We start from the raw sequence: 71,062 nt of genomic DNA, 5'->3' as shown, positions 1-71,062 counted from the left end.
GAATTAAACAATAATAAACATGCAATCTACATTGTTAAATAAATAGGGAGTAAGCTAATCTACTTACTTTGAAGCCTCGTACCTCTTTCTAATAACAAAATACACAAGTTAGTAAACTTCAATGAAAATAATAAACAATAATTAAATAATCAAATTAAACAAAGTTTAGACTAGTTTTGGACCAAACCCTCAGAAATTATCAAACCTTGCACGTCTAGGGCGAAGGCAACTTCGAACTTGGCTAAGTAATTCTAAGTCTTGTGAATGCGGAATATTGTTTAAAAAGCTAGTTTAGAAAGAGAGAGAGAAAGAAAGCAAATATTGCTCAAGAGAGAAAAGAGAGAATTAAGGAAGAGTTAATGAGAATTGATGATTCTGAAAACAAGGATTCGGACCCTATTTATAATGAAAATAGTCCGGAAAAACATAGAATTTGATAAGGAATAAAACTACACGCTGTCGCCAGGAATCAACTCTGTCGCGACGCGACAATGTCTGTCGCGCGGCGACAGGGTCTGTCGCGCGGCGCGGCGACAGGGTCTGTCGCGCGGCGACAGACTTGTCGTTTGGCGACAACCTGTATTAGCGCGTTTTCTTCACGCGGAATCCGATCTTTAATCAACTTGATCTAAGGAATCCGTACAGAAGATAAAATATATTTTTAAGATAATAAAACGATATTTTACTCCAAATAAAAGTCTATTTTAAAATAATTAATTATTAAATTTAATAGTATTAGAATCAAAAAGAACCTTCCAGAAACTTCTAGAAAATTATAATTAATCCTAATAATTTTAGGAATAATAATTAACATTGGGCCCTCCTCTAGATCATTGGGCCGTATTTAAATAATTAACCGGGCCCAGTTTAGTATATTGGCCATAACTTCCTCAATATTCATCGGAATTGGGCTTATAATATATCGTTGGAAAGGTCTTTTCGAACCCCATCCAACTACACTATTATTGGACCTTAATTATGGACCAAACTAAACTGGTTTGGCTATTTTCAAATAAATAAAGTTATTTTCAAAAACAGAGAGAGAAGAATTTTAATTAAAACTAAACCGCAACACTTAACTTTCAACCACTTTCACCTAATTCGATAATGGTTCAACGTGAAAGGCATTCATCACTGGGTTTGGTTTTGGGGAGACACAAATGGGTGTCTACACAAGGTCACATGCTCAGTCGCTTACACCGAATCGCAACCACTTGCCCAAGATCATTTCATAGTCATGGCTCTGATACCACTTGGGCCACACACACACCCCATAACTCCATATCAATACAAAATTATTTGTTTTAGGCCTAACCTGCACGGATATATCTTTAGTTTTTCCCCAAAATACCTCATACTAATAGAGTATGCTTCCACAATAGGAAAATTCGTTCTTCCTTATTTTTTCCATGTAGGATTTAAGATGAACAACCCTAACAATTAAAAGTTACATCAAGGGTCTGTTCACATTTACAGAATTGAGCTGAACTGAATTGGACTGAGCTAAAATGAATATTTTATGAGAAAAGAAAATTGGGAGCTAAATTGAATTGAAACTGAACTAAACTGATTGGAGCTGAAGTGAACTGAACTGATTAGAGCTGAACTGAAATTAAGCTGAACTGAACGGGCCCCAAGACCTTTTAATGATACAAATATTAGTATCTGTAAGACTGTAACAAGACACGAGTACTCTAATGATATTATATAGTTTCATAATATTACACAAATATACCATTATACTTAGGGCATGTTCTCATTGACTAAACTCAGCTGAACTGAACTGAATTGAAATGAATATTTTATAAGAGAAGGAAATTAGGAGCAGAACTGAACTGAACTGAACTGAGCTAAACTGAACTGAACTGAATTTCAACGTAAGAGAACAGGCCCTTAGTACCTCTAAAAACACCACTCCAACATATTTTCACATATCAAGTATGTATCCAGAATGCATCACGATTTGACATCCCTCACAGTAATGAACGTGCCAAAACTCAAAATAAAAAATTAAGTAAAATGTAAAATTGGTTGATAAAGTACAAAAATCTCAACATCCATGGAAAACCGTTGAAAGGCTAAAGATCAAAGGAAATCACTTTTTTCAAAAAAAAAAAAAAAAAAAAAAAGGAAATCACTATCATATGAATCGTGGATTGAAATCGCATTTTTGCCTCCCATCATGTGAACTGCCCATGATCTTAGTGTCCCCCCTCACTTTCTTATTTACATCAACCTTCACTTTTTTTCTTCTTTATTTATTGGCTTTTTTATCCTTAGTGCAAATTGTACGATAATAAATACAACTACAACGAAATCTAACGTCTAATTATTTTACTATTCCAATTTCCATATTGTTTGTTTCAATTGCGTGATAAAGAGGTATCAAGCGCGTTTTATGATTAATCAATTATTGTTGCAAACACAAGGCTATGTTTAATAACATGTTTTAAGCGCATTAGGGCTTAAATGATGGAAGTGGTGAAAATTTAAAGTAATTAGAGTTGTATGGGAAGTGATAATTTGAATGATTTAAAATGTTGAAATGACTTGAATGGATATTTTACTTTGAAACAAAACTGTACAATTTGAGTAAATCAATTCTCAATTTCCCTTCCATTAAACTCGATCTTTTTATTGATTGCTTAAATAGCTACACGTAATTTACTGAAGATAAAACATACATATGGCTATAGAGCGAGGGTAGCATTTTTTTTTACTTGTCTAGGAGGCATTATCTACGGATAGGCCAGGCAGCACATAAGGATAAACCAAGGAGAAGCAAGGCAAGACAATGCATATGGCAAAGTTTTATGTCAAGTAGATTAGGTGGTTATGCTCACCATCTAATTTGCTGGGATCACCTAATGCCTACAATGAATGCAAAGGTTGTTTGTCGAGGTAATTAAAGTAGGATTGGAACCATAAGAAACTTATTCAAAAGAAATCCGTTATTGTATATTTGTATAGTATAATCCAAGTGGTAGAATTAGTTGCACTTATTATTGTTAATTGATTTAAGTTGTATAGTGAACTAATTCACTGGTAAACGGAAGAGAGGAAAGGCGATGAATCCCGCACCTAAGCAACGCAAACAACATGTATGCATTACATCAACAAGTACGTATAGTACTTCACTACTTCCGTTTTCCCAACAAAAGCAAATTCTAAAGTGGCAAACAAATTCAAGGCACAAACAATTCCAAAGCAAATTCTAAAGTGGCAAATTGAAGGTACAAACAATTCCAAAGCAAATCAAGGTACAAACAATTCTAAAGTAGATAAGATCATTATCATAGAAGCATGTGTTCGATCACGGCATATATAGAAAGTGGCAAGCAACAAACAGGCTTTGGTTTAACACTTTACATACTTTTGAGCTTCAAATAATAGGTATGACATACATAGATCCTCTAAAAAGTTGAGTTGGTTCCTTCACAATATTGATATTGTATGCACTAGTAATAAGGATTAGTAGGAAGTGTTGTATATGTAGCAAGTAACCAACACAAGGTAATAAGAGATGAATTCAAATGTAGGGTCAAGAGAAATTATATTACTATCTTCTAATTACTCCGATAATGTTTAAAAAATGTGGCCAATCTAACTAACTGGTTATGTTAAAAAATAATAATAATAATAATAATAATAATAATAATAATAATAATAATAATAAAATTCACGATACCAATAATTGTTTGTATATAAAGCTCTACACAGCACCCTTAATTAGATAGATGATACGTGGGATTATTTAGAATATTTCATATTCTCTTGATGAGTTTTCTAAATAAGATTAGCTCAGCTCAACCCATTAACGTCTCAAATCGAGCTTGAGCTTGAGTCAAACCTGCTTGAATCAAGTATTGATTGAGTATTGTCTCATTACATAAGCATTCCGGCCATATTGTACTATTGATCAATTACTAGCCACTCATATTAACCAACATAAGGGGGTACCCAAATCATTACTCAAAATATAATGATGCGTTGAAAAGAAAAGGTAATCCCACTTCTTATCACAAATCATCATGTAAAGGATAAAATGTTTGTAGTTAACACACAAAATCAAGAACAAAGCTATTAATACCGTTCACATACATATCATGTTTGGAAGTTGGAACTCTCAAACTTATTTATCATATGCTCCAAATAAACAAATGTTGCTTCCAATTAATTTCTTACATCTTTTCTACCTTTACTACCTACCTTTTTATCATATGCATATGCATGAACCAATATGGCCAAATGACATAAAGATTATTGAAACTAACTCATTACACGTGTTTGGCTTTGAGTTATTTAGAAGAATATCATAACTTGTGACATAGAACATTTTCAGTAGACGAAATATAGGAAATTATTAATCTATCTAATGTACTTACTAATTGTTAATGATGATGTATCTAGCTAGTAACCACACTTAGTTGTATATGTATGTACACTTACACAATTTTGTTGTATGTTTGTTTAGATAGTTTGATGGCTATTGTATAACTATTTACCAATTGCCTAGGGGAGATGGAGCGTAAGGCCATGAGATGTATGTCATGTTTTAATTTTTGGGCTGACAAATAAAATGAACGTTGATTATTTCTCCTAAAATTCTCTACTTTACCTTCATAGTATTCAATAGTTTTTGCAAATTATGGCGTGATCTTTAGTATAAGATCCTACAAACAATCCTTGGAACATATTAATCAATTGGTACATTCTAACTTAAGGAGAGTATAGTCTAAGAACTCATTAGGAATTAAATATATGAGCATCTAGAAGTTAAAGTTATACAATGAGTACAGTATTTATATAGATGTGCATTAATCAAGTTTACTTAAGAGTTTCGACAATACATAGTAGTTTGCAACCACATCAATGGTTTACATCTACCGCGCAATGAATCACTTACATTTTAGTGGTGTTAATTTGGTTTCATTTACAATTATTTCGACATGTGCTTAATTGGAAAGAGAAAGGGATGCAAAGGAGAAAAGTTGGAATACATCAAGATTGGAGGAAAAACAGCTAATTGTGAGTAATTCTCAGTCTCAAAGTTAATGAGACATTATTGACTCTAATAATACTCCATGTTATTAATTTGTACCCAGACATATATCGGTCAATAAAACTTAAATTCTATTTTTGCATTTAATAATAACCGTAAGGAAGTATTTTGGTGTCAAGTTGATACCTAGTAAGCAAAATTTAATAACAACAAACATTATTAGAGCCATTAAAGACTCAAGCTATTAGGTAGAGGCAAAGAATTTATCGTTTCATTTGTTGCTCCAAACTTCCAAACCCTAGGTTTTATTTTTTTTTTTTTTTTTTTTTTTGACACAAAATTCTAGCTAATTTATGGATTATATCCTAAGCAAATATGGTAATTTAAGATCCCCCCCAAAAAAAAAAAAAAATAAATAAAAAAAAAAAAATTTGTCAAGAATGGGATTCGAACCCATGCCCTTTCGGACCAGTACCTGAAACTGGCGCCTTAGACCAACTCGGCCATCTTGACTTTGTTGTTCAGTTTCTTCATAAATAAACTGACATTCTTACTTTCGGTCCAATTAGCTTCTACAATCAGGTCAATCACCATCACACCATGTGCAAGTGCAAGCATGTCATTCAATGGGCTGTTTTTGTTGGGTTAATTTGTCAATTGTTATACAAAGTGGACTAAACTTTTCATCATAAACTTATTACAAACATTACCCATAAATAGGCCCAATGGCCATAATCAAATGGTCATAAAACAAAAAAGCCTTTCATCATATATTCTTTGCTTGGTCACTAATTTTAATCCTATAGGCCTAACCGCCTATTGACCATAATCAAATTCCTAGTAATGATAGATTCTAATGAAGCCTTCACAGAAAATAGAGCTATCAAATCAGGTTTGCAATCAATACTCAATAGTGGGCTTAGGTCTAACTAGCTCATGTCATAATAGACAATGGTTTGTGTACATCATTGTATTAATACAATCAAATGTGTTAACAATGTAGCAATTTACTTCGATTTTTGTCACATTCCGGTCAAATTGAGTCATTTTTTAACAGCTCTAGTAGCATATGGCTAATAGAATCAAAGATGTCCACTAATCTTTCAAAGCTTTGATTAATTGTACGATTTGACAATATATTCATCAAGTTAATTGGAATATTGACAAGATAATATGCATAACACTTCTTAGGTTTGAAATCGTTCAATAAGTATTGTAACTCATATATTACCATATTTTATGCATAAGAATTGAACTTGTTTTTTAAAGAAAGAAAGATACAATGATACAAATAGGTTTGTCTTATCCCAAGACTAAAATCTAATCCATCAAAGTTAAGAAAATAGAAAAACTTACCGTCTAAAAAGGGTTTATTTGTTGATGCTTATGTCTTGTGACCAAGAGAAGTTTTATAATCTGTAACTCTATTATTATCTCTATACATATGTCTGAAACTTTTGAGACTAGATCTTGACTACGTCTATTAAAACTTTAGAAACTGAATTTTTTAAGAACATTCCGCGTAACCTTAAAATATCTATAATAGTAAAACTATCGGTCTTGATAAAAAAAAATATGGTCTGTGTTTAGACTTTAGATATTTGGCAAGGAGTATACATTGAACTTGTTTTAGTGTTTGTTAGCCATTACTCGTATAGTCGTATCACATGCTTTCTAGTTTCTACTTTCTACTTTCTACGATGTGAATAGCCAAATAGGTGGATTATAATAAAGAAAATGACAACCTTGTCCATAATTTTCACTAGATTAGTCTAAAGCTATTTGTTTTACATGAGGCTGATAAATAATGGGCTACTTTAAAATCAAAAATTAAACCCAGCCCAAAAAAAATTATCTCCCTTTTTTTCAAACTTCAAAACCACCTATTTTCTCCATCAACCTCTTTCTTGTAAAAAAATAAAATAAAATATTTAGGGCTATTCATCATCTTCTTCAACCTTCATCATCATATTCCAAGTTTTAATCTTTCTGGTTCTTTATCTTAATTTAATTTCTCCGAATTTCATATGTTTTTTTTTTTTTTTTAAATTTTCAATTTGAAAAAGGGGTTTTGAATTGAATTGTTTTTAAATTGAGCAGTTATTAAAATGGGAAGATTGTTTATAGAATCAGTTCCAGGTCCAAGGATATTCAAATGCAGCTGCTGTAAAGTTGACTCTGCATCTCCAGACGACATCGTTTCGAAGGACTTTCAGGGGCGTTTTGGTAAAGCTTATCTCTTCAGAAGTGTGTATGTATGCTTCTCTCTCTTTCTCTTCATTTTCCTTTATTTTTTTAGTATTTGTTCTGCTTCCGATTTTCTTGGAACTTTTATGTATTGCTTTTACGGCCCATTTAATACAGTAGGTGGTAATATATAGCGATAATGATAATGAATTTGTATTTATAAATTTATGGAATTGAATTAATTAGAATTGTAATGTTGATGATCATCCTATTCCCCAAAATGATTAAAAAATAAATTAATTAATGATGTTCTTGCATACCCTATGAAATGTTATGTTGTTGAATGGAAGTGTGTTAGTGTTGTAATTAGCTTGTTTGGAGAAGCTTTATTGAAGATTAAGTGAAGGTGAACCTGAATTTGATGAATGTTATGGTACTTGGATTCAAATTGTTAATAATATGATACTTGAATACATCAATAAAAATCTCCTGCTATTTTGTTAAGTCTGCATACTTTACTCATTCGGAGTGGATGTTAACTACCTTAGTTGGTCTAAGTTTTGAAAGGTGGGATGGAACCCCGTCTTCATAACTACCCTTTGTGGTTTCTTATACACCAATACATTCAATATACAAGCTGGGATAAGACATGCAAAGTAGGTTGCAAGTTGGAAATGGAAACTCGTGGCGTTAACAAGTTTGAGATATCCTTTCACTTCCGTTTAGTGAGATGGTTATCAAGATGAATTAGCATATACTGACTAGGTGGAATTATATAGAAAGATTATATGTAAGGACGATTATTAGGTGTGCTTTGTGCTTATCACTTTATCATGTTTTCATTTTACCTCAAGTACTTGTGTTAAGTCTTGTCAAATATGAGTGTGGACTCTTAATATTTTAATTTGGACCCAAAAAATGAAACTCTTCAGTCTTCACCATATAGTTGAATTTGACATTGGAACACTTCTACCTTAGTACGAAAAATTTAGGGCATATATATATGGATGCTTATGCTCTCACCACTGGTTGAAAAAATTTAAGAGTGGGTTAAAGAGACACCCTTGCAAGTTGCAACCCTCCTTGAAATGTTGTCATGTCATCTTATCAATGTAGATGCTTTATAGTCTTGATAAGCTTTACAAACTCAAATTGTGGTGACTTGTGCATCAGAACCAACACAAGGAAGCTCTGACAAAATTAGTCTGTATCAGATTTCATTGTCGTGTGTCCTAGTAAAATTGACTGATGTCCAACTGAAGTGTTTGCATCATTAAAGGTCATCCAATAAGAAGGGTCAGAAGACTAGATTTCCATTATGCTTATGCTCAGAGTTGCAAATTGGGTTCTCACCTTCTATAGGCAATACTATCTAATTCAGTTAACGCTGTTTTGTGTCAAACTTATTGAACTTATTTACTGAAACATTTCAGAGTTAATATCTGTCTTGGGCCTACTGAGGAACGACATCTTACAAGTGGATTGCACGCTGTCAGCGACATATATTGTAGCTCTTGCTTGCAAATACTCGGTTGGAAATATGTAAGTATCAGAGTGATCAATTTCTGCTCTTTCATGCACTAGCTATACAAGCAAACATTTTTTAATGTTTTGGCCAGTCCACTGCATGTGTTGTGCTCATATTTGCAGTAGCTTTAACTTGTATCTGTAGCTGTATACTACCATAAATTTGATAGCCTACTTAAACTTTATCTTTTTTACTTCATAGCATATCATACATTATATATCATACATTACATTATACATACATTTTATATATATATATATATATATGAAAGATCACAGCAGTTTGATGGATTAAATTGTTACTTTGTCCATTTTACTTTCTGTTTGATCCAATGTAGATGGTAAATAGCTTGAGATTTGCAACTCCTATGTTGTTTTAAAATTGAATTTTTTGATAAATAGATTGAGAATCTTTTGCTAGCAAACCATGATGTCATATATTCATGAGAGGTCTTGCTCCCACTTTCCATTCTATTTGTCAATACCAACTTCATGTGTTGATGCATTTGCTAAACATCACGCTCCTACAAACTGGTTTAATAAATATCCTTGAGATGACGATAAGATTGATTTTGCTGTGGTATCAGGGTTTTTACACTTCTTGTTCTAATTGTGCATATGCAAGCTAGAATGGCAGGTTTTGTCCTGACTAACTGATTAGATTTGATCGTCTTGGAGACAGACTTTTCTGTAGTTACTAACATTGACTAAGCTGTCCACCAAGTTCTAAACAATTGTATTATGAACTAAACATCAAGGAATTATTTATTTTCGGCCTTTCTATTCAATACATTTCGGAGATACAACTTTTACCGGCTCTGCTATGAGGTCATCAGTTGTTATATTACTGAGTTAGTTTATCAGGTGTATATTAATGTATCATTGATGTGAATGCAGGAGAAGGCATATGAAGAGAGCCAAAAGTATAAGGAAGGGATGTACATTCTAGAGAAATATAGAATGCTGAAGGTTGGCTGGTAATGCTTTCAAGCACTTTCATGCAGTGCTGTAGTATAGATTAGTCTTGTGATTCTTCACACTTTAGAACATCAAGCTTGATTTATGATGCATCATTTTAGATACTGCGTTATACAAAGTATTTTAGCTTGGTTGTGAGCCAAATTATTAGGAGCTTGAAAATTTATAATGTTTTGTTTTCGTCACCAAATAGCAGGATGTACAGTTTGAAAAAGATTTGATAGTTGTCAAAAGTCTCGTATTTGTCTTTACTCTTTCAATTATACTCCCCATTTCCCCAAAGTGTTAGTATTATTCGTTCACATGCAAAGGAATTGGGGACATTGCCTATCCTTTTCGATTATGCTTGAATTTAATCCAAGAATATATTACGGAGGATACAATAGTTTGATACTACTTCCTATATAAGATTGAAGGCTAGAGCAGTTAGCTAGCTCTTTGACTTATAAACCGGAGATCTTGGGTCCATTTGAATGTCAATTATGTCCCTATTAAAAAAAAATTGTGGAAAAGTTTGTGTTAATGTATAAAACTTACTCCGTACATTGTATACTTTGCTCAAATACTAAATTTGTCTTAGTAAACTTATCATACTTGTATAACTAGTTTAAATCACAGTATCAATAAGGCGAATAGCTGAAGAATCTTGGTGGTGATGTTACTCCATCCTGACCACTTTACGTGCCCTATTTGGCTATTTGACCCTTACATTTTCTTATCAAATGGGATGAGGTGCTGATATTTACAAATTACAAGAGTATGCAATATGCATCATCTAAAAGTTTGTGCCTTTAATAAGTGATGTGGACCAGTAATTTTTTTCTATAAATTTTTATTGTTTCATGTTGAATGAATATGGACAAATACCAACAGAGCAAATGTCAAACAAACAAGTAGACATATTGCAAAAATTACAGTGATATGTGGGCCAGGTGGTCCAGCACTAAAGAGATTTGTGGGCCCACAGTCCACAGACATGAGGGTAAAATGGGCCTTGTCACAGTCCACCTCAAAGTAGTAAGCCTACTATGTGTCTTGTGTTATGTGGGGCCCCGGGTAAATTGACCCGGAATTGCATGATAATGATATGTGGAAAAAGGATCGTGTTTTTTTTGTAGCCATGAAACTAAGATAATGTATGCCCCAAATTTAAATATAACGGCTTCTTATTCACACAACTCTTCCCCTCCTTTTTTTGATTTTTAATAATTTTTTATATTTTTATTTAATAATAATCTTATTGTATTGTATTGCTCATTTTATGTGAAACGTCTCTTTGTCCCACTCCCACACTTCCTTCAATGTTCTTTCTATTCTTGTTATTGACCTTATTGTACTTGAGAGTTGAGATCCATCTAAGAATGTTACCCATATTCTTCAAAAAAAAAAAAAAAGAAGAATGTTACCCATGAAAATGCAAGTTAGGTCCTTTAGCTATAGTTATTGTACTCAAATCTCGAAAAGTAAAAATCATAATGAGATTGCACATTATGTAACTCACAAAATATGGTTAAAGGAGGGGATGCAAATAGTGTAAAAATCAAGGTAGGTTAAGTAAAAAAGAAAGGAGAATGTACGTAAAATAAATCATTTGAATTATGAGCTAGCAATTACCTTTATTGGTAAAATCTTAACAAGTTTGTTACTAAGGTTAGGGTTTGACATCCATTACTAATAGTTAGTGGTTTAGCCTCTACCATGCATGAAAAGCAATTCGCTTGTGATCATGTGGATAGCTTAGGCTAAAGATATCTATACCCCAATTTAGGTAACTGCACTTATCACTATTTTTTATTAGTAAAAATTTACTTTTAGTAAGGATTCTAAGGAATGCATGTGTTAAGTGCTTAAGGGTCTGTTCACATTTACTGAAGTGAGCTGATTTGAGCTGAACTGAACTTAACTTATTAGAGCTAAACTGAACTGAGTTGAAATGAATATTTTATGAGAGAAGGAAATTAGGAGCTGAGCTGAATTGAACTGAACTGAGTTGAAATGAATATTTTATGAGAGAAGGAAATTAGGAGCTGAGCTGAATTGAACTGAACTGAGTTGAAATGAATATTTTATGAGAGAAGGAAATTAGGAGCTGAGCTGAATTGAACTGAACTGATTGGAATTGAAGTGAATTGAACTGAAATTAAGCTGAAGTGAACAAACCCTAAATCTATTTATATTTGCTATACCTTGGGGACTATTTTGTTAGGTATGACATGAAAGAAATGATTAAAACATTTGTTTGGCAAAATACTTTTTTTTTACTAAAATGAGAAGTTTGTTTACTATACCGTACAGTTTGGCCAAATAACCTCTCAAATTAAGCTAACTTTACTAACAAATTTGGTTATATTCTTATCCCCACCAATATAATGGCCACCATATTTATTAAATCATGTGCAATCTGTTTATGTAAAGATGTCACGTTACATCATTTTGCACATACCAATATTTTTCATATACGAATTTAAGAAAATATGTTTACAAATATTATTAAACATTTAACTAACATATTAGGTTCATCATTTAGTTTTTAATCTAATCTTCAACTAATTTTATCAAAGAATTGAAATTTTCACAAAAAAATAATAGGTAAAATTCATTTAACTATATTCCTTGCTTGAAATTATTTTTAAAACCACATACTGAAAAAAAAAAAAAGTGTTAATAGTATGAACAGAATAATTCCCAAAAATAATGCAAGGAACTTAGAATCTTGTGTTGATGAAAAGGGTATAATTAGTTGGCATTTGATCCAAAAACGTAAGCATGTTAGTGACTAATTCATTGCTTATCTCCATGTGAATGAGTAAGGGCATGTGTTTATGTCCCAAGATATGTGTGAAGGGACAACAATAATTCAGTCTTCTTTCCCCAAGAGATAGAAAGTGAGAAGAGAAATTGTAACAATTCCCATATAAATATGATGAATTGATGATAATATAAATCATGTTGGTTATAGAAAAACTAATATTTCTTCCGTTCAAAATTAATATAATAGTCTAACATAAATTTATATTGTTTATACTTTTAATGTTGAAGAAGAAATTTGTAAACATTTCTCATTACAATACTAATGTCTTTTGATTAGATATTTATGAGTATTTATCAATATTTATACGCTGATCTATATACATACTCCCTCCGTCCCCTTTTGATAGTCCCTTTTGAACAAATTTTAGTCCCAAAATGTTCAACCCATTTGCTTTTTCCAACAACCATAAATATTAAATTTTTACCAAACTTCCCTCCAATTTGCAACAATACTTGTGCAAATTTATATTTCCCATGTAAATTTTGTTTTCCCATGTACTTTTATTACTTTCTCTCTCTACTTTTTTGCATACCCAATGTCAATTTACTTTTTCAATGTACTTTAACTATTCTTATTTGTGTTTATTAATTCCCGTGAAAAAATGTCCATAAGGGACTATCAAAAGGGGACGGAGGTAGTATTACTAAAGTAATAAATAATAGACACTTGGCAAAATTATGCTATATATTTGGCACATGGAGAAACGAAAAATATATTCTTGTAACTTGAAATCTTTGAAATTCTTGTAAGTTTTTTTTAGATACTCAAATTAGTGATGAAGACTATGAAAAAATGAAAAATTATCCAAAGAAAATAAATTTATATAAAAAAAAACAAGTGCAATGAATAATATTTCAACTTGGGGAAGTTAAATACATGTTACAGTTATAACCGTCCATATAAGACACTTGACATGAAGCATGATCCTACGAACTTTTTCACCGCAAATCTTTAAAAAATCTTCCAAGACTTGTTCTTTGCAATAAGCTCGCTTAAGATATGAGATAGTCATGAATATTTGAAATTTAAGAACAAAGTTTTAACAAACATAAGATCAAATTCATTTGTAAACAAATATGGGGCTTGGCTATAGTCAAAAACTAGTTTTTCAAATACGTCACCACTTGAATAAACTGATAGCCGGAGAAGATATTGAGAATATACGTTGTAATTTTGTATATGACAACTACGGAAATATTATAAAAAGACCTTTTAATTTTTTTATTTTGGAAAAACAATAAAAGATGATTAAATCGACGGAATTTATGACATGAACCATAAAACATTCAGCTTAATCCAACACAGACCCATCTAATAGCACAGCATAACAAAAGTATTAGACTATCTAAATGAAGTCACAAAAATTCTTTTGAACGGTATAAGCAGCTCACAAGCATTCTGAAGAGTTTAAACATTACAAACTCAACTAGACATTCACTACAGCAATTGAATACCTCATAAGAATATAAACAACTTGGCTGGAAAAACTATATGAGAGGAGAAGATCAGAAACACCCACTTCTTAGTTCTTTATGTACCCGCCGCATGTTGCAAGTGATGGATGTGATACTATGTGTACCCCGCGATTCAAATTTACAAATTCCAATGAACGAAGACAAAAAAAAAACAGGAAAAAAAAACCTAGATAAAATGACCAAGTAGTGTGTGCCGATCTTTGTTACTAATGTATTGTAAATCCAAGCAGCAACTCTGATCAATGCTACGACCCCCAAATTTCTACTTACTGAATTACAGAAAACGGTTCTTGCAGATTTTTGTTCACCTACAGAAACTTCGACATCCAATTGAATAATTTTCTCCTAGGCAGCAATCCCTGAAACTACACAACAAAAAACATAAGTTAGTACAAAGAGAATTGGCGTGAAATTTAAGCACAACAGCTCAGTTTATATATTTTAGGATATTAGATACAATTCAGCTAATCCTATCTTCTGTCTTCCCAAAAAACAAAAAGCTAATCCTATCTTCTTTCTGTCATTAGTAAAAGGATCAACAAGACTCACACACTTTACGTCTCTAATGAGACTCCAATAGATCAGTGATATTTAAGTGTAGTGCCATACAACGGTGGCATTTTGTGTAAATTTCTTAGCGATGTGTGTGGAAAAGGGGATGGGATTTAGGATGAACTAACCATTCAAACCGAGGAAATCCAATAAGTTCCTTTGGTACTTTAGATTATGTTAATGAAGAAGATTCCTTTGCGAGTGTACCAGTGACAAAATCTAAGGCATGTCAGCATTTGGCATCATGTCAATTACCCATATAAGTAAACTACAGATGATTCAATCAATCAATCAATCAATCAATCAAAGCCTTAATCCCAAAAGTGGGGTCGGCTAACATGAACCAAATTTGATTATTCCGTGTAGTCATCAACATAAATCTTTCTCCTCCATCCCTTACGATCCAAAACTTCATCCTCACGTAAATCCATGCACTTCATATCCTTCCTCACTCCTTCCAACCAAGTCATCTTTGGTCTCCCTCTTCCTCGTTTAATCCCTCCATGGTCCCACTCTTCCACTCTTCGCACCGGTGCACCCTCGGGTCTCCGTCTTACATGTCCAAACCAACGCAGACGATTTTCCCTTAATTTATCTACAGATGATTATAGAGTAGAAACAAAAGGGATTCTTGAACGATGGATTGAATGAAACATTAAAGCAACAAGTTCAGCACATTCAGCTAACTTTGTTTATAAGTTTTCTTAGTCTACAAGATTGTACCAGACAACTTAGTTCAAAATACATCTGACAATTAGGCCTTTGTGTCCACTCATTAACCAAAAACAGCAGGTAGTTAAGGCAAGGGTAGCCTATGGCACTGATATTGACAGATGACCACCAGCATTAAACTCTTCAAAGATAAGCAACCAAACATTCAGATCAACAGATACCAATAACCAAACTAGGCATCAAAAAAAACAAATGAATATCATATCTTAAATTTTGAAGATTTACGTTTTAGACCAACATCCACTTCAACAAACCAGGAACTCTGCTTAGTTAAGTCTTGAATCTTGATAATAGTCTACCATACCTCCTCACATAGCATCAAACCCAAGACAAGCCCCTGAGTCCTGACTAAAATCGAAGCCCCTAAATTGTGCATCTAAGAAGAGTAAGTTGTTGAAATTAATTGTATTTTCTTCACTTAGTAAATTTCATTAAAAGAGTGTTTCAGGTTATTTAGATAGAGAATAGCTTTTTCAGATAAAATTATCAATAGTAATGACATCTTTTAAAATAAATGAACTAATACAGCAAGGAGCCAAGGACTACACACATAGCTTATTATTTAACCACATATTGTACACTTGCCACTAGTGACTAAGCTAATTGGTTTTTAATGATTGCACTCCCTTTCTTTTTGCAATGATTCACAAATTATTGCTGAATCGGTGAATATTTGGAGCTCAAAATAAATAAATAAATAAATTGAAGGAAAAGTATGTTAATACCAAATTGAGAAGCAAAATCAATAAAAGAAGGGGAAAGACATGTCCAAATGGTTAAATTGTGTGTGTTAAGATGTCATAAAGAGAATAAGCTCTTACCTCTATGTTGCTATTGACAAATGCTATAACTACCAGCACAAACCAGCAGGATTATTGAGTGGAACATCTGAAACTGAATTTCCAAGTCCAAATTCAAATGAACCAGATCCCTTTAGTCCCAAAGATGGTAAAAGCAAGGATTGCTCATTCCCACCACCAAGGAAATCATCAAACTTAGCATCAAATCCACCATCTAATGAAGGAAAAGATGATACAGGTTGTGTCCTAGTTCTGATGTCTCTACCATACAATCCCATTGCTGATCCAAGATTGTTATCTTCCCGACCATAGCTAAGGCTAAGACCATTTGAGACAGAAGCACGCCCTCCACCTTGAACAGGAATGGCAGAAGTATTCCAAATGAAGTCACTATTCTTAAGAGCATCTGCCTCAATATCCCTAAAGTTCATAGAAGCATTGTTTCCCGTGATAGGAGTGTCAATGATGCTCCCATTTCCATTTCCCCACAAGCTCCAGGAAGATGAGCCAATGGTGGAAGCACTACCCCTGTTCACCCCATCAAACTCGGCAAAGCTGTCGTGTCTATTGATGTTGCCATTATGCAGTGCACTTAGACCTTGCTCGAAGTTCAACTTTGGAAAGAGATTTGCAGTTTCCCCAAAGCCTGGACTCATTCTTGGCTCATAATTCAATGCACTACCGTAACTAGAAGGGCTAAATGAAGGGAATCCACCTCGAGCAAAAGGCATGGGACTTTGGCGTTCATCAATTTTCACTCCATGTCCTCCAATCGGGCTTGGATTGTAGCCCTGTGTAAAGCCATTGAGGAAGCTATTAACTCTAGTAAGCCCACCACTACCAGCACCTAAAGGACTCCTAGTTGGCCCTGGCGATAGCTCTTTGGGAACAGCTCGTTTGACCTCAACCATTTTACCATTGAGTTCATGAAAGGTTTTCATCAGTGCTCTCTCAACTGCATCTTCTGAGTCAAAGGTTATGAATCCAAAGCCTCTTGGCCTTTGGGTGTTGTGATCATACATTACCACAACATCAGTGATGATCCCAAACTGATCAAAGTACCTTTTGAAGTCCCCTTCGGTCACAGTAGATGGTAAGCCCCCCACAAATATCTTCTTTGTGCGAGTAGGCACTGGCGATGCAGTAGGGCTGTTGTGGTTTCTGGTCAGAACATGCTGATCATCTCTAGGAACAGCCTTCTTTGCCTCAACCTGATCACATACAATATAAGGAACTGTTAAGTTAACATCCAAACTTCTCAATGTGTTTACACCTTAAATGTGTAATTCTGTTCACAAACTGATTGGCATGTTACAAGGAAGATGCTGACAAGTAAAGTATTGAAAAACAATGTGAAGTTATTAATCAGAAGCATCAAGCATAGATTACTTTGGCCACATTAAACATCATAAGGAGTCACAATCATGTTAAAACACTTCATACATGTATATTACAAAAGATATATCATCATCATTTGCCATTCTCCCTTAGTTTTATAGATTTCTTTCATTTTTAGCTTTATCGTCGATACAAAGATCAAAGATAACAAAAATGGCTATAATGAACTTACAAGTCTAGCTAAAAGTCATTCAATTGAGCAGCTATTAACTATGTGTGTGCCATTTAGATACAAACAATCAAATTATACCTCCACCATATATGCAAACAATCACAATTAGCACTTCCTATAACAAAAAGGCAACAATTATTAATATGAAGAGCATAAACCAAAAAAATAAAAGGAAGTACAATATGAGATGAGCAAACATCTTACAGTTCTACCATCTATCATATGCTTCTGCCTCACAACTCGCTCAGCAACAGCCGGGTCAGCATAGATAACAAAGCCGAACCCACGAGCACGGCCCGTTGCTCGATCCTTCATGATCACAGCCTCAACCACCTCACCAAATGTTTGAAAATACTCCCTCAGACGATCTTCATTAGTATCCCAAGAAATCCCACCAATGAAAAGCTTCCCTGGCTCCATCTTCCAATCTATCAATAATGTTCAACATCCAAAACAAAATCAAATATCCATACACTTAAAATTTCATAAAGCTTCTACATAATTCCACACAAATACATGTCCCAACCATATAATAAAACTATAATATAATCACCACAGGGTAAATAGCATATAAAACAACGGATCCAACACAACAAAAACAGCAACAATACGCTAAATCCATATCAATATATTATATCAAACAATCATATTATTATTAAAAAGTTCAGAATTATGGTTAAAATCAAATGGGTATTGCTTAAATCAATATAAAATCAACAGATCCTTCATGGGTAAGTGTTAGATCAATGATCAATCAAATCCATAATCTGGGATTTCAATAAAAACCCAGAAAAATTCAATCAAAACCCACGTAATCAAAGTTAAAAACTTTAAATTAGAAATGAAAATTTTGCAGAAATCAGTACCAGATTGTTAAATTTGTACGGGGTAAAACCCAATAAATATAAATTAATGGATCTAAGAGGAGGTTTAAAACAAGAACAAGAGAGAGATTAGGTCCTCCCCCCTTCTTCTTCTTCTTCTCTCCTCAACCCCCTCTTTTTTTTTTTTTTTTTTTTTTCCTTTGGTTTGAATTTATCGGTGTTCTTACAAATTCTGAAAGAGGAGAAAAAAATCTAATGGAAGAAAAAACAGAGGATTGAGAAAGAGAAGAAAGAGAGTATTATATGTAAAGAGAGCTTAAAAAAAAAAGGAGATAAAAATAATAAATGGGCAGAAATGGGGAGGAGAGAGAGAGAGAGGGGTAAGCTTTGGCTATCCTCTCGTGGAGAAGAGGAGACGAAGAAAGATGGTGACTTGCCAGTTTTTAAGTTGGATTTCAAAAGTTGAGTGTATGCCTCTTGCCCTCTTCTTTACCTTCTTTTTTTATTTTATCTATTTTTTTTTTTTTCAAAATTTTAAAATTTTGTTTGTAAATACAATATTAAAATATAGGAAAATTTGATTCTAATAATCCAACCTTTGCGTAGTCTAGTTTTATTAATCCCACCTTTTGATTATTCCACAATAATCCAAGCTTTGGGGGGTGTTTTAGATTATCAGGCCAAAGTGACTTGCTACCTGTTTCTCAGGTCATTTTTTTTTTTCATTTTATATTTTTTTGACAAAAAAAAATAATTAAAAAAAAAATTAAAACCCAGCCACCTACCTTCCCCGACCACCCTCTGCTGCCCCTCCCACTCTCTATTCCAATTTCCGACCACCCTACTCCCTCGCCGACCCTCCCCCTCCCCTCACCCCAAGCGCAGCTGCTGCCCCTCCTTCTCCCTTGTCCAATTTCCGACTACCTTCGAAGTTCACCCAATTCCCTAAAACACCGAAAACCTAGAAATCGAAAAAGGGCATCTTTTATTTGAGGGGGGGCGAGTTGATATTGCGGTGTCGAGAGTGGGTACATAGGCGACAGCCGGGAATTGGGAATGAAGAGAGAAATTGAGGACGATAAACGGAGGTTGGCGGTGTGTGGTCAGTCGTGGGTGGCTGGGTCGAGGGGATCGAAATTAATGGAGAGTGAAAGGAAAGAGAAAGGAAGGAAAGAGAAAGGAAGTAAGAAGGAAGGATAGGCTGCCGGAAATTATGGAGGAGGAAGGAAGTGGGGTGCTCGGCAATTGGAAGGACCGACTGTCGGTGGTCGGATTTTGCAGGGGACGGGTGGTGTCGTTCGTAGTGGTGGTCGGATTTTGCAGGGGAAGGAGTGGTGGTGACTGGTGTTCGGATTATGGAGGGGAGGGAGTGGTGGTGGTTGATTTTTGGAGGGGAAGCGGTGGTGGTAGTGCTGTCATGGTGGTTTGAAGGGAAGAAGGAGGTGGAAAAGGGGGAATTTTTCTTTTTTAAAAGTTTATTTTTTTAAAAAAAAAATAGTTATTGGACAAATGACAATCTGACACGTGGAAAGTGACCTGCGTCTTTAGGTTAAGTGACCTGCTTGGCCTAATAATCTAAGACACCCCCCAAAGCTTGGATTATTGTGGAATAATCAAAAGGTGGGATTAATAAAATAAGAATATGCAAAGGTTGGATTATTAAAATCAAATTTTCCTAAAATATAAAACAAATATAAATACCAAAAAAAAAAAAAAAAAAAAAACTCTCACCTTACCTTGAGTCCTTGACAATCAAGGTTATCAATAATGAGTGAAGTCCTGAAGTGTGGAGGTAAAATAGTGATATGACCTAAACTTTGAAATACGGAGAATGTAATTTAATTTTCTTATAATACGATATTTTATTATATAGTGAATAAGCCTCTCTTATTAACATAATTTTATGAGATTTTATGATTTGTGATTGTCAAAAATCCCCCCTCTCCCACCTAAATAAAATCAAACTCTGCATAAATGATTTGATAGATGTGGAGGTTCAAATATATACAATCTTGATTATTCGTAACAACTCCAAATATAGTATATAATATTTTCAAAGGATTCATTTCGTAAAAAAATATTTTATGAGATAAACGAGATTTATTTAATTGACACGACTAACAATTGTCATCATACACATGTTAAGAAACAAGTTGCTTGCTAACTAATGAGAAAAAACCTAGTAAAATAGGATATACATTAAAAGATAAAAGATGGGCCTTATAGGGTTCATATTAGCCCTAATTGTATGCATAAATGATAAGGAAGGAATCTTTTCATAATTCATGAGCAAATAAAAAGAAATTTCATTATATAAACTTCATATTTTGTATTTCTCTATTATTAGAAAACTTTAAATAAAATACACTACAGGTAACTAAGATACATAACCAAGCTCTCTCGAGATGCTACAAATATAACACAATTGTAAGCAATCCACACTTACTCGTGTCTCGTGCATACCCTTTAACGTGTTAGAGAATTTATCCATGAGTTCAAGTGCTCGTACTCCATTTGTTGAGCATTGTTGTACGTTACCTCATCTATTTGTCTTGTTAATAGTATTCGTAAATGAACAAATTAAAACTAGCTATTGTTTAACTTATTGTTATTTATGCAAAAATTTTATGATGAGCCTAAACTTATGCGGAGTACTTCATATTTCCTTCGTTCTCCTGATAATGCAACAATTACCATTTAAAGAAGTTTTACAAATATTGCAACATTACCATAGGTAGACATGCTTTTTCTTTATCTCTCTCCTCATCACATGAGCCCCTATCTTTATATTAGGGAACGGAGGAAGTATTAATTTATAAGTCAATCCTTAGGGTTGAGCTCAATTACACATTAGAGGATGAAGTAATTTTAAAAACGATCCAATCAATGAATCTCGGTCTTGTCAATGGCAAACCTAAATCTATCTTTTGATTGATAGAAATGGTCTTGACTTCTCGTACGAAATCATCTAAATGACAACTTCATTTGTTCAATGATTCTTAGGGCTTGTTCTCTTACGTTGAAATTCAGTTCAGTTCAGTTCAGCTGAGTTCAGTTCAGTTCAGCTCATTCAGTTCAGTTCAGTTCCTAATTTCTTTCTCTTATAAAATATTCATTTCAGTTCAGTTCAGTTCAGCTGAGTTCAATTTAGTTTAGTTCAGTTCAGTTCAATTCAGTTTAGTTCAGTTCAGTTCAGCTGAGTTCAGTCAATGAGAACAGGCCCTTAGTTAACGACATCGACATCAAATTAAAATAAAAATATAAACTTGGTCTTTAAGTACGCACGATTTCAACTCTAAACATTTCATGTTATCATTTTGAAACAAGATCTCTAGTATACATATAAAATGAGAATAAAAGAAACAAAATGACTATATATAGTATTTATTAAATGATAATACAATAAGGAAAAATACATAGAGAATGATTTGTTAATCAATTCTATTCATAGGGTTGCAATTGTTATCCATATAACAACCAATGCATCGCGCCATTGCCCTATCCAAACATTACTTTACTAATGGTAAAATACACATTATTTAAGATGAAAATATACCTTAATGTTGATTGGGTATAAACATGATATATGGTGAATCAATACCTTATTACTCATGTGATTATACATGTCTTAATTGTAAATAGACTACTTTTATAAAATTGATAAAACGCGGCACATATGACATATATATGTAAATATATTTGACTAGAATTATAAGAATAAAATGTGTATTATATTGTTTGGGGTGTTAAAAGGGGACTAATATACCCTTAATGTAAATAAGTGACATACTACTATCAAGATGTGAACATTTGAATTAATGAGCATTAGATCATAGTCTAGTAGTTAAGGCATCACCTTCGATTTTAGTACTCCATGGATTAATCCATACCTAGATAAGTCGGACACATACACTCGAACTCTTTTTATTTAGGAAATAATCAAATCAAAATTAGGCCCACTACTTGACCTTGAAAAAACTATTCGAAAATAATTTGTTCATTATTCCATCGTCTACTAGTAGAGGTACGTAGTAGCTAAAAACAAGGTTCCCTTCTTACTTTTAACAAGTTTTTGTCGTAGCTTTTATTCCCAGGCCACCAAATCACAGGATTCCCATAACTTAAGTCAGCTATCCATTGAATTGAAGATGCCAAATTATTTCGTTAATTAAAGTCCCTAGGGTTGATACCTTAAACTCGTGATCAAATTCTGCATATTTTTGTTTTCCGTTGAAGGGGTGATCAAATACTATTTACATCATTATTCTTGTGACTTTTTTTACATTAGTAATAATAATAGTGTGAATATCTTTCTTACGAGAGGATATAAGACAACGTGATAGTTATCTTTCATTTAAGAAAGCAACAAGTCCAACTCCATACGAGTCGTAATTAAAATACATCTTGTTTAGGCAAAATATAGTGAGGCATAAAAGTAGTTAATATAGTAATCGGCGGCCTGCTGCATAAGGTTGGTATTTGTACCAAAATTGACAACCTAATAATCACCTGGCAAAAAATTAGTGTTACACTTACATACTCCTATTCCTATATTTAATTAATGAAGACAACATAACATAACATGCTTTGTTTCCTTCATGTGGGAGCAAGGCATATAAATGATTTGCGTTGTCACTATACTAATCTCTTTATTTAATCTATCATTGTTTTAATGTAATATCTATTATGGATAGCTTTATACGTCAATACACCATTTTTGGGTCTTTATTTCAATGTTAATTCGGTAGACCATGTTCATCTCATATGATTTTGGATTAGTTTAATTAACTCTATTTGGATGAGATAGAACATGCAAAGTCAAATCAAGTTTAATTTTAATAATTATGTTATTTTTTACGTTATCAATGTTCTATCTATTCAACGGTAAATGATTAAAATGTCATCTATAAATTGCTATGTATCCAAGTCAATATTTAGCATCTTTTATATATTAAATGGATGTGTGTATGTGTAGAATACGAAGTATGACACTTATGACTTAAATGGATTGATTAGGTCTAATAAGCCGTAAGCCCGTAAACATAGAATGAAATCAAGGCAGGTTAATTATATCCAATTGGGTCAAATAAGTTCATTTCAACTAAAAAAACACACCCGTACAGGCGTACATTGAACATTCATGGAGTCATCATCGTAGTACATCCAAGAAGCTTGGGATATATGCAAGTTATATACAAATTAAATCATTAGATTCCTAAGAAGGTTCATATATTTAAGGATAGCTAATTATTGAGGTAAAAAATGAACTTTATTTAAATTAACTTTATAATCAATATTATATGATAATAAAATATTAACAAGGAAGAAAAAGGAGAAAGTGGTAGCAAGATGTGTGAATAGCACAGAAGGGATAACTTTGTGCCTCCACTTCCTGAAAGAGAATTTAAACAGCTAATTAAAATCCAATAAAAGATGTAAATTAAAATGTTTCCAATTAGCCCACTGTACCACATGTATGTATGTGTAATCAAATTATGCTGCCTTTACTTGCTAATCACCACAACATATATTATATTTTTCTAACCTAATATCTATTCTGATTCTTTAATTATTGGAGACTTCTTTTCTTTTTTTATAAATATAAACTAATTTAAAATATTATAAAGGCGGTTCCATTTTATGTAATATATTTGTTGAATTGACCTTTTCCTCAAAGCCTATTATATGTATACAGTACTACTGGCTTAATCTAATACGAAGTACTTTATACTTAATTTAATATAAGGATTTAATTAGATGCAATGTACCTATTTAGCTTTACCCTCTCATGTCAAATACTACTAATAAATTAATTACAGTTTTATCTGCCTGTGTCTTATTGTTTTGAACATGTGACTCATATTGCTATTTTGTTCTATAGCTCCCCTTTTTTTTAATCTAGAAGGAAACATGTTATAAGTTATAATAAAAAGACTACGAGCCTGTTCTGATTGACCGAACTGAACTGAACCGAACTGAAAATAATCTGAAAAAAACAGGCCCTACATGGTACACATAGCACGCACTACTTCCTGTAGTTTTTTTTGTTTTTGTTTTTTTCTATGTTCTACGTACTTGCATTTTGCACGATAAATCATTTGCCTTAATAAATTGAGATGACTTAATCAAACATAATTTGATGCTATTAAATTCATAGGTTTTGCAACTTTTATACTACGTATATGTGAAACATTTGTTGGAGAGGTGATCATTGAGCGGGGGCGGGCCGGGTTCGGGCCTGACCGAAGTTAAAAAAATATGTCCATTTCTCGCGTCGGGCCGAATTTTTTGTGCCCAAACCCACCCAAAATATTCGGGCCGTGCGGGCTTTTCGTGCCAATTTCTGCCCGGGCCTAAAAAATCAACTAAATATGCGTAAAAGTGTATTTTCAAACCCAAAAAAAAAATTTGGGCCGGAAAAACCCGTCCAAAATCGGGCCGGGCGGAGCTAACCTTGATCACCTCTAATTTGTTGTAACTTGTAAGAGATTATCAAGAATCCTTATTTAACATTTTTCCGTATACCAATATGATAATTTGGCCGATGGTTACCCATCAAGAGTCTTCAACATTTGGGTTTCATCTGTATTATGGTTAGAGTACAAGAGGTTACAACTTACTAGAGCTGTTAAACAGAACATTAGGCCATATATATATTAGGTAATGAATTTGTACGTACTTATCATATCTGACTAAGATTTGTTCCTTTACAGAGATAAGAATAATGTGGAAAAGGCAATTTAGGCATCTTTTTAAAATATGGGGCTAAACTTTAGGGATCAAATTCGCCTCATACAGAAAACACAAGGTTTTATTTTTATAGTACATCAATTTGTTAAGTAATATTTCATGAGTAGTTCACCCAAAGTATATACTAACTTTGATTAGAAAAAGTAAAGGCTCATAATTGAACTTTACGTAATTTCTAATTTTATAAAAATGGTGTTGAGTACTTAAGTTAAACTAGAGCCGCCTATAGTTTATTACTCGTATAGATCATGAATGTATATCTCGTTAGCCTATTAGCACAATTGTTATATATTAATACGATGATGCATGATTAATGCTACGCGCGCCATATGTATGTATAACTAATGAATAAGTTTTTAATGTAATGAGTGTGTTTATTACTCATTAAATTATCTCGATTGGTTTGGTTTGTCATTAAAATAAAGTTACCATGCATGTATATACTTATTAGTTAGTGTAATAGCTAGAGCAAATTAAATAACAAAAGTGTAGATCAATTGGTAACTCATTTGCACTGTACTCTAATTGATAGGTTGCAAGTTTTAAGTCTAAATATTCATATATTGACTAGCAACTACTCAACTAGTTCAAAGATCAATATAATATTGTCAACTAGGGAGTAGCCCGGGCGGTTGCCCCGGGTTGCTACTGTCGTAGACGTACAGTCGATAATTTTTTAAAGTCTTTTTAAAATTGTAGTTCATGGTCAAATTAAAATTGAATATTTTTTTAGTATTTTTTTCTTAATTAAACCTAGTTGTTTGCACTTATATTATTTTTTTTACATATTAATTACATACTTGATAATTGGTTAAGATGGTGAAATGGTTATTGTTGTTATACGAGGTCGAGGGTTCGATCCTTCTTATCCTTATGTTATTAAATTCAATAATGTTGGTTGTTTGAGTGATGAGGAATGCCTTTTAATTTATAGATATAGATAGGGGTGGTTGCTTCTTGCTTCAGTTTGATGCATTTAAGGACAAACAATCAATTTGATATTTTGGCAACTATGCCAAATTGCACAGCATAAAAATTGTTTTGGTGCAATATTTTCCAAATTTCTTAATGTACTAGGATTGTTATCTTTTTGAGTCAAGAATAACTTATAGCTTTGAATTTGAGCTAGGAACTTTGAACAAAATCTGATATTGGAAGCGAACATAACATTTCCTTCACACAGGCTGATAAATATTTTTTTTTTTTTGCTTTGTTTTGTTATTATTTTTTTAAAATGTAAAAATAACATGCTCGTATTACGTATATTTGTAATCCAATATAATTAAAATATACTTTGTATCACTTTTAGGAGTTCTACCCACAATCAATACATTTTTGGTTGGATTTGATTCCAGTGTTTAGAAAACCAAACCAAAGCACAAATTTATATTTGTTTGAAACCTAAATCAAACCATGATTCTAAGAGCATCAACATTTATGGGGCTCCCTATAATTTCTCTCTCCTCGTCTCAATAGCTCACATCACTTTTCACTAATTTTATCACATACCTTTTCCATTTTACAATTTCATACCTACATTAACCTCTCCATCCATTAACTTTATCACATACTTTTTCCATTTTACAATTCCATACCTAAATTGAAAGTGACATTAGTACACTTTTGAGAGTCTCACCATTGGAAAATTAGACTTCACATGAATTGCTAGATTGAGAAGTGGGTTGGGTACTACCATTGAAGGTGAAATACAACTCATTTTGTATTTCAATACTCAAATTTGAGTCTCACCAATATCTAATAGGAGTACATGAATAGAAGGAATAGTTGTAAGTAGAAGGCTAGAAAGCCAATTCTTGAAAATTTTCAATTTTGTTTAAAATAAATTCTCAAAAATAACTATTTATCCCATTAAGGGCTTGTTCTCATTAACTGAAATGAACTGAACTAAACTGAACTGAACTTATTAGAACATTTTACGAGAGAAGGAAATTAGGAGCTGAACTGAATTGAAAATAATTGCATGACAACATGCCCTAATACTCCAATTACTATTAAAGATTATTGCTTTTTGCAAAGGATAATTCCGTACATTAACACATGTTCATTCTGATATCTTTGAAACTCCCTCAGTGTTTTTTAAGTGTTACAGTTTGACCGCCACATAATTTTAAGCAATTTAATTGACTTAAATAAAATAAGAGGTAAGTGGGGTAGTTGGAGTATTAAAAAAATTTAAAAGAATGATAGTGGAATAAAGATGTTTATTGAAAAGTAATGAATGTGAGAGGAAAGATATCCCTACCTTATAAAAAGTGGGAGAATACTCTTATGAATAGTGCATGGACATTAATTGAATCACCAAAATTGATTATTATTTGTGCTTATTTCAATATTCAAAGCATTTTTTAGACTCTCCATTTTTTTAAAAAATATATAATTATATGATGACTTGTTTAATTTATTTAATTCGTCTCATCAATAAGTACTTAAAAATTACTATGCAAATAGATATAATAAAATACCATGCAAATATGCATAAGACATAAAGATCCCCAATAATAATTCTCCTTAAAAGGCTAGCCATATGCGCGCATCGCGCGCGTAAGAATCCCTAGTAATAAAAAAAGTAGTGGTGGGTTTGGGTGGGGATCATGAAAGGAGAGAGATTTAATATTTTAATGTAGTTTTTTGCTAAAAAAAAGTGTAACACATACTCCCTCTGTGTTTTCTTAAGTGATACATATTCCATTTCCGGCCGTGTTTTTTTTAAGTGATACATTTCCTTTTTTGGCAAAACAATACATTAAAAATATTATGTCTCTCTCCTCTCATGGTCCCCACTCCCCACCCAAACCCACTACTACTTTTTTATTATATCTTTACTCTCACATATATTACTTTTCAATAAACTATTAACCCCACTATCTTTCTTTAACAATTTTTTAATACTCCACTACCCCAGTTACCTCTTATTTTATTTAAGTCAATTAAATTGCCTAAAACTATGTGCCGGTCAATATGTATCACTTAAAAAAAACACGGAGGGAGTATTAAAACACAACCATATTTTAAAAGTATAACACTTATTAAAACCCGGAGACATACGAAACTTGAACTATTTATTTAATGCTAACATAAAATGTCAATTGATTAATTTATCCAACCAATTTTGTTTCTCTCTCTCTTTTTTTTTTTATTTTTTTTAAGGGCTTTAGGTCTTGTTTGGAGGGAAAGAAAAGAAGAAACAAGGGAAAAAAAAAAGGACTTCTTAAACCCTGTTTCCTATCTAAATTTCGCAACTCACTCTCTCTCTAAAATCTCTCATCTTCAAACTCCATAACCATGTCTAAGCTCTAAGCTTAAAGCTCAGTTTCTCTCTCCTCTTCCCCAGAAATTTCTGGGGATGTTAAACTCTTTTCCTAAAATGAAATCCCTACTTTCCCCCAAAACTTTCTCTCTCCTACCTTCCACCCCCAAATCACCTTCCTTCCAATTCTATTTTCGGCGCCCTTTTTTCCTCCATAAAACCCCTAATTTTCTCTCTCCTCTTCCACCCTTTTCCCCAATGTCCCGTTCTCTTCGTTGTTACGCTTCCTCTTCTCGTCAAATACACCAACATCCTTCGCCGCCGCCGTCGTCTTGCGGTGAAATTCATGTTATTGTGGGCCCCATGTTCGCCGGAAAAACCACCTCCCTTCTTCGCCGCATCCAATCAGAGTGCACCAATGGCAGGTAATTTCCTGATTATTTTTTAGATATATTTTTTAAATTTTATATTTTATGCTTGAAATATTAATTAGGGATTTAGGGATTGATTTTGGTGCTAAAATTTCTGTCTTTATTATTTAAGACTTACGAAGTACTTCATCTTACGTTTTAGGGTTGCAATTTGTCTGATAAAATTTTTGTTGTTTGTACTTTTGTGAAGAAGTACTAGTATTATTAAATGTATGCTATTTTGCTATGTTATGTGAAATTGTGGAGTATAGTTTTTGTGGTCGAATATTGTTTTATTGTTATGAATATGGCTACCCTTGCCGCTTTGCGTAACTGTTACATTATCTCGACTCCACATAATTAAGGACTTTATCTAAATACTCTTTTGTATTAGTTGTATCTTTTTCACACTTGCGGAATCTATTCATAAAACAATACTACTTAATAAGCCACAACATTTGTTAGAGGTCGTTTTCGAGGAATTTGGGTTGGGGTATCATAGTTACCCTTGATAAACTACACAAATTTCAGGAACAAGTATGTTAATACGGCGTATGATAGTAAGTATTGCAGTACACATAGTAATATTAGTATGGAATTGTATGATCTAACTAGTACTCTAGATGTGCTTAATGTTTTGGAACACCCTGAAATAGAATTGTGTCCTATTAAAGTGTAACGGAGTGATACCGTTTTAGGATGGTGGAGATTTTTTTCTGGACATTCAAAAGCAATTTATGTAGCAATTCTTAGAGAAAAAATAATGTTGTTGCTATGTTTTATAGATGATGAGAGTATACAAAATAATGAATTGAACTCCATTCCATTAAAATCTTAGTTTATTAGCTTTTTAGCTGAAATTCCAGGAATTGTAGGAAGTTTTAGAAACAAATTTAGCTTGTTATAAGTGAGCATTGGAATTGGATTGTACTATGTACCACTTTTAGAAAGAAAAAAAAATAATCATTCTTTTGGGATGGCTTGGAAGAAAAATAGTGACATGTTCATCCAGGAACAGCCTACTCAGAATGCGGCAGCGTTGTTTTAGCATGTTGTCATCCTTAGTTGTTTAGGACACACCGAGATTGCTTTTTTGGCTGCTGGATATCGTTGTCACGGTTAGTGTCTCCCAGTTTTCAGGCTGCACAAGTCAAGAGATCTTCCCAAATGTTGGATAAAACATTGAAAGACCTATGTTATTCTGGAAGATTGATGGAAGCGATTGGGCTACTGTGCCGTTCTGAAGTAGTTGTGGACTGGCACACTTATGCTCTCTTGCTGCAAGAATGTATACATGGAGGGACATTTGAGTGGGGCAAAATAATTCATGCCCATATGGTGATTGTTGGGTTTACTCTCAATGAATACCTGAAGACCAAATTGTTGATTTTGTACTCTAAGGCAGGGAAGTTGGGGACTGCCTGCATTCTTTTTGATGAATTGCTAGAGAAGAGCTTAATCTCATGGAATGCAATGATTGCAGGGTATGTACAGAAAAGCATGGAAGATGTGGGATTGAGTCTTTATCACAAGATGAGACATTTTGGAGTGACTCCAGATCAATTTACCTTTTCATCTGTGTTTAGAGCATGTGCCTCATTGGCGATGCTAGAGCAGGGAAGGCAAGCCCATGGTGTCATGGTAAAATGTGGAATTGGGAAGAATGTTGTCGTTAATAGTGCTCTCATTGATATGTATTTCAAATGCAGCTGTTTAACTGATGGACATCAGGTGTTCATTAAGTCTTCCGATAGGAACGTAATCACTTGGACCGCCCTCATATCTGGATATGGACACAATGGAAAGACAGGTGAGGTTTTGGATCTTTTTGACCAAATGATAAAAGAAGGTATAAGACCTAATTATGTCACCTTCCTTGCTGTTCTTTCTGCTTGTAGCCATAGAGGTCTTGTTGATGAAGGTTGGAAGTATTTCTTACTAATGAAGAATGACTATGGAATCCAACCTCATAGAAAACATTATGCTGCTATAGTTGATCTTTTAGGACGTGCTGGGAGGTTAGAAGAGGCTTATAATTTTATTAATAGCTCACCATGTAAGGAAAACTCTGTGGTCTGGGGTTCTTTGCTTGGAGCGTGTCGACTTCATGGTAATGTTAAGCTGCTAAAATTATCAGCAATGAAATTCTTTGAGTTGGAACCTGAAAATGCTGGAAAATATGTTGTGTTATCCCATACTTTTGCCTCCCATGCAATGTGGGAAAATGTTGCTGAGGTTTGGGGTTTGATGAGGGACTTTGGGGTGAAAAAGGACCCTGGATATAGTAGAATTGAGCTCCAAAATGAAGTCCATTTCTTTTATAAGAGTGACAACACACACAAAGATACTAAAGATATTTACGAAATGCTGAAACTTTTGACTTGTGCACTAATGGACAGTGATTACATTCCTGACTTAAGTTTTGAGTAATTTTAGTCATACAACTGTCAAAGATTTTCAAGTCTCATATTTGGTGACATTATTAAAGGGTTGCTTTGCTGCTTGTATGTGAGCAATCTAAAACAGGTAAGCTTATTATCTTTTCTGACTTGTTTTGTATTTTTTGTCTATTTTTCATTTCAGCCATCTTACCAGAACCAAACTAATGACCTCTGAGTATGATTCATGTTTTCAAAGCAAATCACTTGAATGCAATGACTGACAACTTTTCTGTATCCTTAAAATATTTGGCAAGGAGTATAGGGATGGAACTTCAACTACTTACCCTAGATAAAATATGTTTTAAGAATGAGATATAAATTTGTTGAGCCTTTGGAACCTCCTCTACCAGTCTAGTCTACCCCGAAGGGTAGTCGAAGCATATTTTGTAGAGCACTAGAGCTGTATAAGAAGTGAAATTTTGGACCAATTGGGCTTAATGAATGTAATATTGCAGGGAGAAAAAGAATTAATATGTGAATGACAAATACTAATCTAAGCATCTAAGAAGTTGATAATTCTCTGAATATAAAGTTTTGATTGAATTAAATACCTTTTTCCTACTGAAATCTGAGCACCTAATCTTAGAATGGCATGGGCCACATGGCCTTACTGGTCAAATGCAACTAAGCTCGTTTAATTTTCTGCCCGTAGTTTTCATTGAGTTTGATATTATATTTTGCTGTTATGAAATTTCTTGCCTTGGATTTTTTAAGTTTTTCCACTCAGGATGAATAGAACACTAAAGTGCTCTTTTTCTGTTGTGTTATCTATGAAACAGGAATGTGGCTTTAATTAAATCAAACAAAGACACGAGATATGAACTCAATTCAATTGTCACTCATGATGGAGAAAAATTTCCATGCTTGGCTTTGCATGACTTGTCATCATTCAGACAGAAATTTGGCTCAACTGCTTATGATGAGGTTAGTAAATAATCTCTTTTGTGCATTTGGGTTTATCACTGGGAAATCGCAACCTAAAAATTAGTTTCTCTGCAAAAAAATTCTGACTATATATTTACATGCTCATTGTAGAAGCTTTAGGTTGCCAGTGAGGCAGTGATTTAGTGGGTTTGTAAATTTGTGCAGCATGTGCTAACCTATTTTTGCATATAATTTAATTTCCATGCTGACAACTCCTGACGGGTGTATCTGCAGCTAGATGTGATCGGTATTGATGAAGCTCAATTTTTCGAGGATCTATATGACTTCTGTCAGACAGCTGCTGATCATGATGGCAAGACCATTATAGTTGCCGGGCTAGATGGTGACTACTTGAGGTACTAATCTAATTATATCGTTGGCTATAGCATCTGGAACTCTGGATCCTAGTGTATAAATTAGGAGTGACTGTGAGGTTTCCTTGATTCATTACTCTACAGTCTACACCCGGGTTGCCTGTGCAATGTCATGTGCCCCTAATTCGATATGCTATACATGAATCAAGGCATATTTATATGGATATGCTTCATATCTAAATCTTAGGTGCATCAAGAATAATTATTTACTGCTTGATCTACTGTTTTTATCTGGAAAAATTTTACAGACACTACGAGTATTTTAGTGTGTCTGAAAAAGGTCACATTCACTATGATTTGAACTTGAAAATTTTACTTGTAGCTAATGTCAGTTCTGTTGCAGGAGGAGCTTTGGTTCTGTGCTCAGTATAATACCACTGGCAGACTCAGTGACAAAGCTCACTGCTAGATGTGAGCTGTGTGGCAAACCTGCCTCTTTCACATTGAGGAAAACTGATGAAAAACAGACTGAGCTGATTGGTGGAGCTGAAGTCTACATGCCTGTGTGCAGGCAGCACTTTGTTAGTGGGCAGGTTGTCATTGAAGCCGCAAGATCGTTCCTGCAACAAAAGGTTCAGTGTGGATAGCGAGGTTGTTAGGGGTTTTTAGGACCATATTATTTTTATTTCTGAACTATGGAGGAGTTTTTAGGACAATATATTAAATTTAGATCAAGGAATGCAAAATTCTACCCTTACCATGATTTTTGTAAAAAATTGCTAGAGTTTCTCAAACTGGCTTTTAAATCTGTTTTGATATCTTGAGAATTTTAGTTGTACCATTTAACATCTAAGTACATGTTCACAAAGTAGTGAATTGTTAGTATAATTAGTTTAGTGCTTGTAAGAATTGCACTTTAAGGGGTTAACCTGGTTCTTCTGATGGTCTCTTGTTAAGTGATCTTTAAATAATGCTGATAATTCTGTTTTGTATCCATCCTATCTAATTCAGTAATAACTTCTTTGTCACATTACTTGTAAATTAGTGGTTGAATATAATTGCTCTAATAGATGTGAATTGATTTTAATACAGTTACATCCATTTGGGATGGGATACAGTTAGTGGCTGAGAATGAAATGCCTCATAATAAATCATAGATATAGTATTGACCATACCTCTAATAAATGATGTATCCAGTATCCTGAAAATCTAATTTTATTTTATGCTAAAAGAATAATGCTTTATTGGTTAAAGTTTTAGGGTTGTATGACTACTTGTATCCAAGACTTTATCAAATCTCGTCCCAAAATTAAATTCTGTCTATATCCTTGAAAGAAACACAAAAGTTGAGATTTTTTTTTAACAAAACTATAACCTTGAAACTCAATAAGTTTGTTTGAGACTTTGAGTAAAGCGACCAAGTGTATCCATGTGTATTAAAGTCATTTACATGTATAAGAGCAATAGTATTCATTGGCATGCATGCTAGCCAGCCCCAATTAATTTTTATGATTGACGAATCATAAATCTTTATGGCATTATTGTAATAATAGGGAAAGTACTTGATGCCACATCATGAGCAAAGATAACGCCAACTTAACGATTTTTTCGCCGTTACTCCACCGACTACACCTCCAGTGAACTCCCTGCACTATAAAGCTTCTTGCTCTTCCTCCATTAAAGCTTCCCCGACCTCGAACACCATAGAAGCTTCCCCGACACCAACACCAATGAAGCTTCCCAGACCTCCACCCACCTTTCCTAGTCTTAAATGAAAACCCTATGAATGAAGGGTGAAATTAAGGGCATGGTCAACCCCACGGGTTAGGGGTGACCATGTCCTCCATTAAAGGTCCCTCAATTGTTCATCTTCAATTGTAACCAAGCTCATAAACTGAATTGATAGTTCTTATAATAATATAAATAAAATATAAAATTATCGATTTGAGCTTGATTTATAAATGGAACAACCTGAACATAACCTGACTCGATTTTGACCCATCCCGATTATGAACCGAACATACTTCACCCGAAAATGGTATGATTCGAATAGACATGACCCGAAATTGACCCAATCCGAACTCGCCTCGATACCTGACCCGAGTAATACTCGAAACCCGAATAGACCCAACCCGACCCGTACCCAAATGTTAATTACCCGACCCAGACCTGACCCAAACCCAAATAAGCCGTTTGTCAGGTCTAGGCCAAATTACCAAGAAAAAGATATAACATACTATAATCTTAAACCGGTGTCGTTTAACTAGTTTAGGAGCCTATTTTCAATTGTGTTGTTTCGTTTCCTTCACTCTCATTCTAGTGCTCTCTCTTCTCTCTTTGCTGCCTGGCGCTCAAACCGCCATATTTATTCCTTCAATTTATCTGCAAGGTACACTATTTTCTCTTTCCTAATTCCATTCATTTTCTTCCTATTTTTCTGGAAATTTTTTAGGTGTTATGTTAAGAAGACCAAAGATTAGAGCTTATGTGACCCAAAAGCTCCAATCTTTGTCTAAAAATCCCAGTTTTTCATTTTGTTCATCTGGGTCTCATTCTAATTCTCCTTCTTCTATTGATAATGATGATAATGTTAGTTGTAATGAATTAATTGTTAAGAACTTTAATCAAAATGGGCATTTTAATTCTGAAAATACTGATTGGGAGAAATTACTTAAACCCTATGACATTGAAGATCTTCAGAAATCACTCAATTTTCTTACACCCATTAGACTGTGTAAATTGATTGAGCTTCCTATTGATGTCCCCACATCGGTTGAGCTCTTCGAATGGGCCGGTACCCAGAAAGGGTATTCCCATTCATTTGATGTGTATTATGCTTTGATTAGTAAACTTGGTGCTGTTTCTGAGTATAAGGAGATAGATAGGTTATTGTTGCAAATGAAAGATGAGGGGATTGTTTTTAGAGAGTCCCTTTTTTTGTTGATTATGAGGTGTTATGGAAAGGCTGGATTGCCTGGACAAGCCACTAGGTTGTTGTTGGATATGAGGAATGATTATGGTTTCGAGCCAACCTTTAAGTCTTATAATGTGGTCTTGGAAATTTTGGTTTCTGGGAATTGTCATGAGGTTGCTCCAAATGTGTTTTATGATATGTTGAATAAGGGTCTTTCCCCGACTGCGTTTACCTTTGGTGTTGTGATGAAAGCTTTTTGTAAGGCTAATAAAGTGGATACTGCATGGTCTCTTCTTAGGGACATGACTAAGTATGGGTGTGTCCCCAATTCAGTCATCTATCAGACACTTATTCATGCTTTGTCTAAGCTGAATCGTGTAAATGATGCCTTGAGCCTTTTGGAAGAGATGATATTGATGGGATGTATACCTGATGTTGAAACTTTTAATGACGTCATTCATGGTCTTTGTAAGGTTAGTCGTATTCACGAGGCAGCCAAGTTGGTTGATCGGATGCTTGCTCGAGGTTTCACCCCAAATGCTGTGACCTATGGATTTTTGATGAATGGGCTGTGTAGAGCTGGACAAGTCAGTGAAGCAAGGGCTTTGTTGGGTAAAGTTCCTGAGCCTAATATTGTATTGTTTAATACCTTGATAAATGGGTATGTAATTACTGGAAAGCTTGATGAAGCCAAAGCTATTGTCCAAGAGAACATGGTGGGTTCTAGGTATGCACCAGATGTATACACATATAACATACTTATTAGAGGCTTTTGCAAAGAGGGTTTTCTGGGGTCAGCCTCTGAACTTGTGGAAGAGATGGAACGTAAAGGATATAAGCTAAATGTCACTACGTACACTACATTGATTGACGGTTTCTGCAAGAAAGGTAAACTCAAGGAAGCTAGTTTAGTCCGGGATCAGATGTCTGCCAAGGGGCTCAGCCTGAATACTGCAGGATACAATAGTTTTATAAGTGCCCACTGCAGAGAGGAGAATGTCCACGAGGCTTTCAGAGCATATGCCGCAATGTCAGAAAATGGATGTAAACCTGACATATATACATTTAATTCTCTAATATATGGGCTATGCAAGGTTGATGAAATGGGAGAGGCTTTGAAGTTATACCAAGATATGTTACTGGAAGGAGTGATTGCCAACTCCATTACTTTCAATACATTAATCCATGCTTATGTGAGAAAAGGATCTACAGAAAATGCGCTTAAGCTTGTACATGAAATGTTATTTAGAGGGTTACCTCTTGATGTAGTCACTTATAATGGCTTAATAAAGGCGCTGTGTCAAGGTGGGGCTGTGGAAAAAGCTTTAGAGTTATTTGAGGAAATGATTCGAAAAGGAATTAAGCTTAGCATTATTACATGTAATATACTAATCAACGGCCTTTGCCGGACAGGGAAGGTACAAAATGCACTAGACTTTCTAAGAGAGGTGATTTATAGAGGCTTGACACCAGATATAGTAACTTATAATAGCCTGATAAATGGTTTGTGTAGAACAGAACGCATCCAAGAGGCTGTTAACCTCTTTGAGCGATTACAAGCTGAAGGAATTTCCCCTGATCCTATCACTTACAACACTTTGATTAACTGGCATTGTAAACTTGGCTTGTCAAATGATGCCTTGATGCTTCTATATAGAGGCCTGGAAAATGGTTTTATTCCCAATTCTACCACATGGTATATATTAATAAATAATTTCGCTCGTATGAAATGGCGGGATGTGGTTCTGGCTGTCTCTTGATCTATGGTTTAGTGCTAGGCTGCAAGGAAGCTTCGTGCTGGGCAAGTTTTTCTCCGTGTGGACAAGTTTTTCCCAAATGCTTAAGGATATTGCAAGGGATATGAGTTTTTTTTTTTAAGTGGCTGGGATCCTTGCTCGGTAATTTATTACATTCCCTCCATTCAATAGGGACACAAGCAATTAATGTACAAAAGGCATTTGAAACATGTACTTTGGCAGTAAAGATTGGGTGTCTATTTTTTTTCCATGGTGGTAACGCTGGTGCAATACCTCTGGTCCACGAAGTTGCATTTGGACTATGATGGAGAGCCTATATGAAATTGCTGCTGTTGATTTCTGTGGGACTCCAATTTTCAATTGAGGTTTTACATCTGAATACAACTCATGTGGTCACGTGCATGGATTTGTGAAAGGACACAAATTGAACATTATACATCAAATGTGGAAGCTGATCTTATGAGTTTTATAACTGTATGTCTTACTTTTTATCAATATCTAAGCCTTTGTTGTTCTCCTTTTTATCTTTTTGTTTGCTCTGTTGTTTTTCTTTTTAGCATACTCAATGCCTAGAAAGTACAATTGCATGTCATAGCGAAAGAATGCTTTTAGGCCCCACCTAATCCAATTTCTTATAAGTTATAATGATATGCATTTATTTTAATGGGGAGTGGGGGGGGAGAAATAAGTTGTTTGTTGACTTGCTTTATGAGATTAGGTTTATACCATCACATCAAATATCATAACTAAATCTACAGGGTTTAGCATATAATTTATGAATCGACTCTTTGTCAATTACAATGCTATCAATCTGGCAGACATGTTTATGTCCAGTCTAGGTTAATTCAATCTTGGAGTTTGCTGATTATTAAGTCAATCTAAGAGTTTGCTGAATGTCTAATTTTCTGTGTATCTGTTGGCTTACCATAGAACCTACCTTGCTGGACACATGGTGAGGGCTTGGTAAATTGTTGAAAAGATGCTGCTTAGCAGACTAGTTGGCAACTAAAATGTCTGCGTATGGGAGTATGTTTGAAGCATGGTGGTGGCTTCCATGTGTGAGTTTTTCATCCTTTCTTTCTTTCAGAACTAAGCTTGACTTGGTTTTTTTTGCTTTTACTAGATTTTATGTACAAAGTATGTAAAAACATAATTTTTGAGTGAACATCTAAAATAGAATATTGAGTATACTGAATTGAATAGAGGAAAACTTCATAGGTAAATTAAATGTGACATTGTAAGAACTATAAGAGAACTGTGTAAGTGTTGGCTGTGAGGAAGTTTCTTCCTTAATTTTTCCTATGTTTATATTTCCTTTTTTTTTTTATTATTTTTATTATTTTTTTTGTCTATTGTTGTCTCCTGTTTATCTTTTTTAGCTTCATTTTTTTTTGATATTTGCTGCCTAGGAAAAAGGCTAAGCTACTACTTTTTGATTTATTATGAATTATAATACCCCAAGTCAAAAACTCAAATTTGATTGCAAACTGAATGACAGCATTAAAATTTATGAAAGACTAGAGATTCTCATAGGTCATCTCCTAGTCAGGTTGAATTTTCTATGATAATGATGCGTTGCAAGATTTGCCTTGTTCATTATTGCACTTTTGTATTTCCTCCTTTTTATTGACTTTAGTTTCTGCTGCTTGTTTTAGGGAGAGAAGGAAGGAAAGCCACCTAGTACCTACATCGGAGAAGCTTTGGTTCTTTGTCATCAATTTATCAAAGAGGTATGCATGAAGAACTTTGTTTTAATGAAAGTCAGTTTATGATAAAATTTAACAGTCCCTGGAATTTTCCTAGTTAAATGTTTGAAAAGAACAGAGATAAAAAAAGTGGACACGCCGAAATTTTCTCAAGCTGGAGGTTGTCTTCCGCCACCTAGGTCCTTGATTTCTGATCTAGGTTGAGTTCATAAGCAAATCTCATACTCTCTTTAGTATCAAAAAGTCATATGTTCATATTTTTTGTTTAATTTGGGTCAGCTTTCATAATCCTATTTATGGTTGATGAATGACCTTAGTGTTATTTGTCTGATCTATGCGAAATGGACATGCAGGTCATTGGGGGAATAGTATCAAATAAACCGAGATTTAAGCATGCTTGCTATCTAGGATTTGTAGTCATTTTTTATAGCTTTCTCCTTAGTTGAGCCTGAATTCATGGCTTTTAGGGAAGGGTGCGAGACTCCTAGACTATTAGAGAGGTGGAGGGATGCTGCTTCCTAGAAGATTAATCTGAGTGTGATTGTTGCTGATATTTGCAAGCTCCTAGCCTCCTAGAATGATACTAGGTGTTTGCATTCTTCCAAACCAGAAGGGAAGGGAAGCAAAAACTGTAGGGCATTAGCTTGATACGGAGGTTTGATGCAGGAGTTTATGAAGCTGGGACCAGAACTTGCTTTAATAAATTGATTTTGCGTTAAAAATTAGACATTTTGACCAGCTTGCTAAGTCTGGTATGTTAAACAGGACCAGAACTTGCCCTATTGAATATATTCATGTTTGGTATGCAGGTTTATTGAATTGTGCTGTTTGATTGTTATCTGCGAATGCAAAGAAATTGATCAAAGATTACTAGATAAATGTAGTATTCTGTAACTTATGTCTTCCGTAAAGCATAACAGCTTTTTCCAGCAATGTAATATGCAGCAACTGAAGTAAAAACTATTTCTGAAATGATCTTATGATCGAAGAGGTGAATTTTTCGGGCAGCAAAGTCTATTGCTTTCTCATTTATTCTTTTGTGTAGTGTATACTTCAAACTTTTTAATCGTACATATTACAAATACTTATTACAAATTTACCATAGGCAATAGCTTTACATTCGATTTTCGTATGGCCAAAATATGTAAAATCTCTTGAATTGTAGCAACAAACTCAGGAAATTATGTTTGTTGGATTATGGTTACTTGTTACTAATGACAATATCAGAATAAGAATTCACTTCCATTGTGAGTTGTCTTGTCTACCTCATAAAATGCTTAATGGTAAAAGGTAAGCTTTCCTTTTCTTCTTCCATTTCGTTTTTGTTTTGGGTGGTTGTAAACTCATACGCAGTTTATTGAAACCCTCACAAGCAATTTTTTTTTTTCTTGGTATTAAATCTCTAAAAATGCACGAATCATGTGCATATGAGAAAACGATTGTTAAGAAAACACATACGTGTGAGATGTTTCAGCGATGATAAAGGAGGAATGGAGGATAATTAAAATATGTATTATGGAGGTACATATTTCAACTTTGATTGAAGGTTGAAAAAAACATTTGATATTGAAAAAATACAAAAGAATAATTCCACTTTTTAGGCTTAGAAAAGAGATTCTCAATAAAGTTGTGGTTGATAGAATCTTAACCTATTTTAGATGTTGGATCAACTTATTGATGAAATTCACTCATTAAGAGCAAGATTAGGCGATTAGCCCTAAGTATTAAGATTCTATATGACATCATCATTTTCTAATCTTGCGGCCTTAAGACGAGACTTTATTATTTTTAAGCATATATGAAATTTGGCCTTGGTAAAATCTAAAGTGGAGTCTTGAAAATTCAAGACTTAACTTCAGACTCAATCTAACACTCAATTAATTTTTATTTTTTTTAAAACTTTAATAATCTTATTTATATGTAAAAAATGAGGCTGAGCGATGGAAGAGATAAATTTTATCTAGTCTTAAGGAGTTTTAACATAATTATAAATTAGAAAAAAAAATTTAATCTAAAAGTTGATGTGGCAATGGATTAAAGTCTTAAGATAAGACTGCGCTAATCTTGCTCAAGAACAAGGCTTGGGGGGGGGGGGTTTGGACCAAAAAAGGAAGGTTTGTGGAAAATTGAGAAGATTATATGCTTTTTGAACCTTCTAAGGGGCATGATCATTCAAGACATAAGGTAATTACCAAACCCCTTGTCAAAAAAAACAAGGTAATTACCAAACTCTCTAGGCAAAGGATGTATGGTTATTTGCTTAAGAGAGCTTAAGAGAGTAATCTCATTTGAGAAAATTATGAAGTTAATTGTTACAATATATATGGAGATATTACTAGATTATTTATGGCACCAAAGCTCTTCTTTTGGATGGTTTGAAGTGGATGGTGGGAGTTAATAATTGAGCAAGCAATATAATTTTCAATGGTGCTTGGGTGTCATGTATATATCCTAAATATCGATATTTTAAAGGCAATGTTTCTCATGTTAACCTACGCACAACTCCTTCCATCCATCAATGACAAATTAATGACATTCAAAAGGCTTTGTGTGAGACCGGACTCACGTGAGACCGGGCTCAATAACAAAAGTCCAATAAAAAGGCGCGGGCTAACTAAACTCGATCGCGAGGCCCGCAACACCAAAAGCATGATAGTGGACTCACGTGAGTCCGTCTCACCCAAAACTTTACCTTTAACATTACTATAAGACTTAGCTAGATTTCCTATGTCATTACAAATATGGCACAAAAGGAGAAAAACTTATTTCTTGTTTAACTTTCCAAAAACAGAAGAAAAAAAAAAATTACAACATTGAAATACAAGTATAATACAACTATACAAGTATTTTTTTTTAATAATTAAAAAAAAAAAAAAATCAGTAGAAGCTGAAAAATTCACTTTAGTATATGAGAGAAAACTAACAAGCACTCTCTTCGCAAACACCCAACAATTTCTTTCTTTTCTCTCGTCTCAGGTATACTTCCATCTTCTTCTTCTTCTTCTCCTCTTTTTTTTATCGCTGTATTTTCATGGTTTTTTTCGCCAATTTCCTTTTCATAAACCCTAATTAACCTTCCCCGTTTTCTCTTTCCTAACCTTTTTAAACTCTCTTGTATTTTTCACTTTTAAACTGCATTGCATTTTTTGTTTTACTAACCCTAATTTCACTCACTTTTTTTAATCTTGATTTTTTGTTGATTGTTCTTTTTCTTGGTGTGTTGTTAATCGGGTTATTGTGGGGTTTGATGATTCTTTGTTATAGAGCTTTAATTGATGATTTTTTTTGTTTCTTGGTAAATTTAATTCTTTGATTTTTGTATTCTGTGTATTAATTGAATTGGGTTTGATTTGATGATCTACATGAAGAAAGAAGCGAAAAGAAGTAAACTTTAAATTATTCTGGTGAAGGTTTGAGGGTCTATATGTCCCTCAATCAATCAAGGTTTGATAAGAACGAGTCACAGTTTAGAAAACCAGGCGGTGGACGATCTGGTAGAGGCTCTGGTGGTCAGCAAAGGAATTTTCCTGGCGGTCGTGGAAGAGGTGGCGGAAGCGGCCCCACTACCACCACCGCCCCTCCGGTTTCGAACACTCAGAGGTATAATATTGGTAATTTGAATTAGGGTTTGTTTTGAGTGTTGGGTTTATTGTGTTTTTGTTGGGGTATGTTATTACTTTTGGTTACACTTGTGATGAGCTGATGAATTGATTAGGATTTGGTGATTGTCATAGCATATTAATCAAGACAACATTCATGAGAAAGTGTGAGACTAAAACAAATAAGAGAGTGATTTTGGAAAAGGGTTGGAGAATGATTGATGATTGAATTTTTTACTTATTTTGTGAGAATTGATTGATTGAAAATCTTCTGGTGTTTTTATCATTTATGTTATTATTTTTTGGGACACTTGTGAAAAACCGATGTATCGATTAGGATTTGGGTTTGTCATAGCATAGTTAGACTTACGTGAGAGAATGTCAAGCTAAAAGAATTTAAAAAAATAAAATAAAAGAGAAATATAGATATTCAGAGGGAATGGAGATATATTGATGGTGGAATTTTCTTTTGTTTTTGGGAATTAATGAATTGATAGCCATGATAAATGGGTTTTGTTATCCATCGGAAATGCCCTGATTTTAGCTTCTGATTTTGTCTTGTGAGAAATTGATGGGTTGATTAGAATTTTTGATTTTTAACAGCTCAATAAATGATCGTATACGAGAATATTCAAAGAATAAGGAAAATGATTGTGTTGAGGGAATGGGATGAAATGACAATTTGTTTCTCTCTAATTTGTGAGAACTGATTCATTGAAGGGGGTATTATGTTACTGAATTTTCTTTTTTCCTTCAATTATGATCAGTTACAAGAAGGTTAACCATGCTCAAGGCGGACAATCAAGAGGAAATTCTGGACCTGTGACTCCTGATTTTAATGCTGCTACCAGTTCGCGTTATGCAGAAAATGGTGGCCATGTACCGTCCACATTACAAGGTGGGTTTATTTTCTTTGAGTGGTTGGGGAGAAGGAGGGAGGGAGGGGTCAATTTCCTTTCAGCAATTTGTATGGTTTTCATAATTGTTATCCTTTTATTCTGGGTAATATGGTTGTTTGTAATATTAGTCCCTTGCTGTTTTCCTTGCTTGTGATTGTATGATGTACCCACTATTATCGTTGTTATATAGTATACTAGTTATTTGGGAGCCCTCTGCTTGTTTTCTTATAGTTATCGAGGTATTTGGTGTAGTGGAATGATTATGTTTCTCTTGGTGCTTCAGCAGTGTCCAATACACCATCTCCAGCAGGCATCCCTAAGCCAAATGATGCATCATCTCATAAGACTAGTCGACCTATTCCAAAGGCTCCATCTTCACAATCATCCTCCATGAGCTCTGAGTCTACCTTACCTTCCACACCTTCAAAGGGTATTTTCTTGGTCCTTGCTTTGTGTTTTGACTTTCACTTTGTTTTTAGCTTTGTTGCCTTGTATCTGACCCAATTCTTTGATTTCTGTTCTAAGTAAAAATGCTTGACCTTTTTTATTCTTATAAAAAAAACTTCATTTTTTAGGGGATGGAGCTAAGGGCTTCCCTCTGCAGTTTGGATCCATAAGTCCAGGTTTCATGAATGGAATGCAGGTCTGTCAGCTATATTGCCTCAATAGCTGCATCTTTCTTATCTTGGTTTGCATGTATTGGAACATGTTTGGTATGTATACTCACTGCTGTGCCTGATGTTTTTTTTCCAGGTGCCAGCTCGAACAAGCTCAGCTCCTCCTAATTTGGATGAGCAAAAGCGTGATCAGGTTTGCTGCCTTCTTTTATTCCTCTTGTTCATTTCGAACATTATCATTAAATTAGTTGCTTCACAGCTGTTTATGCTGTTCCATCTTGAAATTCTGAAGTTGTCCTCCTTTTTGTCTTGTATGGTTCAGTTAAAAGCTCAGCTAATTAAAAGTATGCGGTGAATCTGATGACTAAGCTAATTTTAATTGATGGATTAATGTTTCAGTCCAAGATTAATAGACATGATTATTGGTTACTTTGAGCCAACAATGTGACAATTGAATTAAAATGGGGATAGTATCATAATCTTTTTGGTTTGATCTGGTTTTTACTTCAAGAATTCATAAGGAAAACTTAGATTGAGTTGGCTTCCACTCTTAGTTGACCCTATTGTTATTTTGGAAGGAAGAATTTTGGTACATGGAATAGATAGAAAGAGGTAATTCTCTATCCAGTTTTGTTAAACTAGTCTAAGTGTACCATGTACCATGAACCATTTGTTGATACTGTGTTGTAGAGGCTCACTACAAGACAGATTCATTCAGACAAATTCCTCTATAAAGTGATTTACAAAGGTTTCATTGTGTAAAGGCTTGGTTGTTTTGTACCAATGTCTTTTTGCTTTCTTTTCTCACTGTGCTGTGCACCTGTATTTATTGGTTACTACTTGTGGACTTTGTTGCAGGCACGTCGTGAAGCTTCAAGAGCTGTGCCAGCAATTCCATTACCATCTGCTCCTAAACAGGAGTTGCCAAAAAAGAATATTTCTACAACTGAGAATCCTATTGCTCAAGAAAGTAAAAGTAAGGTCAAAAGAGATGTCCATGTGGCATCTGCATCTCCACCATCTCCGGCACACAAACCTTCTGTTCTTCCCGCAGCAGGTAAATCCGTGCCATCACCGTTTCACCAGCAAACCGTTGCCATGCAGTTTGGAGGACCTAATCCACAAATTCAGTCCCAAGGTATGCCTACAAGTTCGCTTCAGATGCCAATTCAGATGCCGTTACAGATGGGAAATCCATCCCAAGTTCCTCCGCAAGTCTTTGTGCCTGGTCTCCAACATCCACTTATGCAAACTCAGGGAATCATGCATCATAACCAGAACTTGGGATATAATCCTCAGCTTGCACCTCAGCTTCCTCACCAACTAGGAAATATGGGAATCAATATGTCTGCTCCGTATAATCAACAGCAGGCTGGAAAATTTGGCAATACACGTAAGACAGTGAAGATAACACATCCCGATACACACGAGGAGCTGAGACTTGATAACAGCGGATCAACAGCACCAAGGGTGCACCAAAGTGGGTCCTCGCAGTCGCAACCTGTACCTGCGTATACAGGAGCACATCCCATGGGCTACTATTCTAGCTCATACACAACAGGGCCCCCTTTTTTCCCTGCTCAAAGTTCACTTCCTTTGACAAGTGCTCAATTAAATGCTAGCTCTCAGGGTCCCAGGTTTAGCTATCCTGTTAGCCAAGCACAGCCAACTATGCCCTTTATGAACCAATCTGCGTCTAATACCTATTCAGTCAGCAGGGCTGGGGCTACCATCCATGGCACTCCTGATTCTTCCAGTTTGGATCAGGTTCGGGAGGCTCATAATTTTGCTCCTTCTGCACAATCAACATCAGTCCATGTGACTGTAAAGGCAGCTGGTGGGTCTGCTGGAGAGAAGGCCATTAAATCCTCTGCTGTTGAAAGACCAGAGCTCCCTAAAGTATTAAATCCCGCTGTGGAGCCTAGTGTTGCTAGGAAGGATTCAGAAACGAATGTTGACAATTCTGCTGTGCGGCCAAATTCTAGTGTTGCTCATCCAAAACACTCTGCTACCATGACAGCTTCTGTTGCTACTGAGTCGTCAAATTTAGTAGAAGTTTCTGCTATTTCTGATACAATTCATAGAGAATCATCAGCTATAGCTCTTCCTGTGGATGGCGTAAAGAGGGAAACTTCAAGTAAGTCCGTGCCTATCAAGGATATTGAGAAGCATCCAGGCAAGCAAGAACACCCTGAATCATCACAACAGGTTATACCCTTTTTTTGCATGTTGTGGTATTTTAGGACAATTTCTTTTGGCAGTTTGATTAATTGGTCTTTTTTTTTCTATTTATTTTTATTTATTTTTATCTGTAGGTTGATGGAAAGTCTGAATCCAGAGTGAGTCAGGATCTAGTTGATTCTTCTGAGGCTGTGATCTCTGAATCTGCAGAACCTAGATCCACTCAAACTGCATCTGACTCCAAGGTGGCTGTATTAGAAGCTGGTCAGTCATCACCAAGTGATGTCCATGGTGATGGTCTTGGTACTGAATCCCCATCTCATTCATCAGAAAGTTATGAAAACCAGGATATTTCTTCTAAAGATCAGGCTGGAAATAAAGATGACTTTCCTTCACAAGGAAAAGCTGAGAAAGACTCATCAGAGGCCAAAGATAGAGGAGAAAATGAACAAGACAAACTACAGTCAGATAGTTCTTTGAAGGGCTCAGATATTCCCAAAGATATAGATCGAGATGGGCAATTGATGAATGCTGGTGATTTAAAGGGTGTTGTGGAAGCTTCTCTAAGAGAGGTTGAATCTGCTAAATCTTGTGTTCAAGTTGATAAATTGATGGAAAATCGCTCGTGTGAGAATGATTCATCAACTATTTCTGATGGATGTGGCCTCTCAGACACAAACACTTTGTCAGTTTCAACAGATGGTGTCAGTTGCAAAGGTGACGATGTCTCCAAATCTGGTATGTCTGACAATGAGGCAACTTCTGTTTCAACAGATCTCTCAGACACACATTCAGGGCATGAAGAAATCATGGAGAACTCAAGGCCTAATTCTTCATCAGGTACCATGTCAGGACCAAATAAAGGAAAAAATAAAGGGAAGAAAAAGTGGAAAGAATTGCTTCAGAAAGCAGATGCTCTTGGGACATCTTCTGATTTGTACATGGCCTATAAGGGTCCAGAGGAGAAGAAAGACTCTCCTGTTGCTACAGAACTTACTTCTGATGATAAGTCGAAGGAGGTATCTGGTGATGTCAGACCAGAAGAGAGTTCTGAGAAGAACAAGGAGGAGCAGATTAAAGCCGAGCTTGATGATTGGGAAGATGCAGCTGAAATTGCTACACCAACGTTGGAATCCTCAATAAAGGGTGGTCATGGAGGCTCAGTTCATGATGAAGATGGAGTTACAGCTAAAAAGTATTCCAGAGATTTCCTTCTAACATTTTCAGCTCAGTGTACTGCTCTCCCAGAACGATTTGAAATTACTTCTGATGTAGAAGCTTTGTTGTCTGAAAATACTAATGCTTCTCGTAGTGATCGTGAACACCCTAGTGCAGGGAGAACCATAGATAGGCCAGCTGCAGCTGCACGACCTGATCGCCGTGGTAGTGGGACATTGGATGCTGATAGGTGGAATAAACAGCCTGGTCCGTTTCCTTCAGTTCGAGATCCAGGTATGGATCTTGCATATGGAAGCAATATAATGGGATTTCGTGGTGGTCCCGCCCCTAATTATGGTGTGCTCAGGAACCCACGGGCACAAGGACCTGTTCCACATGTTGGTGGGATTTTGTCTGGCCCAATGCATTCTATGGGTTATCAGGGAATGCAGAGAAATAACTCTGATGCTGACCGTTGGCAACGAGCTACAAACTTCAATAAAGGTCTGATGCCCGCTCCTCAGGGTCCTTCCCAGATTATGCACAAAGCTGAGAGAAAGTATGAGATAGGTAAAATATCTGATGAAGAGGAGGCAAAACAGAGGAAGTTGAAGGGTATTTTGAATAAGCTGACTCCTCAGAACTTTGAGAGACTGTTTGAGCAAGTTAAAGAAGTTAATATTGACAATTCTGTGACACTGGCTGGAGTAATCTCTCAGATCTTTGACAAGGCTTTAACAGAGCCAACATTTTGTGAAATGTATGCAAACTTCTGCCAGCATCTTGCCTCTGAACTCCCAGAATTAAGTGTAGACAATGAGAAAATCACCTTCAGGCGTTTGTTGCTGAACAAGTGCCAAGAAGAATTCGAGAGAGGAGAAAGAGAGGAACAAGAAGCTAATAAGGCTGAAAATGAGGGTGAGGATGAACCTAAACAATCTGAAGCGGTTAGAGAAGAAATGAGATTGAAAGCACGTAGACGTATGTTGGGGAATATTAGATTGATTGGTGAGCTGTACAAGAAGAGGATGTTAACTGAAAGAATAATGCACGAGTGTATAAAGAAGTTGTTAGGTCAATATCAAAACCCTGATGAAGAAAACATTGAGGCATTGTGCAAGTTGATGAGCACAATTGGTGAGATGATTGATCATCCTAAAGCCAAGGAGCATATGGATGCTTACTTTGACATCATGGGTCAATTATCCAACAATATGAGCTTATCTTCTAGAGTAAGGTTCATGTTGAGGGATGCTATTGATCTTAGAAAGAACAAATGGCAACAGAGAAGGAAGATTGAGGGTCCTAAGAAGATTGATGAAGTGCATCGTGATGCTGCTCAAGAAAGGCAAGTACAAACCAGTCGTTTAAATCGTGGCCCTAGCATGAATTCTGGGATGAGAAGGGGTCAACCTATGGATTTTGGTCCTCGAGCACCTATGATATCGTCTCCTATTGGGCAGGGTGGTGGTTTCAGAGGTATGCCCTCTCAGCATCGTGGGTTTGGTGGACAGGATTCCCGGATTGATGAAAGGAACATTTTTGATAGCCGTGGTACACTTTCAGTGCCTTTACCTCAGAGGCTATCAAGTGATGAGACAATTACTCTGGGACCCCAAGGTGGTCTTGCTAGGGGGATGGCATATAGAGGGCAACCATCTATGTCTAATTCTCCCCTGATAGACAATACCCCATCCTTTGTGGATTCAAGAAGAATGGTAGGTGGTTTGAATGGTTACAGTAATGTGCCAGACCATGGAGCATTTAGCTCAAGGGAAGATCAACTTGTGAGGAATCCTTCTAATAGATTTGTTGCCCCAGTTGCTTATGATCAATCTAGTAGCCAAGAGCATAACACAAATAGGGATGCCAGATATCCCGATCAAAATATAGATAGGGCTAGGCCATTAACACCTCCTGTGGCACGGGTTGCGCCAGCTCTAAATGTTACTCCAGAAACAGTATGGCCCGAGGAGTGTTTATGGGAGAGGTCAATTTCAGCAATAAGGGAATATTACAGGTAAAGCTTGCTTGCATTTTTTTTTTGGTTGGTCTCATTAAATTTCTAAGTTTTATTGGGGCATCAGATTGAAGTGATTTCCCCACTCCAAAAATTGATATCACTCCCCTTGTGCATACGATTACAATAGGAGTGCCACAATCTATATTTGGTACAGGACTATTAGCGTATACTACAGACTCCGCATTAATATCTGGAATCCATCATTTGAGTCCAATATTCGAAGTCTTTTGTGGTGCTATGTTTATATATCAGTATTATAGCTGGTGTGCATGTCTGTCTATCACGAGTACCTGCTTTGATGCTTAGTGTTGTAGCATGCTTCAAGTCTTAAACTAGCATCTGCATGTGCATTGTAGTGGCATTCTCTTTGGGTGTGTATAACTGTACAAGTGGAGCAGTTAGCTAAATGTGTTTTAACTGTTGATATTGATTAAGTGAACAAGCATCAAATTCATTTAACATGATCCATGCAGAGTATTAAATTTCTGTGTCTTGTACTTCATATATGCTACTACCTCAGTACCAATTTACTTGCCCTATTTTCTGAATTAGGGTGTACCGATTTACTTGCCCTTCTGATTTAGGGTGTATTGATTTACTTGCCTCATTTTCCTATTTGGGGTGTCCCAATTTACTTGCCCCACTTCCTTATTAAGAAATTTCCTCCTTTTTTCTTGAGTTGGATCGCACTTGCACCCTTCCAATTTCTTCTCACTATTGTCTCACTTGCATATGCATCTTTAATCGGAAGCTTCATTTCATGCACAATCAACATCAATTACAGCAGATTAGTTGACGTAGACTCATAAAGGGAGGAAAGGTTTGTAATATACTATGTAGAAAACATTGGACATCATCTTGTAGTGAACTTATTGTTAAAAATTGCTTTTTCCCACAAATCCACCTCAACTATATAATTTGGTTGCTGCAATGCTACGTATTGATTTTGTCGTTTGCCAATGTAGCTTTTGCTGTTGAGGAAACTGTAAGACCCGTTAGGTTGTTTTTTGTTTACTCGAAGGTTTCGCTAGCAGTCATGTCAGAATTTGTGGCTGCTTTAGAGTTAAGACATCTCTGATGAATTGAGCCGTGTAATTTTTGACAGAATCAGAAAGAGGGATATATAGCCATTAGGAACATTTTCTTGTATAACTTATCACTCGGAGATTCAAAGGACTAATCCTTTTTTTTTTTTTTTCCTGGTGAAGAATTTGCCGCCAAATTGACATGACTCACATGGGGTTTTAAGTATGAAACATAGGCTGTTTCAATGGGTACAGGGGAGGGAAATATTGACTAATTGTGCCATGTGAACACCTAGCCATTTTATTATATTCTTTTGTTTTATATTACCTTCGTTGTACAGGGCTGGGAGTGAGTGTCATTTTTTTTTTTTATACCCAGAATCATTCTTGATTGATAATATATTTCATGAAGGCATGCTGTGTGAGGCTATTGGAACCCCTATCATAATAAGTCAACAGCAAAACGAAATTTAGGAAATACTCCCTCCGCCCCCTTTTGATAGTCCCTTATGGACATTTTTCACGGGAATTAATAAACACAAATAAGAATAATAAAAGTACATTGAAAAAGTAAATTGACATTGGGTATGCAAAAAAGTATAGAGAGAGAGAGTAATAAAAGTACATGGGTAAAAAAAATTTACATTGGAAAGTTAAATTTGCACAAATATTGTTGCAAATTGGAGGGAATTTTGGTAAAAAAATAATATTAATGGTTGTTGGAAAAAGCAAATGGGGTGAACATTTTGGGACTAAAATTATAAGGGACTATCAAAAGGGGGCGGAGGGAGTAATACTATAATTGTGATTTACTCGTAGTCTTTCATAGAATTGCTTTCATCCTCAATCACCCTAGAAACCCTACCATGCAGCCTTTTTTTTTTTTTTTTATAAAAAATGTCATTGGTTTTCTTTTGCCTACCTTAAAGGTATCATCTCTTTTTTTAAAATAATTATTCATTTATTAGTAATAATTTTATCTGATGCTGCTATTAACTCTTTGGTAAGGGACATGATACTCGCCATTTAATTTAGTCCCTTATTGGTCTAGATCCTCTTCTGCCTCAGGCTCCAGATTTCTCTCTGGAGTCGATTGGGAGTATTGGATCACGTGATTGGTAAAATTTGTCCTTGATAGACTTTTTTTGGACAATAGCAACCACTGTCAACCACCACCACCCACCACCCAGTTATCTAATTGTTGAGGTAGCATAGAGTTTTAAATTGTTTTGAGTAATATGCCCTCCTTAAGGACTTTTTACTTATTATTTTGATTCCTCTTCTGTTAGAAGTTTTCAGCCCCTTGTATTGGATAAGATGAAATGGGGCACTTTGATGACTAGACTTTTCTCCTAGACATTTTGGTGAATTTCTATGGTGAATACAGAGTATAAAAGTAGTGTGATGCACAATATGACCTTGAAAAATTTACACTACATTTGTTTTAAAAAGATCTTAACAGTCACTGTTTGCACACCAAGTACTACAATAGGAGAGGGGGTTAAGTAAGAGCAGTGTAAGAAGGTGGATAAAGTATTTGAGAGTGAGTCGAAAGGTGAAAATACTGTGGGGTAGGTGGGTAAGATGGTAAAATGTGTGCCAAGATTAGAATAAAGTGAAATTGGTAAGAACTTTGTGAAACAGAAGAAAACAAAAAGTATTAAGATCATTCTCAAATAGAGGTACTTAGTGAAGTATGTGATGAAATTTATTGCAAATATATTATTAGATTGCTTTAGGTAAGATGACTTGCGTTTTTGCTTTTTTGAGTATGAAATAATGGAGGGATTTACTTTCAGTGCGAACGATGAGAAGGAAGTTGCACTATGCATCAAAGACTTGAAGGCTCCAAGTTTTTACCCTACAGTCATTTCTGCTTGGGTCACTGACTCCTTTGAAAGAAAAGACTTGGAGCGGGACATGCTGTCACGATTGCTTGTCAACCTTACAAGACCTCGGGAAGGCATTTTTAGCCCTGGCCAGCTTGTTGAAGGGTAAGAGTTTCTTTGTGGCAATCTTTATTTAGAGGTATGTATTTATATTTCTTATTGTACTCGTATGTTTTGAACCATCTTTTTAATTTTTATTTCCCAGGTTCAAATCTGTATTGACTACCTTGGAGGATACAGTTAATGATGCCCCTAAAGCGCCAGAGTTTCTTGGCCGGATATTTGCCAGTGTAGTTATAGAAAACTTGGTACCTTTAAAAGATGTTGGTCGATTAATACAAGAGGGTGGGGAGGTACCAGGCTGTCTACGAGAATCAGGGTTGGCAGCTGAAATTCTAGGAAGTGTCCTGGATAAGATCAAATCTGAACAAGGAGAAACTGTACTGAAAGATATTCGAGCTGGCTCCAATCTGCGGTTAGAAGATTTTCGACCCCCAGAGCCAATTAGATCCCGTAAATTAGAGATGTTTATGTAGGAGATGTTGATGATTATTGTATGTGCTTACAAATTTCTTGGACCGCTATCATTCAAGGCACAAGCATGACAAGGAGTTTAGTGAAAAGGATATTTTTTTCTAACTATTTATGAGCGGAATGAGATAAATGTGGCAATTTTTAAATGCATTTTCATCGGCTGAGTTCCAAATGTGAAATTTTTGTTGAGCATCACTTATTTAGTATTTTGCCCAACTTTTTCCACAATCTTCAGGATTTCTTTTGGTAGCGTTTTTTTTTATTTTTTATTGATTGAGGTCACGAAGTTAAACTTTTGCTGAAAAGCCTGAATGTACTAACTTGTAATGTAAAAACGGATGAACCTGCCTTTTATGTTAAGCTATTAACATAGCTTCTGCCGGACCGCAGATTCAGTTTGCCAAACTGGTTTCATAAGTCATAATTACCATTAGCTACGTATTACAGAGTACTATAAGACTTGTAACTGCACCAGGCTATGCAAAAGAAGAGATAGTGGAGTACCACAGCTTTTGAAATTAATAAGCAATAGTAATTAAAATATGGAAGTCTTTATAAAATATATGTCAATAGCTAAGCATTATAATAGATGCTTAAGCAAATTAATGATTAGTTTAGGAGGGAAAATTCCTCCCTAACAACTGCACTTTAGTGTAGGTATATATAGATGCTTAGGAGCATTAAATCTAACAATGTATATATGTATGTATGCATGCACTCCTAGACAGCGAATTGTGTTAATAATGTTTATGGTTCTAAGGGTACACTTAGAGGTCTAACAGAGGGATTATTATCATACGCGTTTTTATGGAACTAAAGGCAACACGACACTTCTCTACCCGTTAAATTGCTGAAAGTTTTTTTTTTTGACACAATAAGTTATCTGTTTAAAGAATGGTTAAGTGGTCAAAAAAAAAAAAAAAAAAAAATCTTAAATGCCATTATCATTGGGGGTTTCATGGAAAATGTTTCATCATCCCATATAAATTTATGTGATATCAAAATTGGTTTAAGGCACACAAAAAAAACAAGAATAATCAATCATATTCAATATTCATGTATGTAAAGTTTTGCAACCTAGAATTTCACTAAGAATCTAAAACACTTAATAAGATTTTGGCACAACTCACAAACACATCAAAATTAAATGACTAATACGAAGTACAAAGTTGCCACTAGTCACTACAAAGCACAAACAGTTCTACAAGTACAAAATATATAAGCAGCGCACGACAATTTTTTTCAAGTCCTTTCCGTATGATCCGAATTCAGAATGGCATACAAGCTTAGCTTCACAACGCGATAATCAACAACAATGGTCTCTACTTTGCATAGTCTCCGCGAAAACTATGCCTCATTGTCTATCTTTTTGTTGCCACTTTTGTCTCCCATCTACATTGGCATTGTAATTAACTTCCATCAATTGATCTTTAATCAATTTGGCAACATTTTTTCCATATGGAGTATACTCGAAAGTACCCAAGTCTTGCAACAATTTCTTTATAAGTTGTTCGTACAAGAAGGGAACGTGCTTCTACAACCAAAAAGACAAAACTTTTAACAATCAATCTTATGTATAACTTCAATATCACAAAATATTGTTAGTACTAATGTTGTGTATTTTACCTTTGTCTCTTTGAGTAGTCTCTGGATGACATAATTTCCGTACTCATTTTCCACAATATTCACAAGATTCTCACTCTTTAGGAGCTCCTCTGCTACATAAGTCCGAAACGGACAGCCGCAACATTTCTCTACCAAATAGCTACCACTTTTACTTGTACACAATGTCTCATACACAGGTCTTAATCTCATAGCAATTATTTCATTACATGATCCGTAATTCATCATTATTACATGCTGTAACACGTAGTTCCTGTAAACCATAAAAACATATATCATTTTAAAACTTCAAAACTTATTATATGAAAATAAATGAATACTTTGTATATGATTTAGGAATTGGCAATTACCCGTGCAAATCTAGTGCCAAGGCTGCTGCATGGTTGGAGATTACATCAAGGAGACGTTCTTTGAAAGAGGGGACATAGAATGGCGTGGGAGAGGAATCCATGTGATCGATGCAAACTTGTAACGTAATGCATCCATATTTGGTGGTAGCTATATTAGGCCAATGTTTCACCACTTCTTCATATAGAATCTGGCATAACACATGTTAAATCATTCATAAGTCATAATATATAGTGTTAGGGCCTGTTCACATTTACTTAATTTCAGTTCAGTTCAGCTCCTAATTTTCTTTTCTCATAAAATATTCATTTCAGCTCCAATCAGTTCAGTTCAGTTCAGTTTAGCTCAGCTCAGTAAATGTGAACAGGCCTTAGTCATGTGATAAAAATAGTACTTTATTTACCTCGTTAGTAAACTTATCCAATGACTTAAAGCATTGTTCAATAACATGTCTTCCAAATTGGTCATTCATCAACCTCACAACACTAGGAGCAAAAAACCTTGGAAACAGACTAACACCAACTAGTTTCCTCGCGACATGGATCAACTTCTGAATCACCTGACAACTGTTGAAAATAAACAAAAACATCAGTCTTAGCCTCAACTTGTCTCAGAAAGAAACTAATCAGAAACTACTCATGAAAGAGCTTAACAACTTACGCGATAGGGTGACAGGAAGCACAGACAAGGTCCTCATCAGAATATTCTGCAATCTTAATAAGTATACCAGTGATCACCCTTCTAGGACAGTCTTTTAGGAGATGCAGAAATTCAGAAGAAGTTCCTTTATCCATCATTACAACGTAGGGATTACGTAAGAAATCTCTTAGTAACATCATTGGTCTATTATAACATCTTGACTCAATAAAATTATTCCAAAGTCTGTCTGCTGCGCTAGAATATAGACCAGGATATTGTGTAATCGAATTCGGATAATTCAATTCACTGCTATTGCTATTACTGCTACTGCTAGCACCTGCATACTGACGATAGGAGTGTAAACCCATGATGTTGTTACCAATTACATGTTGATCATTGCTTACTTGATACTGATTAGGCAGAGAAGATTGCCCTGTTCAAAGAATTTCCAGAAAAAAAATACAGTTAAATTTTTGCGTGTTTATTATTCATATTAATCAATTTGTATACTTAATTCTTGTAAATTATACAAGAAAATCTTGCATTTAATAAAACCACAATAATTAAATCCAAGTAACAGAATATTTTAAAAAAAAATTTAGACTTATTAAAATTTAGACGTATTAAAAATTTAGACTTATTACTTTATTTCCAATTTTTTGGTTTTTTGTTTTTTAAAAATATATTACATATGTTACATAATGGATCAAAAAAAGTTTAGACTTATTAAAATCATGATAATTTTGAAAACTGACAACAAAAAAGTGAAAATAATTTTTTCTTGTTTCCTGTTTTTGGTTTTTAGTTTTCAAAAAAACAGGAAACTGAACCAAATGCCAAACAAGCCCTTATTTATTAATAATCGATTTACTTTAAAGTTATGTGTGATGCAATGCAGACTACAAATTTCAGAAATTTCAGGGTAAATGTAACGACTAATACAATGCAGACTAAAAAACAAGAGATTTTAGGGCTAATTTAAAATCAATTGAACCAACATATTAAATTTTAAGGCTATTTACAATTCTACCTTAAAAATAGTTAGTCAATCGAATTCTTATTATATTAGTTTCAATATGTATTCTTGAATAACATAATTTTATACAATATCAAGTGTTGCGATTATTTGAGACTATAGATTAATCCTACATTATAATTCAATATAAGAAACACATTGCACGTAATTAAATCACAAGAACAACTTAACAAAAAATCAATACCTTGATCATTGTTGGGCGATAAACTTAAATGTTGCAAATTTCGTATCAATGAATTCAAGTAAGTAGTATGATCAAGATTTCCATTAATAATTTCTTGAATCATTGTATTGTTTCTCAGAGACATTGATCTTCTTTAGCTTTCAACAAAGTTTTGTAACAAATAGCTTTCAACAAGTTTTGTAACAATTAAAATTAAAAAGAGTGAAAAAAAATTAGCGTTAAACTATGGTAAAAACGTTGGTAATTGTATAATTTTTTGGAGGAAGGTACTTTGGTTTTCCTAATTCTACTATAAGTCTAGTAGTCTACTCTTCTTATATTTAGGGTTTTTAATAAGGAACAACATGTATTAATTTATATTTTAGAGTTTTTTTTAGAAAGAAAATTATAAAGATAACAAAGTAAGTTTAGTTGGAGTTGGAGTAGAATCTGTTTCCAAATTACGATTTAATTATCACTGGTTAATTATAAAAGGTAGTTTTGAATGATTTAGGTTACTTCATAAATCATAATTCTGTTTAATATGATATTATAAATTATGATAAGATCTTCACCCAAGAAAAAAAAATTTATGATAAGTTTATCCCAAAAAGTTGTTAAAGTACAAATTTACGTATAAAAAATAAATTAAAAAAAAAAACCGATATAATAACCACAAAATCAATCTAAAACATCTTATAACAAAGATGACTATTTAACCCTTTAAACCAATTATAAACTATGTCATTAATATGTAAAAAAAAAAAAAAAAAATTATATAAGTGCAAACAACGATTTTAAAAAATTTAAAATAAATAAGATACTCAAATAATAAGTCAATTTTGGTTTGATAATAACAAATTCAGTTCGGAAGAGCCTTTACAAAAAAATTACAAAAGTAGCATACCTAGGGCTACTCACTTGTAAATAATTTATAAAAAAGGTAATTTTTTATCAAGTGAGTCCCTTTTGTGTACTATTGGAGATGCTCTAGCGAGTGATGATGTCACAACTTATAATTAAAGATTAGTTTCTTATGGTTCGCAAACATGTATGTTTCAATGAAACTTAATTTTTATTGTTCCTCTTGCAAACTGTAAGCCAAGAATTTCGTAAAACAGATTTGTGGTATCTTTAAGCAGAAGAATCTGAAAGAACTGAAACTCATGATGCTTTTGATAACCAATGTAACTTGATCTCAGTAGCTCAAGAAAACTGATCTGTTGCAACTTTCATGCTACTGAGCTTATAATTAATCCCTTCTGAACCATTTCATATCAGCTGGCAAAAGTTTTTTCTTAGGGTACTCGTATCAGATTCAGGTACGTGTCCAAGAGGTAGGCACAGTACAGCAGATTCATCAGAAGATTTCTTATTTTTAGTCCAAAACTCCAAATAGAGAGTAAGTGTCCATAAGCATCCATGATGAACTATGTACTATTGTTGGTGCAACGCGTCTAATCTAATTGAAATAAAGAGTTTGAGTAACATTGAGTACAAAATTACAAAACAAATGTGCTTTACATTCCCAAAATTGTGTGATACACTGTAAACTCGCGCTATGTTTGCAACACTCCTGCAAAACTAGGCTGCAGCTTTAATCCTTAGCAATAAGAATCTGTTCATCATCAATTAAATGATTAGTTATACCTCAGTATGACATTAAAGCTGCCCAAGCGATACTTACATTATCCATGTGAATTACATCCCCTGTGCCTAGTTCTACAAAAATGATCGAAAGAGTTCTACTCCACAGTAATCTTTACTGCTCGAGCCAGGCGTTTGACATGAGTTAATCTCAATCTCTTAGAGGTTACAACACCTGAAACAGTCAAATGAGCACATAAATATGGACATAGGTAGATTAGGTACATACTCATAATAAGCAGAATTTAACAGAACATAAAGAGTAACTCACAGCCTGTAAGAAGTCCCCCATTTTGCTGTTGAACATTACTATGTAATCTTCTAGCTAGATGCCTTATGTCACTTACACGTAACCTTCTCGGGTTCTTCCTTATGTTCTGAGCTCCTCCTAAACATAGTAAAAGAATTTTCTTAAGAACACAGTATTTAATCACAAAGAATGACACTCCTTTAAGCAGTACATGAGATGTAATCAAATTTACAAACTAATAAACCTTGAGTAGTTTCAGAGCAGGTTGGCTGCTCATTAAGTATAGGTAAACTGGCAGAATGGTGATCAATCAATTTAAGCTCAGATGCATGACTTCTTGTGTTAGTATCTGTTTGCTGAGAGCCTAACAGTTTGGCATTCTGAGCCCTGAGTCTCCTGAGCTGATAATTTCTACGCCGTCTAGCAAGATGCCTATCCCTTTGCTCTTGGGTCATGTTCTGTCTTCTTATCCTGTCTCTAAGACGGCGTCTTTCCCTTTCCTTTTCCCTCTGCATCGCGTGTGCATCCACTCTTTCTGCTTGCTGCTTTGAAGCCATTCCCCTTTAACTCTGTGAACACCCAAGAAAGTTAGAAAAAAAACTCACACCAATGTTGTACATAAAAATTAAATGTAATTACAAAGCATGATCATGTCAACAACAGCACGTTTTTAAGTAAGATTTGTTGTATATCAAATCGACAAATAACTCATTATTTGAATTTGATGAGCCAATGTATGCAGGGACATCCTTATATATATATATAAGGAACAAAATTGCACAAGAAATAGAGTAATTTATTGGAAAACATATATAGATGATATATTATTGCCAAATAGTGGTATACTGGTATACGTTCATAAAAAAAGATATAGGTACAAACTTGATAATAATGTGACACTGTGTGTAAATTTGTACTCGTTTACTGAATTCCTTAAACTGAGTTCATAAGTAAATTGAAAACATAAAAAGATGTAATCTTGTTTTATGAGTAAAACAAACTCTTTAGCCTACTTACAAAATCGTGTAATGTATATCTTAGCCGAATGTACATAAATTATTACTACGTGACGCATCCATGCCTCGTGCTCGTATGTGCACCAATACCCGATCAAGAAGGCGCTTACAGCCAAAAATCAACAATCACCAAGAAAACCTTTCCACAAAAATCGACCATTCAACAATCCAACACAACATTTATTTGTAGAATAAAAACAATTTATAACATTCCCAGTGAGATTAAATGTATATCTAAGCCAAAATGTTTGTAGACTCATTGAACACATGAACATCAAAAGAAAAAAAAAATGATTCGTAAAATGGAAATGAAATATTTGTCGCAAAGATTAAGGATGGACTTGCCTTGGGATCGGAGTTTTTGCGGCATATATGTATATATCTGATATTGGGAAATGAAGAACAAAATCAAAATGGAAAACGAGTCGAATTTTGGTTATTTCTGTCTGAGAGATGTTTCATTGGCATTGCACATTTGCACCCCCAATCAAAATAGAGGAGTTTATTGGCATACTTCTCATCTGTTACCCTGTTACAAGTTTATATATCTCCTGTAAGTTCCAATTATACATATGCATTGATGTGGATTATAGGTGTAGATCCAATCCATATTAATTTGGGTTTGGGTTTCATGACATTGCAATCCTATGAATATGGGTTATATGTAGGTTTTTAGGATGGAGGTCTTGAGTAATTATGGGCTGGGTTAGGATTTGGCCAAATATTATCTTGGGTTGACTCTTTAGATTGGATTGGGTTTCTCTGTCCAAAAGTAACTGGGAGGCCTTATTTATTACTTTTTAAAAGTTTGAGATAACTACTACCTCCGATTTTTTTAGTTGCAACAAAAAAATATTCGATGTAGTATTATGAATGGTATTTGGACATTTATATTCTCTAAACTGTTTATTTACTTATTTGCGCTCATTAATATTAATGCCTCTTTTTTTTTTTTTAAGCTCTTGTAAAATATTGTGCATACATTTATAATCCAAAAAAAATAGTTGTTTACATATTTTCCTCATTAATGCCACCAACAATTATAGTCGAGTCTTGTGACATATGGACAAATCGAAAGAGCTTCCAGGACATAACTAGCTATGACGCGCGCATCACACGCATTAGCTGTCCTAGTGACAATTAAAAAAAATGACTAAAAAAGAATCATCTCAAACATACGGAACAAATCATATTAAATAAGCCAACATAGTGTTTACTTTTTGTTGGCCTTTTTTTTTTATAATCTACTTGTTAGTGGACCATCTCAACTAAAAGCTTAAACTTATGGTTGAGGCCCAAGAATATGTTTTATACTCTATCACGCCCCTTCACATGAGAGCCCGTTCGGGCTAGAAGTGTGGATGCAGCATGGGCCTCCTTTATACCCAACGCTTAATATTCCACTTGAAAGTAGGGGGTGGATGAGATTCGAACCCGTGACCTTTGTGTCACGTTGGCTCTGATACCATGTTAGTGGACCATCTCAACCAAAAGCTTAAACTTATGGTTAAGGCCCAGGAATATGTTTTATACTACTCCGATGATATATTTCCAAAGAAGCTCAATTTGAATCTCGTAAGTCGTAAATCATATAGGTTGATCATTTAGGATATCAACATTATAATTGATAATCAAATTATATATGTAGCACAAAAACGACTTGGTTTGTAGACAAAGGGAAGTCCAAATCTCAACCAATTCTTTGCTTCATTAGCACCATAACAGTTAAGATTTAGAAACCGAGAAAATCTCATATCTCATAAAGTTTTCGTGCTATTGTGATGATGGATATGAATTAGAAGTGATTTGAGTTGCTTAAGTGTCACTTATGATTGATCCAATGTCATTTTCAACAAAAACCTAATATAAACGTAAAAGTTATAACTTATCAAGTAAAAAGTAAACTTTATTGGTGAAATTATTGTTGGAAATTAAAAACAAAGTTTATTACACTTAGACTAGTCAAAGTTATAAAAGTCACAAGCACCTTTGGTGACATAAGACATTAGACTGAAAATGACACTTATATTGTTGTACTATCTTAGAAACTACTTTGCTTGTAATTTGCAATTGTGAAGTTTAGCCCAAATATGGGTAGTGTAGGTGGCTTTATTAATTATTTACACATTTTACACATATCACCTTAGATATACGCATACCTGTATTATACTTTCAATGGTTTGTAAATTCTCTCATATTACTAAAAATAACAAATCATATTAACATAATTTTTTAAATATTAAATACTCCGTAACAAAAATATCATTTAGTCTCCTACGAAGTAAAAAATATAAGGACTATCTTTTTCATAAAGAGCAGGTGAATAATGGAGATTTTTCATTATTAGTGGACGGTTACAAATGATTCTTAACGCCATTTAGTAATAAAAGTCTCTTTTAGTTCTAGAGTTCTTGCATATTTCCCAACCAAAAGTTGAAGAAATCACACAAGTCTACAATAGTCAAATAACCACAAGAATCACTATTTTGTGTTGGGGAAGACTATGTATATGTTGCTATCAGTTCACAACTTCAAAGAATATACCAGGAATTTGTTATTCAGTAAAAAAAAAGGATATGGTTGTTTTCACATGTTACAATTAAATTAAATAATAATATCATTTGCCGTCCAACGTGTTACACAACTTCCCCTAAAGCAATAACACCTTGTGGTGTGGTCCATGTCTAAGAGGCCCAGATATGCCTGTTATTACGCCATATGAATGTGAAGTTTGTTGGAAAATTATAAATTATTCTGTATAGAATATAATGGAGTAAAAAAATTTATTATAAAGTAATAGATGTGAGAAAAGAGAAATGATACGTGAAAAAAAAAAAGAAAACTATTATATGAAGACATGAAGTGAACATTATAATTATATATTTAAAAAAAAAATGTTAAAAAAAATAAGTGATGCGCTATGGGAGTACATAGAGAGTGTGTTAAGTATCACGTACCACACTAACATTTCAACCAACTACACTAGATGACATTCATATTAATATTTGTTTCATAAAAAAATAAAACGTTTATATTAATATTGTGTACTCTTTCAATTCTAATATATTTGCCTAAATTCCATTTAGATTGTCTCTTATAAGTTGTTTGTATTTTCTAATGTGGTAACATGTCCTCATAAAACACATTTTTGTGTAGGGCAAACAAGGAGGGATGGGAAGTACTCTCTGTGTTTTAATTCATTTTCCCATTGACCCTAACCCTCACATTAATTGGTCAAATAAGATAGATACAATAAGATGGATATAGTTATTGTGGTAGTATTATGAGTCCACCTAATTGTATGACCCTATAGGCCTATACCCACCCATTGTTGGCAAAATGGTAAGCAAATTCTCGAAGTTAGAGGTTTGAACCCTATTCATTGTACTTTATGGAAATTCCACTATTGTTCCTCTAATTCTCAAAGTGTATAATTTACTACTCGTATCTCAAGTCAAGTTGACCTGTGAGAGGTTCTAAGTTATAAGGACGCTTCTTATATATATTTAAAAAATGTACTCTATGACGTGTGCATGACACACATGCACGTGCAGCTAGCTTGTGCATAACATGGGACAAGCCTGTGTCACACAAGTTATTGTGCGCTAGCAAGTGTCGTGCACACGCCAGCTTAAATGCAAAAAGCTATTTGGGATGTTTCAAGAATGCATGACTAAGTCCACTTCAGAATATAGCCGCATGTCTTCACGTCTATGATCTGTAGCATTATAAATCATTGTACAGTCAATATCAAAGAAATTGAAAAGGAGAACTGATTATCAGATTTAGATGTGCAATCATTATAAATGCTTGTTTTGTTTGTGTTGAACTCCATTATATTCAGCTGAACATACAAAGTGCAACCAAAGATGTATCTATAAATTTCAATAGCCACACATTATACAATTACTACTAATAGCATTAATTTCTACAAAACTACACTTCAACTATGAATGGAAAATGAAACTATGGCCCCAACCCCAATTGTTTATCTAACATTTTTTTAGTAAATCACATACTGGTGTTGCACAAACAAAACCAAAGCTGTTAATTGTTACCCTACTGATAAACTGCAAGTAGGCACCAGAACTCTTATTCCAATTCCCACGAACGTAGCAAAATTTTGAGCAGGACATGGAGAGGAGAACGGGACTTTACAAGACTCCAAGCCATTTGTTTGATCAAGTTCTTTGGCATTAGTATTCCTCACCTCCATGCAGAAGAGGATGACAAAATCCGGTTCTTCCATCCCAGAAAGAGTGCTCCATGCCACTCTTGCAACCTATAATTTCCATGGAACTCCTTCATCAAACCCCTGACTCCATCAATCACTGTGTAACTCAAGGGCAATTGAGTAAAACCTGCCATGCTCAACCTTGCCCTCCATTTGCCAAAAGGCTCATGCCTTTCCACCCTTTCTCCGTCCTCGCAAGCTATCATGTTAACAATATCACGTGCAAGACAATGCATCTCTGCATTTATCCTCTTCTTGTCATCCCTAGCAAGAGCCACATCAACTGACTCATACATAGCCGTGTAGTAATCCAAAGTCTCAACGAATCGTTGGAGGAAGGGAGAAGTGTTTGTGTTTGACTCTTGCTCGACTACAGTGACTATTCGGGGTGACAATTCCTTAACTAGCCTTAACAAGCGGTCCCGATGGTTTGCAGTGCTCACGCTCTCATCTGGCATGTGGTGTAGCATGTAAGGAAAATTCACTGCCAAAGCCTCCCCAGGGCGAATGCTTAGATTCTCCCTTTTTACTTGGCAACCTGACATTGCTGCCGCATGGAATTCAAAGGGCACATTGTATTTTTTAGCCTCCATCATAAGTTTCTTCTCTACAAGTTCCAGCCCTGCTCCCCGAGCATAAGCTGATTGGGAGTCATCGACTCCAGTGATACGAACAAGTGGGGGCCCACCAGGCCGGTTACCAAGAGACTGGAGTAACGATAACCACTGTGTCCCCATCCCAATTTGGAAATCAATGATGTGGATACTCCCCTCGTGCCCCACAGCTTCTTGAATGATGAGATTCGAGGACATGTATGCAAATTTGAAATAAGGGCAAAACTGATACAAAATGTGCATATAGGTGAGAAGCTCAGAACTAGTTGGTTGCTCACACCTTAGCTTCTTGTAGATAGTATAACCCGAGGATTCCAGCCTTGCTCTCAGCCCTTCAAGCATGTATGCAGCCAGTCGTTGCATAGGTGTGCCACATACTGACACCATCTTCCCTAAAGCATCCATCAAGGTTTCTGCAGTTGACACATCCTTCTCTGAGACTGCTTGTGCACATAAGTACAGTATCTGTTTGAGATCCATCTTAGGGAGCATCTCCATCAGTTGGTTTGATGAGGATCCATGATTACCCCCATGACTCAAAGAGCAATAGTGTCCATCTGTCGAGCGAGGAGAATCAGGCCCCATCAAAGAGCGCTCCAGTTCTCTAAGCTGGTTTCTTAGTTCAGTATTGTCATCCACCACGGAGGAGTTACTCATTGGGGAACCATAAGTGTTATCGGATGATTGAGGAGGGTCTGAGATGTATGACTGAGAACCTTGTGGAGAAAACTGGCTTCTGTTCGATGAGGTGCTCACGCCAGATGGTGAGTCATAGATGTTATAAGGGCCAGCATTTTGACCAGAGTCTAATGTGATATACCCTTCATTGAAGTTTTGGAAAGATATCTGGTTTCCCTGAGCAGGGTTATTTGGGTACATGTTATTGTCGAACACTTGAAATTGGGATGAGCAATAAGGTGTTATATCAGGGGCATGCTGGTAAAGGAATCCATGTACTCCACTCGTAGCACAGTTATGCTGAGATGTTTGCATCTAGTATTGTACTATCTGACGTTATGAAAGAAAATTCAGGGAAGATAAAGATTAATAGCCGTTTGCTTGAAACTAGAGCTACAGTGAGAGTATGATGCGGAGCAAGAGCAAATGGGTTACCTGCAGAGATTTAAAGAGACTATAAGAATTCACAACCAATCAAACTTTTAAAAGCCACATCATACAATTAACATGAAGAGTTTGAAATGACTATTGAACCTCAACTGGACAATAATTGATATTAAAAAAAAAAAAAAAAAAAAAAAAGGTAAATAAATTGAAGACGGACACCAATTACTCCAACTAAATTCACAGGATCAGCAATATCCAAGTTTCACGGTGCAAATTTTGCATTAAAAACAAATCTAAACCAATATCAGGTCAGGTATATTTGCTTCTTAATAACATTCACAGATCCAAACAGGAAGCTACACCTTAAAAGGGAACTGCAGGTCTCAAATCGAATTGAAGATATTGAAGTATGACGACCTAGAAAGTTTAGGCTTCAATTTTTATCTCAACCTAGGACATCTCTTGATTGCTTGCAACATAGTGTGACTGTAAAGTTTAAGCTATTGACATTAGTCTAACTCAGTGGAACATGAACAAAATGCTTATCACTGGAATCATGGATGTTGACACTAATATAATTCAGATAAACAGGCTACACTGACATTTGACATGACCATCTAACTCCAAACATCACAATTATCAGGTAGTAGCAAATCTACACACAACACGATCTTGAATAGGGCAGTGTCCCCCAATGTTCATCATCCTAAGTCTCAAAAAAAAAAAAGTAGCATCAAGAATGTTTAATTATAAGGTAGCAGCAGAATCTAATGTAGCTAGCTGTTAAATTAAAGTCCCTTAGTTTCTACATCCTCATTTCCCTGTTCGGGAAGTAACCAGTAAAAAAGACATAAATCTGAGATACAATTAATAATCTGAAATAAACTACCATCAGGTTAACCAGAACCAGGAATGTTTGACTAAACAAGAAATAAGCACAAAACAATCACCACAGGTAGTTAAAAGTAATGATAGATGCATTACTCGATAGAAAACCAATACATCTCCGGATGTATAATGCAGGACAAACTGCCTAAACGAATCGGAAAGTGATGAAAAACGGCTCATTTATGAAACGAATATCCAACTCGGAAAGGAAAGGCCAATTGAATAGAAGTACTATGGAACACAATAACATTGCAATGAATTCAAGATCTAATCTTTTCTATAACAAAGATCATAGCTTCATAAACCGCCTAAAATGATCACAAAGACTAAAACCTTAACACTACCATCATGATCTCTAAATCTTGCTACTCTAGTAAGGCCTATATTTTCAGAATACTGGTAATCTTAATTTTTATTTTGTTTTCCGAAAATAAATACACCCTTAATCAAGCTTATACCAATAATAATAGTTACAAAAGGTAATAATTCGCGTGAAAGCATAGTCAGAGTCCATAATTTCATCAAATGAAGGCTGTGAAGCAGTGAAAAGGCAGGAATTAAGGTAAAAAGCCACTTTTTAATCCAAAAGAAAGAAAAATGAAAAGGGTAACACTAATTCCCACATATCATCAAAGTTCATGCACCAAACATCAATAATAAAAGCTAATTAATGTTTATTAATTATCTATATTATAGTACGGAGTACTTTGTATTATATTATGTACCTCAAGATTCAATAAGCTAATCATCAATCTATTCAAAATTTTGGATTATTTTGATTAATTCCTACATAAACCAATCTTTCAACTCAGAACTACTAATCACAAAAAAATTAATCATAAAAAAAAAATTCTAAAGATACAAGAAAGTTTCTAACTTTAAGAAACCAATTCAACAAGTTGAACAACCAAAGAGTAAATTTCAAACAATCCCAACAACCAAATACAAACAAAATTGCAAACATAAAGTCCTAATTCATCACAAGTAAAATGAAAAATTGCTAACATAAAGTTTCAATACAACAAAGAAATGAAATTAGGGAAGGGGGAAATTAAAGAAAGAAAGATTTGAGTAAGTGGGTCAACAAAATACATACCTTGTTTAATAATTTCCCAGAATAATCTGAAATTTGTATGAGTTGAAAAATGCAGATTTTGAAGATTTGGGGAAAATATTAGGAGAGAGAAAATGTTAAAAAGTTTTGAGTCCAGGAAAATTAATTTGGGGGAAGTTGATAACTTGGTTCAACCTACCACTTTTATAATCAACAATCTTATGTTTGACACGAAGTATGGTTGGAAAAATGCCCTTGATTGTGAATTTAATTACGATTATACCCTTTGCTTCTACACTAGTGGTGGCCATTGAGTGACTAAAGTGGGGCCCAATTTTATGATGATAAAACAAAAAGGAAATAGAGCAATATTACGTCACTCCTTATCTTTTGTCATCTCCGCGTTCTTTTTACAAGTACTCGTAATCAACCTATCACTCGTATCTATCATTATTCTTTGATCTTTGATTTTGTATTTGGCAATGTATTGTTTTTCCCATTTCTCAAATATTGCAATATGGTGATTAAATATTGCAATATTGCAATACGAACTTTGAGAAGAAGAGAGAGATAAAGATAGGAACTCATGTGATAAGGAGAAAGAAATCGATAAAACATGTGCAAATAAGAAAATGTTGTAATATACTAATATTTGTGAAAATTCTTAAAATGATAATAATTGTTGTAATATTTGTAGAATGAAGAAAGTAGTATTGTAGTAATGTATTTAAGGAATCACGCTAGTATAAATTTAGAAGTTGGTGAATGGATAAGGGCATGTTTGATTATAATTATTGGATTTGTTTAGAGTTGTGTTTTGATGAGGCTTTAGGATATAGTTAGTATCTAATATAGTTTTTTACCTTACCATATTGTCCATATATATAGTTGAGCTAATGCCTGCAATTGCATATTTGCATTTACAACTACACATATACTTCAATAGCTTAGGTTCTAGGAGCTATTAGCTTAGGTTCTAAGAGCTATTTTTCCAGCTAATAATTACTTTCTCCTATTCCTATTTTAATATATACTCCAGTAGCACTTGTTGTACTATTTACTTAAGCCACTTTTGACTAACGTTTGTAATTTATACATATAAGGAAAAAGAAAAAAAAAAATAAAGTATAGATACGAGCTTGCTAGAATCATCTCAATTGAATAGATAGATATACATGATCTAATTCAGTATCTTAAATAGGTTAGACTACATATGTTACTTCAAGAATATGATATTGGTGAAAAGATGTCAAACATATCTATCTGTATTTCACTAACTTCAGTTCTTATTTCCCATCTATACTATAAAGTATAATAAACTGTAATTAGTTAATTACAGTATAATTAGTGACTTCATCTCTGTCGTCAGCTAATTAAATAATACAGTAAATAAAAGCACAAATGATGTACTAGTATTATTGTCAAATAATTTCTAGATGATCGAGTATAATTGTACAAATCATGTTTTTGAATTGTTGTCTATGACAGCATGATAATATGTAAGTGGTCCCTCTTCCTTGATATTTTAGGACGTACATATACTAAGCTCTCTCTATCTACTATACATATACAGTACTCCGTGGTAACGTGTTATCACAAAACAAAACTAATATTTATCCTCATCTTTGATTAATAAGCTAATTCCTTAATTAGTGAACGTTGATTGGTTCGTCAACATTATTAATTATTTATACTCTCATCCTTACTTAATAATTGCTTCATGCTTTCATAAAATAAAAGTAATCGATATCATGTGGTTCTAGAGTATGTAACAGATTCTAGCTAATCAACTTAATAATTTTAATTTGACACACAGGAGTAAATTAAACATGCATCTATTTGTTTAACAAAAGACGTACTAATTGGTATACAGTATGAGTATACTACTAGTCTACTACGTATTAATTTATGGAGGCTTTTGTAGGTCATTTGATCTTAATATATAGTATTACAATTTTGGATTTGAATTGGATGATCGATGTTATAAGTAGAATAGTTTTTATCGTATCAAATCTAGCTTACTCATACTCAATTCATTTATTAAGAGTTTTCAATTCTAAATAAAGAATAATATCCTTTTATTACCTTACAAACTTCCCGGGATTAATACATATATACATGCGCGCGCGCGGAGGGGGCATGAGGCTTGTTCAAGTTGTTTAATAATGTTAATTTACAAATTATTACAAGTATAGTTCTTTTCATTATACATACATGGATTACTAATCGTGATAAGAAACAAATTATTTTGTGTCAAATGACAATATAAAGTTCATTCTCAATTTGAATTGTCAAACAATCCAATTTAATTATATTGAAATTAAATAAAATTTAGTATTTAGAATACCAAGTCCAATCCAATCCGAATTTACACCAATTCAATATCCAATTTAACACTAAATGGTTTGGTTAGATATTTGAATTCAATCCAAAATCCATATTGATATTTGGATTCAATTCTAGACTTGAACCACCAGGTTAATTTAACCTTTTATATGAGTTGACCCTTTAACATAGTATTAGACACGCACTGTCACACTGAATACCCATCACGTATCTCGAATTGGTCTGATGGTATCCTAACATTATATTCCCATTATATTGCTTATAAGGTTGTAATTTGTTATTTATTTATGAAGTTCTCATTGTCAATATTGCTTATAAGGTGAATAGACATATTGATATATTCACTTTAATTTCTTTTTCTTAGTATGTAATGCATATGGCGTTGATAAAGGGTAACAATGATATATTATGCTTGCACCAAATCTAATTGTCCATATTTTATACGGAGTGCTTTCGTAGAATAATGACCAAACATCAGCTACTATTAAGTTCAAGTTCAACCTATTTATAATTTTATACATGTTGTACGGGAGGATACCGGTAACGCTAGTTAATTAGCCGTTAGCAATACATTACGCCGCTAATCAACCATCAATTATCATATCGGCTCAGCTTTCATAACGACCTTCTTCTCTGCCACGTAGACAGCTGCTTTGGACCACGTAGGCACCTGCTGCCTACAAGGTCGGCTTGCCACCTATTGTTATAGCATACTCAAGCAAATCCTCATCCAAAGGTACAATATTTCTCTCTCTCTAAACTCTTTCTCTTCATTCCTTCTTCTCATCAAATTGCTAACTTTAGCATCGGAGTGGTTATTTCCGGATAACCCCCGGGTTAGCTTATCTGTGTTGACTGTGTAGGTGCATAATTGGACGGTAAACCTTTACCAACCCACGAGGATTATCCGTACCGGAGCTCACCCGGAACACATGTTCATTGCATTTTAGGGCTGGGGTGCCACATAGCTAGGCAATAGGCGAGTAAAGCTCTCCTAGTCTCCTACAACTAACCAATTAAGCATTGGTTAATTAGTTGGTGTTTTAATTTATTAAATTTGGGCCAAAGCTCTGCCACGAAGACACTCTTGACCTAGGTATTTTAGAGAAATGGAAACTAACTTCAATAAACTTCAAACTCATAGAAATCGTACTTAATGGCCACGGATGAAAATGTAATAATCATTAACCGACTATGCATACTCATGATTGACAAATGAAAATTAAATGATAGAGATAAATAAAAGCCTCTGAAACACAATAATGCTTTCG

General features: G+C 34.5%; 6 protein-coding genes, 1 non-coding gene and 1 pseudogene across 17 annotated transcripts; 4 read left to right on the top strand and 4 right to left on the bottom strand.

Moving 5' to 3' along the window:
- Positions 1–5,434: 5,434 nt before the first annotated feature.
- TRNAL-CAG (transfer RNA leucine (anticodon CAG)) lies at positions 5,435–5,515 on the bottom strand. Its single transcript has one exon. It is a non-coding gene; the product is annotated as a tRNA-Leu (tRNA).
- Positions 5,516–6,869: 1,354 nt separating this feature from the next.
- On the top strand, positions 6,870–9,925 carry LOC145612185 (putative yippee-like protein Os10g0369500). The gene is made up of 3 exons (XM_081667563.1): positions 6,870–7,253; positions 8,623–8,731; positions 9,614–9,925. The coding sequence occupies exons 1-3, from the start codon at positions 7,111–7,113 to the stop codon at positions 9,695–9,697; spliced, it is 336 nt and encodes a 111-aa protein (XP_081523689.1). The 5' UTR covers positions 6,870–7,110; the 3' UTR covers positions 9,698–9,925.
- A 3,931-nt stretch (positions 9,926–13,856) lies between these two features.
- LOC145610384 (heterogeneous nuclear ribonucleoprotein 1-like) lies at positions 13,857–18,902 on the bottom strand. Of its 2 annotated transcripts, none has more exons than XM_081665730.1 (4): positions 18,502–18,902; positions 17,840–18,063; positions 16,087–17,276; positions 13,857–14,340 (listed from the first exon to the last, which is right to left on the bottom strand). In XM_081665730.1, exons 2-3 carry the CDS (start codon positions 18,053–18,055, stop codon positions 16,116–16,118), a joined length of 1,377 nt encoding a protein of 458 aa, XP_081521856.1. In that variant the 5' UTR covers positions 18,056–18,063; positions 18,502–18,902; the 3' UTR covers positions 13,857–14,340; positions 16,087–16,115. The 2 variants fall into 2 exon arrangements, with proteins under 2 accessions (XP_081521856.1, XP_081521855.1); XM_081665729.1 differs by having other exon boundaries at positions 13,857–14,346; positions 18,502–18,901.
- A 9,500-nt stretch (positions 18,903–28,402) lies between these two features.
- On the top strand, positions 28,403–33,558 carry LOC145610248 (pentatricopeptide repeat-containing protein At4g16470-like). The gene is made up of 6 exons (XM_081665553.1): positions 28,403–28,902; positions 30,021–30,988; positions 31,103–31,160; positions 32,108–32,252; positions 32,487–32,608; positions 32,970–33,558. The coding sequence occupies exons 1-6, from the start codon at positions 28,574–28,576 to the stop codon at positions 33,211–33,213; spliced, it is 1,866 nt and encodes a 621-aa protein (XP_081521679.1). The 5' UTR covers positions 28,403–28,573; the 3' UTR covers positions 33,214–33,558.
- A 1,286-nt stretch (positions 33,559–34,844) lies between these two features.
- LOC145610247 (uncharacterized) lies at positions 34,845–39,975 on the top strand. 8 transcript variants are annotated; one of them, XM_081665547.1, is made up of 5 exons: positions 35,016–37,711; positions 38,168–38,295; positions 38,893–38,967; positions 39,041–39,142; positions 39,297–39,975. In XM_081665547.1, exon 1 carries the CDS (start codon positions 35,024–35,026, stop codon positions 37,238–37,240), a length of 2,217 nt encoding a protein of 738 aa, XP_081521673.1. In that variant the 5' UTR covers positions 35,016–35,023; the 3' UTR covers positions 37,241–37,711; positions 38,168–38,295; positions 38,893–38,967; positions 39,041–39,142; positions 39,297–39,975. The 8 variants fall into 8 exon arrangements, 7 of the variants coding, with proteins under 7 accessions (XP_081521673.1, XP_081521676.1, XP_081521675.1 ...); XM_081665550.1 differs by lacking the exon at positions 39,041–39,142 and having other exon boundaries at positions 39,753–39,975; XM_081665549.1 differs by lacking the exon at positions 39,041–39,142.
- A 1,863-nt stretch (positions 39,976–41,838) lies between these two features.
- LOC145612299 (eukaryotic translation initiation factor 4G-like) lies at positions 41,839–53,014 on the top strand. 2 transcript variants are annotated; one of them, XM_081667670.1, is made up of 10 exons: positions 41,839–41,919; positions 42,312–42,543; positions 43,310–43,440; positions 43,728–43,871; positions 44,017–44,084; positions 44,195–44,251; positions 44,917–46,266; positions 46,374–49,417; positions 52,245–52,439; positions 52,540–53,014. In XM_081667670.1, the coding sequence occupies exons 2-10, from the start codon at positions 42,368–42,370 to the stop codon at positions 52,868–52,870; spliced, it is 5,496 nt and encodes a 1,831-aa protein (XP_081523796.1). In that variant the 5' UTR covers positions 41,839–41,919; positions 42,312–42,367; the 3' UTR covers positions 52,871–53,014. The 2 variants fall into 2 exon arrangements, with proteins under 2 accessions (XP_081523796.1, XP_081523794.1); XM_081667668.1 differs by having other exon boundaries at positions 43,725–43,871.
- Positions 53,015–54,222: 1,208 nt separating this feature from the next.
- LOC145610869 (pumilio homolog 11-like) lies at positions 54,223–56,822 on the bottom strand. Its single transcript, XM_081666139.1, has 6 exons — positions 56,699–56,822; positions 55,500–55,911; positions 55,243–55,405; positions 54,842–55,029; positions 54,495–54,744; positions 54,223–54,402 (listed from the first exon to the last, which is right to left on the bottom strand). Exons 1-6 carry the CDS (start codon positions 56,820–56,822, stop codon positions 54,223–54,225), a joined length of 1,317 nt encoding a protein of 438 aa, XP_081522265.1.
- A 6,626-nt stretch (positions 56,823–63,448) lies between these two features.
- Positions 63,449–67,618, bottom strand: LOC145611123 (scarecrow-like protein 13 pseudogene; annotated as a pseudogene). The gene is made up of 2 exons (XR_014106332.1): positions 67,488–67,618; positions 63,449–65,551 (listed from the first exon to the last, which is right to left on the bottom strand). The product of XR_014106332.1 is annotated as a scarecrow-like protein 13 pseudogene (transcript).
- Between the last annotated feature and the right edge of the window lie 3,444 nt (positions 67,619–71,062).

Source organism: Chenopodium album, chromosome 24, assembly GCF_948465745.1.
Source record: "Chenopodium album chromosome 24, dcCheAlbu1.1, whole genome shotgun sequence".
NCBI lineage: Eukaryota > Viridiplantae > Streptophyta > Magnoliopsida > Caryophyllales > Amaranthaceae > Chenopodium > Chenopodium album.
The sequence above is the reverse complement of the archived record's forward strand: the minus strand, read 5'-3'. Positions and strand labels throughout refer to the sequence as shown.

Excerpts from the sequence above, each read along its gene's own strand:
- LOC145612185 (XM_081667563.1), top strand. The coding sequence starts at position 7,111 with ATGGGAAGATTGTTTATAGAATCAGTTCCAGGTCCAAGGATATTCAAA. Across the intron at positions 7,254-8,622 it reads GCTTATCTCTTCAGAAGTGT|AGTTAATATCTGTCTTGGGC; the intron begins GTATGTATGCTT and ends GAAACATTTCAG. Across the intron at positions 8,732-9,613 it reads AAATACTCGGTTGGAAATAT|GAGAAGGCATATGAAGAGAG; the intron begins GTAAGTATCAGA and ends ATGTGAATGCAG.
- LOC145610384 (XM_081665730.1), bottom strand. The coding sequence starts at position 18,055 with ATGGAGCCAGGGAAGCTTTTCATTGGTGGGATTTCTTGGGATACTAAT. Across the intron at positions 17,277-17,839 it reads ATATGATAGATGGTAGAACT|GTTGAGGCAAAGAAGGCTGT; the intron begins GTAAGATGTTTG and ends GTATGTGATCAG.
- LOC145610248 (XM_081665553.1), top strand. The coding sequence starts at position 28,574 with ATGTTAAACTCTTTTCCTAAAATGAAATCCCTACTTTCCCCCAAAACT. Across the intron at positions 28,903-30,020 it reads TCAGAGTGCACCAATGGCAG|TTTTCAGGCTGCACAAGTCA; the intron begins GTAATTTCCTGA and ends AGTGTCTCCCAG. Across the intron at positions 31,161-32,107 it reads GACTTTGGGGTGAAAAAGGA|GAATGTGGCTTTAATTAAAT; the intron begins CCCTGGATATAG and ends TCTATGAAACAG.
- LOC145610247 (XM_081665552.1), top strand. The coding sequence starts at position 35,024 with ATGTTAAGAAGACCAAAGATTAGAGCTTATGTGACCCAAAAGCTCCAA.
- LOC145612299 (XM_081667668.1), top strand. The coding sequence starts at position 42,368 with ATGTCCCTCAATCAATCAAGGTTTGATAAGAACGAGTCACAGTTTAGA. Across the intron at positions 43,441-43,724 it reads TGTACCGTCCACATTACAAG|CAGTGTCCAATACACCATCT; the intron begins GTGGGTTTATTT and ends TTGGTGCTTCAG. Across the intron at positions 49,418-52,244 it reads GCAATAAGGGAATATTACAG|TGCGAACGATGAGAAGGAAG; the intron begins GTAAAGCTTGCT and ends ATTTACTTTCAG.
- LOC145610869 (XM_081666139.1), bottom strand. The coding sequence starts at position 56,822 with ATGTCTCTGAGAAACAATACAATGATTCAAGAAATTATTAATGGAAAT. Across the intron at positions 55,406-55,499 it reads GCTTCCTGTCACCCTATCGC|TTGTCAGGTGATTCAGAAGT; the intron begins GTAAGTTGTTAA and ends TATTTTCAACAG. Across the intron at positions 55,030-55,242 it reads TGGATAAGTTTACTAACGAG|ATTCTATATGAAGAAGTGGT; the intron begins GTAAATAAAGTA and ends GTGTTATGCCAG.